Source organism: Miscanthus floridulus, chromosome 11 (genome assembly GCF_019320115.1).
Source record: "Miscanthus floridulus cultivar M001 chromosome 11, ASM1932011v1, whole genome shotgun sequence".
Taxonomy (NCBI): domain Eukaryota; kingdom Viridiplantae; phylum Streptophyta; class Magnoliopsida; order Poales; family Poaceae; genus Miscanthus; species Miscanthus floridulus.
Genome location: NC_089590.1, coordinates 57869712 through 57930891, shown reverse-complemented (window position 1 = coordinate 57930891; position 61180 = coordinate 57869712). Strand labels below are relative to the sequence as shown.

At 46.4% G+C, this 61180-nt stretch overlaps 3 protein-coding genes and 1 pseudogene across 9 annotated transcripts; 1 reads left to right on the top strand and 3 right to left on the bottom strand.

Moving 5' to 3' along the window:
* Positions 1-1953: 1953 nt before the first annotated feature.
* LOC136492012 (U-box domain-containing protein 16-like) lies at positions 1954-4981 on the bottom strand (annotated as a pseudogene).
* LOC136490851 (uncharacterized) lies at positions 4711-8603 on the top strand. Of its 7 annotated transcripts, XM_066487039.1 has the most exons (3): positions 4843-5107; positions 5865-6012; positions 7968-8603. In XM_066487039.1, the coding sequence occupies exon 3, from the start codon at positions 7981-7983 to the stop codon at positions 8446-8448; it is 468 nt and encodes a 155-aa protein (XP_066343136.1). In that variant the 5' UTR covers positions 4843-5107; positions 5865-6012; positions 7968-7980; the 3' UTR covers positions 8449-8603. The 7 variants fall into 7 exon arrangements, with proteins under 7 accessions (XP_066343135.1, XP_066343136.1, XP_066343134.1 ...); XM_066487038.1 differs by lacking the exons at positions 4843-5107; positions 5865-6012 and adding an exon at positions 4711-4829; XM_066487037.1 differs by lacking the exon at positions 5865-6012.
* A 22121-nt stretch (positions 8604-30724) lies between these two features.
* Positions 30725-33900, bottom strand: LOC136493171 (serine/threonine-protein kinase OXI1-like). Its single transcript, XM_066489221.1, has 2 exons — positions 33246-33900; positions 30725-33097 (listed from the first exon to the last, which is right to left on the bottom strand). The coding sequence occupies exons 1-2, from the start codon at positions 33659-33661 to the stop codon at positions 32110-32112; spliced, it is 1404 nt and encodes a 467-aa protein (XP_066345318.1). The 5' UTR covers positions 33662-33900; the 3' UTR covers positions 30725-32109.
* Positions 33901-43675: 9775 nt separating this feature from the next.
* LOC136490850 (uncharacterized) lies at positions 43676-55246 on the bottom strand. Its single transcript, XM_066487035.1, has 14 exons — positions 54606-55246; positions 53473-53611; positions 52861-53080; positions 52675-52775; positions 51879-52000; positions 51707-51798; positions 51281-51386; positions 50703-50857; positions 49093-49214; positions 48828-48958; positions 48011-48108; positions 47668-47882; positions 47107-47533; positions 43676-44606 (listed from the first exon to the last, which is right to left on the bottom strand). Exons 1-14 carry the CDS (start codon positions 55065-55067, stop codon positions 44519-44521), a joined length of 2478 nt encoding a protein of 825 aa, XP_066343132.1. The 5' UTR covers positions 55068-55246; the 3' UTR covers positions 43676-44518.
* Between the last annotated feature and the right edge of the window lie 5934 nt (positions 55247-61180).

Here is a 61180-nt window from a genome sequence, read left to right as displayed (position 1 = left end):
AAATCCCCTTCTCTTCCTCGACGGGGCTCCTGCCAGTGGTGAGGTCACCGGCGAGCCCCCGCGGCGGTGCTAGCGTCCGATTAGGGTAGGCAATAGCTTCCCCATGTCATGGCGACTGCGACGGTGGGGTCGGGGCGACGGCTAGGGCTTCCTAGGGCTCTGGCCATGGTGAACGGTGGCGTGGGTTCATCGGCGTGCATGGACAGGGCTGCAGTGGTAGCAAGAGCCCAGTTGGAGGAGCGTGTGAGCTCCACGGTGCTTCTACGGCCATGGTGGGCATGTTGAAGGAGTTCCTAGTGCTCCCAGTGGCTCCGGCCACGGTGGTGGGGCAAAGCAGAGGCGGTGGTGCTCCGACAAGGTGCGGTGCGGCAACGCAGGGCTCCTGTGGCTTCTTCCTCGGCTAAGATGAGCGTGGTGGGTCTCTCGTCATGGCGGAGCCAGTCGGGGTGTCAACATCGCCTTTACCGCAATGTAGAAGATGCGGTGGTCTCGCCATGGTTGTGCTCTCGGCCATGGCGTGCAGGGTGGTTGTGTCGATGTTCCTGAGCCGCTAGGGGTCGGTGAGGCCAGGCCTTGGGCTATGCGCGTGCAGTGCGTGTGCAGCGTGTCCAGGAGCGGGAATGCTCCGCCTCTGCGTCCCCTAGTTGCGGGAACACGGTGGCGTTCATGGTGAGTACGGCTAGCGCGGTGAGCGGCGAACGACGTGGCTCACCGTAGGGTTCATGGTAGTAGGATGGCGGTGCGGTGGTGAGGCGAGGCCGTGATGAGGTGATGCAGTGCCGTGCCGAGCAGCTACGTTGCTGTAGCTGATCGGGGCGACGCTCTTGGCTCCAGCGAGGTCCTCCCCACAACGGCTTCCTTCTCCTCCTTGCTTCTCCCTCCTCTCTCTCTCTCGTCTTGACGCTGTGTGGTGCTGTGCCACCAGCGGCGGCGGCGAACGGGCTGAGGGTTAGGGCTCACGAACGTTGGCTTTTATAGCCGAGTTCCAAGGGCTCCAATGGCGGATGGCGATCGGGCGGTGGTGATGCTTGCGGCGCATCCGATGGCCCACGTGCGGTAGCGTAAGCGTGGCGTAAGGGGGAACAGGGTCATGCGATGTGCGTGACCCTGGGCCCACGCCTGCTCCACGGTCGGGGCTCGGTCGGGAGGAGAGGCCGGCGTAGGGAGGAAGAAGACCCTGTTGCTGTGCGGCTGACAGAGGGGGCCCATTTGCCAGCTTGTCCTGATGCGGCGGCGTGCGGTGCGTGATGGCTGACGGGCGGGTCTGGGTCGTCAGCGGCTTGTGCGCGCGGGGGCGGCAGGGTGTTGCTAGGCTGGCTTCGTGGGCCGCGTGCACGAGTGGGAGGGCAGGCGGGCTCGGCCAGGCTGGCTCGCAAGGCTGAGCAGGCCTGGGTTGCTGCTCCCTCTTCTTTCCTTTCTCTTTTTCTTTGTTGCCAATTTGGTTAGGGTTTAAACTTAAGCTTCGAGTCATGTAGTGGGTCCCACAAGGTGTTTTAAACGGTGGTCAAAATACATCTCATATATTAGGGATTATTGGCTATTTTTGTTATACAAAAATAGTTGAAGTTTTTATATAGGGGTGTTTTATTCTTCCAACAAATAATTCATTATTTAGGGTTTATCATAAATATTAAGTAAGTTAGTTAAATATCACATAAGGCAAAAGAATCCAAATCACAAGTGGGTTTAAGGATGTATGCATGATTTATTTATTTAGGAATTTAATTACACATGTGGCATAAAACCAAACTATGCTTATGATTTTAACCTAGTTGGGTCACATTCAATCCAAAACTAGGGTTTGGCTTCTACATATGTCACTCAACATCACATAGGGCTTAAACAAAAATTTTGTAGTTGTGATTTTTGGTATGTGGATTTTTGGGTTGTTACAGCGGCGAGGCCGTGCTCGCCCGCAGCGGCTGTCCGGCGGTCGGGGCGGGCCTCCTTGCATCATCTCCACGCGCGCTGCGTCAGATCCACGATGAGGACCGGTTGCGGCAGCTTCACGCGCGCCGCCTCCTTGCTCTCACCGCCGCCGTTGGGGACGAGGCCGCCTCCCTGCACGCTGGGGCCCTCGACGTTGTTGTCGGGGCTCGTGCCGCTGCTGCAGCTCCTCGCCATCTCCTTCTTGGCCGTGGCAGCGCGGGAGGCACGCCTGCACCTCGCCCCGAGCGTGTGGCTGACAAACGGACTCTACCGTAGGGTAAAATGGTCATTTCACCTGCCTGTTTGACACCGTTAAGTAAAAAAGCGGACGAAATGGCTTGGAGAGCAAAGAAGTTCAGAACGGTGGTATATGTGTGCGGCTAACTTTTTTAATGGTCTATGTGTAATTTCAAATTTTTCAATGGCACATGTAAAAGCCTTATCCTCTTGCTCTGCTTCATACAGTCACGACAATATCACCTTTCTCTCTCCGTCTCGTCCCCACCCTACGTGGCCGTAGCCCGGAGAACGGCCGCACGAGCAGGGGGGACTCAGATTGGGTAACGTTCCTTCAGCAAGTCACGGCGTAACGTGTGGCCCTATATCCGACGTTGAAACACCATCCAACGGCTGCCAGCTTTCTCCCATAAGATACTTTAGTTTTCCTCCGTGAAAGCTAGGCGGGAGTGGCTGCTCGTTCGCGCGCTCGCTGGGCTGTTTTTCGGCGGGCTGCGCCGACCCATGCCCACTTCTCGTCGCGGCCGCCAGCGACGCGGCCTTGCGGCACGCGCGGTCCATGACGATGCCCAGCAGCTCCCAGATGGCCCAATCCACGCCCAGGACCGCCACCACCTGCGACGCCATGGTGGCGCCCGCGCGCCGGCATAGGAGCACCAGCGCGGCCGCCGCGCACTCCCGCGCCGACTCCGTGTCGCGCCACATCTCGGCCACCAGCCGCGCCACGGCGCCGTCCAGCGCGACGATCGCCTCCGCGCCACCGCGCTTCGCCAGCGACGCCAGCACCGTGGCCGCGGCCTCCGCCTCGCTGCCCATCGCGGACAGCGCCGCCTCCGCGGCGCCGGCCTCGATGATCCTCGAGACGTTCTCCCGCTCGGCGGACAGGCACAGGAGCGCCGCCAGCGCGTCCTTCTTGGTGCTGGAGGGCCCCATGCGCGCGAGCCGCACGACGCTGTCGACGATGCACGGGTTGCGGCCAAGCCGCCGGCGGTATGCGTGGACGGCCGCCAGGCTGAGCACGGTGGCCGCGGCGTTCTCCTTGGCGCGCCACGTGGCGCCCAAGCGCATCACGTGGCAGAGCGCGTCCACGGCGCCCTCCGCGTGCATGATGCACTTCTTGTTGGCCTCCAGGATGGAGAGGTTGAGCAGCGCCGTGATGGCGTTGAGCTGGAGAGCCGAGTCCTCGGACAGGAGCAATGGCACGAGGAGCCCCGCGGCGCCGGCCTCCCCGATGAGCGCGCGGTTGTCGGACCCGGACTTGGCTAGCTCCCAGATCTCTTGCACCACGCGCTTGGTCGCCTCGGGGGAGAACGAGGCTGACAGCTTCTTCTCGAGGAATGAGGCGGTCATGCGCGCCGCCTTCAGCGCGGCCTTGTTCGCGCCTACCACCACCGGCGCCGGCTCGGCTTTCCCAGACTCGCTGCTGCTCTCCATGGGGATGTCGTTCTCTCGGCACCACCGCGATATCAAGTTCTTGAGCGCCTTGTTGGGCACGAGCTCCAGATTCGGCAGCACCTGCCCGGTCTTGGGGCACGTGGATTTGTCGGCGCCGAACCACAGCGTGATGGAGTCGCGGTCGTACGTCTAACCCCTAGAAGCCACGACGGGGTCGCCCATCAGCTCGAGGGAGATGGGGCACCGGAAGTCCGGTGACGGCGACGGTGGCTCCGCGTCATCGTCGCCGTCGCCGTCGTCGAGATCCACCTTGGAGTCCACTGACCACGGCGTGGCGGCACTGAAGAGGACGCACTTGGCGTAGCGGAGGAGGCCGACGAGGGCGATCATCGACGACGTCCACTTCTCGGCGACGCGGTCGCCGATCTCCCGCTCCAGTGTCTCGATCTCGTCGCTGCAGCTGGCGGGGTCATTGATGCCCACGTCCTCCAGGACGCCCTCCAGCCTCTCCCGCTCGGGCACGATCTCCCGCTCCACCTCCTGGATGAGCGCGAGCACGCCGGCCTTGAGCTCCAGCTCCGGTGCCGCCACGCGGCGGCACTGCCGTGACGCGAGCGCCAGGTGGTCCGACACGTCGTCGGCGAGCCCGAGGTCCGCGACGGGGAGCAGGTCGAGGAGCGTGGCGAGGTCGTGCTGGAGCTCCCGCGCGCGCGCCGCCACCTCGTCCGACTGGAGCAGCAGGCGCGTGCGGCTGCGCGCGGCGCAGTCGGCCACAAGCGCCTTGAACCGCTGCAGCACGAGGAGGAGCTCCCTGAGGCACAGCGACCACGGGCGGTGGCGCAATACTGCTCGGGTAAGCGTAGGACTGCTTGGCCCAGGCCGGCGGCGACGCTGCTGAACAGCGCCCCGGCGTCGTTGTATGCAGCTCGACGGCTCGGCCCCTCCGGACGACGGGCGGCGGCGCAGGACTGCTCGGGTCGGCGGCGGCGAGCAGTGGGCACGGGTCGATGCAGCCCGCCGAAAACCAACGTAGCGTGCGCGAACGAGCAGTCACTTCCGTCTAGCTTTTACGGAGGAAAACTAAAGTATCTTGTGGAGCCATCGGATGGTGTTTCAACGTTGAATATAGGGCCGCACGTTACGCTGTAACTTGCTGAAGGAACGTTACCCAATCTGAGTCCGGGGGGTGGTGGTTCCTACTCCGTGCATTCCCCGTCGTGTGCGGCCGCTCCCCACGCCTCATCACACCGCCTCGCCGAGACCCGCAGGTACGCCTTCTCAGTTCCCATTGGGACTCCTCCGTCTCCCCAGGGTCACGGGTCCGCGCCGCCTCAGATCCGGGCACGGCTTCCCCGTTGCGCCACCGCCTTGGTGCGGCGGTGCGGCCAGTGGAGAAAGATTGAACTCTTGGTACTTCCATGGCAGCTGTATGCACGCACGCAAACGTTCATTTGGGTTGCCTCTGTAGTCCCGGGCCTTCCCCACTCCGGAGAAAGCATGGCTGCTCGGCCCTGTGATCCTGGATCCTCCTCTTTCGGGCATCCAGGTTCCATCTAATTCCGATTTGGTAGTTAACTTTTCCAGCTAATGGTTTTAGCTCTTCTTGCATTTGTGGTGTCCGAGATTGATAGGTGACCTCATGCCACTTGCGACCTTTTTTCCCACTGTTTTAATTTCTCCCTTTGCATGCGCCTGTGCCCACGGAGAGAGAACGGGAGAGAAAGGAGAAATTGCCGTGACCGTGAGAAGCAAAGCAAGAGGATAAGGTAGAAGGAGACACGGGTAAAACGGTCACGCCTGGTAAAAAAAAAGATGGGGTAAGAAATTTACAAAGTTGGAAAAAACACGAAATGTCAAAATAGCGTGAAACACACCTTTCATAAGACCATTCTGGTGAAGCCCACAAACTTAAGGACATTCTAGCGAAACCCACTCCCCGTAAGGGCAAAATTCCCATTTTCTCGAGCAGCAGAGGGCGTCTGGGTACTCCTCCCCTCTTCCTTTCCTTGATGTGCCTTTAAATTTGGCGATTAACTGATTAGGAATCTGAACGTTTTGAATTAGACTATTGGACTAGAGAAGCTGAATTATTTGTATGAAATATGTAGTTTTAAGCACTTCCAAAGTATGAGAAAATTTCATTTGTCTGGCGCTCTAAATTTTTTTAGGTACTATGTAATGTTTCAGTCATGTAAGAGTGTTTGATGGATTGACTTGAACGCTCTATTGCAATTGGCATAATTTCGAACTTATGAAATATTGAACTGTTACAGTTGGTACAGTGACTATGTTATTGGTAACAGGAAAACCTGTGTGCTTCCATCCATAGATTGTGCATAGCTGTGCATATTTTCTGGATGCTGCTCCCATGTCCCACTTGAATTCCACCTCTAGTTCTTCCTTTGTGGAATCATTTTGCTTATATGGATGAAACTATGAGGTTTCTCAAAGGTAACGTGCTTGCTCAAACTCTGAAGCACCTAATAATTTGAAGACAATAAGGGTATTTGGTGTGTGAATTTTGTCCAACTTTAACCCTTTAGCCCCAAAGTGATGGAAATGGTATTGTTCGAAATTAAATTGGAAAATGTTGTGGTATTTAGAGGAACTGAGGCAAAGTTTTGTCAACTCAATGACATTCTTCCTCTACATTTTTCTTTGATTATATTACTTAGTGGTATGGTCAGAAGCTGGAGATTTGGCCTTCAAGGTCACTTTTTGTAAATCCTTTAAGCTTGTTCTGTTTTCTACCTTAGATGGTGCATTCCTGTTATTGTCTTCCAGATCTTTGTGAATCATGATGGTGTGTAGTCAGAGTAAGCTTGTGTTGACTGACTAAAGTACTGCACTATAAGTGAAACTAAAGGATAAATAAGTACATTATGCGTATAATTGCATGATGTGAACCACTACATACTTCTGCTGACTAACAATATGTTGTTTTTAGTCTACCATATATATATACCCTTATTTCTGTATACCATTTCCTGCACTCCCCTGAGTCATGTCATCGGCCATTTGTTGCTGACAGATTGACAACCTACGGCCTGAATTCGCCTATAGTTGCCCGTTCGGTCCTTCCACTCTTCCAGCCTTCTTCCTGCGTACCCAGAGTGGGAGAGGCACAAATCTTCAGTCCGTCCTGCTTGACCATGCGCTACTGCTGTTCCTGTTCTGCTCCGCCTCCTCGCACGCCCCCAGCTATCCCTGGCGCCGCGCCTGTCGTCCGCGGCCACCTGTGTCTACGCTGCCGCCCTGTGTCGCTGCTGGTCTGTTGCCGGCATCGGCGTGGTGTATTCGCACCGCCCGTGTTCTGTGCGCTGGTTGCCTCCGCCGCCTCCGTGGCTGCCTGTTTTCGCTGTTGGTATTTCTCTTTGCCTCCGCCAACCCTGTGCCTGTGCCTTCCCCGCATTCTCATTCCTCTTTGAGCACGGTAAGGTCCCCAGCTGTTGTTTCTCTGCCCTTCCTGTTCTATGCCCTTCAAGTGCTTGATCAAATGTCCAAAACGAGTCTGCTTGGTAATTTTGCTTATGTTCGTTGTCTTGCAGTGTTTCTATACCAATACCATCCAGCGCACAGGGCTTCTATTCTTTGGGGGGGGGGGGGGGGGGGGGGGGGGGGGAGCCTCCAATCACTTTCGCCACCACCCTCCTCGCCAGCTTCCTGCCGCCAGTGCTGCCTGGACGCAGCGAGCGCCTGGTCCGTCCTAACCTCACTCGTGCGCCACCATTTGTCCAGCAGATCCCAAACCTCTCTGGCGCTTCTCTCTGTTCGATTTGCCACATCAGTCAGCTGCCTAGTTATTCTCGGTGTGCACTATAATTTAGGAACTTCCAGCTACCTAATGCATACACCCCTTCAGTGCAAGCATTTTCAACTATTAGAGATGTTGTAATAGAGTGATATCTGGTAGTACCATCAAGCACACTGCATATCTGAATCATTGGAGCAATAGACGACCTAAAATAGCATTGTACCATTATTCTCTATATATGCGTGAAAGGGCTTATAGCCTAGTGGTTATGAAGATTCAGTAGCACCTCCAGGTCCTGTGGTAGCGAATTTAGGCTGGTTAAAATAATCCCCTCATCGGAAAGCTGGGGTTCAGGGATTTTCTCGGCCAGCAAGGTGGTGTTCTTTTATCTTAAAAGCAATGCCCTAGGGAGGTCATGCCCCTGGCTGGTTGAGTTTTTTACTTTTTCCCTCTGAATATGCTGCTGGTAATATGGCCAGTCATTATAGTCCTTCTATTATTACTTGTGCGTACCATCTTTTTGTACTCTGCATAATTTATTTCCTTTTTGACTTGTATTCTGGATTTTTTTTTATTTTACTATATATGCACAATGACAATGTCATCTCTTATGGCTGCTTGTTTGATAGAGAAAATATTTCTGTCTATGCAGTGCAAATATCTCGATGTCAGGTGTTTCAAATTCTATCGCCGCTGGTCTTCCTAGCTATGGGCTATATGCAGAGACAAGGTTTCTCTCACAGAGCTATAGGAACTTCGCACGGAAATCCTCTTACAAGTATCTCAGAATCCGTGCAGTGCAGGGAAATGATGGGCGTCGAAGGCTGGTTGACATAATCCGAACCATTCCAGAACTCTCAAGGGACTATTTTAGAAGCCGGTCGAGGCGAGCTCTTTTTGGTGGCATCTCGCTGCTTGGCGGCTTTTACGTTGCACAGACAATCTCACTCTCTTTCGGTGCATTGGGTGTGAATGATGTTCTAGCGGCAGTTGTTTGTGTCCTGCTGACTGAGTATGTGACAAAGTTCTATTACAGCCGGCCTAAGGTTACCTTCCCCATTGCTCTCCTCAACAACTTCAAGATGGGTTTCACATATGGCCTGTTTATTGACGCCTTCAAGCTTGCTAGCTGAACTGCACTATGCCCTGCTTGGCTGTTTCTTTGTACGCTCTTGATCACCACAAACATGACTGTATACATACAGTCATTCTTGTATGTGAAGATTGAATCCAGTTGTTTTATAGTCTCGGGATAGCTGGATCAGAGGATACATAACCTTTTAGATTACATGGAATTCATCTCTGCTGTGCAAATTTGCAAACTTCAGGTTAATCCAAGCTAATTCTGAACTGAGCGGCAGTAAAGTTGCTATTGGGTTACCGGCTGCTGTTACTGTTGCCAAATTTATAAAGTCCTTCAGTAACATCACATCAGTGTGCCTTGATTGCTAGCAGTGATGTGACGAACATGAGAAATTCCAGTGATGCTGTATGAAGACGTGTTTGAATGTTTGGTCTGTGCACAGCTTTAGGTGGTTTCTTGGCACCATGCTGTTTTCTGATTGTTTTGGCTGTTTCTCTGAATCTCTAATGGCTGCCTGTGCACTGAGAAGAGTTGTGTTCCTAGTTGGTTATACAGACCAGCCTGGACTAAAATACTGGCATGGATAATCTAATTAGAAAGTCAATTCATGTATTCCCGGCATCTATTGTTCATTGGGTGCTACTGCTACACAATACTACTGTAGTATTATTACTGATATATACAGTACAAATAGAATGGAAGAACTACCAGGCCTACTGACTATATAATGATTATTGAACTGGCATTGGGAATGGATGCCATTTTATGTTTGAAAATTGCAGTCAGTGAGTTGTGATGATCTACTTTGGGACGCGATGTGAATAGTCATGGTCTTTACGTGCTGATTTTTCTTTTTCTTTTTTGTTGGGTTTCTCCTTGCACAAGGATTGTTTTAAGCTCAGAATTTGCATGCTAGGTACTATCCATTCATAGACTTATGTGATACTTTTTGTACAAAATTTTCATTCTAGCTACTATCCATACATAATTTTTTGTGATACTTTTTGTACACACGTTTAAAGGTGCAACCATGTGTTGGTGATTCAGTGACGCCATGTCGGGCGTCAGCTAGTCTCTTCTGTACATTGTGAACGGGTATGGCATTTTCTATTCTTGCGAAGCTCTTGTTACACATGTGACTATGTGAGCTCTTTCCTCCATCTATTTTTCTATATGAGAAAGTGCATATAATAAAGCACCCGTGAGTGTCAGCAAATGGTCATGCAGTTACATGCAAACAAAAAAAAGGTTCCACTAAAACGAGGAAGGCAAAAGACTCCGACAAATTAAAAATATGTTTCACAGCTGGGAGTTTGTGGTGTCAAACTTTCTCTCATTTTTATATTTTCTTCAGCCTTGCCTTTCATTCCTTTAATGAAGCCACCAATAATCCTTGCTGCAAGATTATGGACCATGGAGTTTCCTGTGAAGTCAAAATGTACATGAGCTTCCACTCAATTTACAGGAAGACATGAATGGATACTTGCTTTCTTCTCTGATTAGTACCAATATATTTAGTACGAGAAAGATTTCTTAATGTGGTAACACTACACAAAAAGGGGTGCTAACTCTGAAATAGTCATCTTGCTACTTGCAATATGTTGAACAGAAAGCATCAGTGTGTGTGTGTGTCTCTCTCTCTGAATCTTCAAGCGCACACTGTAAATGAACTTGGCAACTTGCAAATTGCAAAATTGCAATACCATTAGGCTATGTGGGTAGTATATCAAATGGGCTATCACAGTAGTTGAACAGGACTGTGTGCCTTAATGTGATATGCGGCTGGACATTTTGTCAAACATGTTGCAGGCAGTAGAGGCGGTATCGCTTAGTCGTGCTAGTTGCTCACTGCCATCGTACTCCTGTAGGCAACCAGCTAGGTGTGATGGTGGCTGGGTGCTTCCGGGTTAGCCGGTCAGGGGACGCCAGTGTAGGTGGCCGGAATGCCTTTACCGCTGTCCCCTTCCGGGCTCCCGGCGGTTGACCATGGCTAGCCTCCACGCCCTCTTCCGTGGTTTCGCCTAGACTGTTGCTGGCGGTAGCACGTGATGTGGTGGCGCGGCCAAGCCCTGGACTGCGCCGTCACCGCTCAAGAGCAGACACGACCGCGCCATTGGAGATTTGGAGGCGACATGCGTATCCGATGGGGAGAGCCGGGCGTGGCTCGCGGCCGAGGATGGGTTACAGCCTTATGGGCCACCACTGCGGCCGTCCTCCTTCCCTTTCATAATCGCGACATGTGCCGCCGTCACGAGCGGGAGGCGCGGTGGAGGAGGGCAGCCAGGCCGAGAGCGGGCAGATGAGGGGGGAGGGGGAGGGGCAGGCCCGGCGCGGCGGCCCGAGCCACCGTGGTGCGTGCGGGGGCCCCGGCCACCTCAGCTCGGGCTGGGGACCCCGGCGACTCCGGCGCAGAGGACGCGAGCAACCGGCGGAGTGGAGTATTCACGAAGCGCCAGGAGAGACGAGCGGGACGGATGGGATCAACGGCTAGATCAACACCGACGTGGGAATCGGACGGTTCATTAAAAACAAGCGACGTGGCCCAATGACGTGCTCGAGCTTGGCTGCAGTTTAGAAAGAAAGAGATGGAAAACATGTTCGCTAGACGCTAGCGTAGCCTCCACTGAACACACAGGTATGGCTGGATATCGAGCCAGCTCCCCTCGTTATGGCTCGGCTCGTTATGGCTTTTATACGAACGAGTCAGAAGTTTAGCTCGGCTCAGCTATTAGCGAGCTCGAGCTAGCTCGTTTGGCTCACGAGCCAAAGCACAAAAACATATTACATGGAGATTATAACCACAAGTCAGCAACAAACACATCACATGCATATTTTAAATGAAATAAAACAAAATACATGTGAATTCTACAACGAAAAATATAATTATGTTATCATCCATGTGTTAGGCGATAGGCAAAGTGATACATGGGCTGATTATGTTGAGAATCGGCCTATGTACGGATCTCTAGATCCGTTTTTCCCGTTTCTGATCCCAAGAAAGAGGCGTGTAGATCGAAGTCGCAGATAGATCCCGTCTCCCTTGTCCAATCCCAAGAATAAAACATAAGAACACACATGAGACACAAGTATATAAGGAGAGCCATCTCTTCATAGTCCTTTCACGTATACATCTAATCCCTTTATATATGTAGATGCCTTCAGGGCATATATGGTAGTTATGATGGCATATAGGTAGGAGCCCATCAGGGCATATATAGTATGAGCCTATCAATTTTCTAATTGAGAAATTCTTAACAAATTAAAGTTGTTGGCTTGTTACTTATCTTAGCTTGTCTCGTGAGCTTGCTCGAGCTGGCTCATTAACTAACCGAGCTAAACTGTTGGCTTAGTTTGTTATAAAAATTCAAACGAGTTGAGCCGAGTCAAGCCACTAACGAGCAAGTCGAGTAAGCTAGCGAGCTACTGGTTTTTCGTCTAGACCTCCGAATGGAATGCGATGCTGCAAGCATGATGTCTCGCGGTCGCGGGCGGTAAAGCACCGCATTTTCGCAGTGTCCCATCTGCGGATCTGCTGCCTCTGGTTATGCCGTGTCCATGAGACACCGCGTCAAACAAATCCAATATGGAGGCCGATGTGTCCATGGCCCGCTTTGGCATATGGGCCTTTTGCCCGTGTTTTCTCTTGAAACGGACTGGTCGTGCATGGGCCAGGTACACGAGGACGACAAGTAAGCAAGCCATGTTCACTGTGCGCTCCACCGAACTGTCGGGCAGGAGGGCGGTGACAAATGCAATGACATGAGCAGTCTGATCGCTCGATCGTGGATTATAAATTGAAATAGTATTTTTCTTTCACACTTAATAGACAGTAGTAAATAATTCACGATCATTTATGGTCTGCCGAACAGGTCCGTGCATCCATATCAAAGCCGCCACTGGCTTGGTCTTTTTTTCAAAGAAAAAAAAACAGCTAATGGGGCTTGGTCTTTTTTTCAAAGAAAAAAAAACAGCTAATGGCTTGACGTTGACCACTCGCTGACGCCTTGAGGCACAGATAGCGCTAGCGCTATCTAGTGCAATACCGACGAGCGATCCAGTGTTAAAGACATTTTATCAAGAAGACGCATGATCAGATGACATAAGCTAATAGCCGGCCTGATTAATTAAAAATAAAATCAGGTCAGCTGCAGTACGGCGTCGCCATCAAGCCGCGTAGAGTGTATATATACACACACGTGTACCGCGCGGACCTTTCTAGAAGTGGCTGTACTATTTCAATCGCCCCCGTAGTTTGACCTTCTAGTCATGTTCGCTTGCTCGTAAACGATCGTAAATTTCTAGCCAGGAACAGTGTTTTTCTCTCACGCCAAACCAGCCAACAGTAAATAATCCATGATACGATACGGCCTCCCGAACAGGCCGTAGATATGGCATCACTGCATGTCTGCATGCATTGCAGATTCGTAGGGTTTGACCTCCGTCGCATCTTGCATGGCCTTGGTCGCCAAGGAAACGCACGGCCACGGCAGGCAGCCGGCGACGTGCGTAGAGTACGTACGTACACCTTGCTTTACAAGCAAGAAAAGGAGGTTGAGAGGAAAGTCCAGGGATCGGATCGGAGTAACCATATGCCTTGCCGCCGCGTTGCTATGTTAGTTATATGCTCCTCTATTCGTTCCAAATTATAAATCGCTTATTTTGATACTCCCCCGTACTAAAAAAAATAAAGTCATTTTGGATAAGGCTTGGTTCAAACATTGAGAATATAAATCATGAATAATTTTTAAGTTGTTGAGCTTGGAAATGTGAAAGCCATATAAATAGATTTATCTTGAAAAATACTTTCATAAAATATATATATATATATATATATATATATATATATATATAACTTTTTGATAAATATTTTTTATAAAAATAAGGAGTCAAAGTAATACCTTGGAGATCGTGTCGCTGTCCAAAACGACTTTATTTTTTTAGTATTGAGGGAGTATGCATCTAAATAAAATAATATATCTTGATACATGACAAAATGGATTAAACAACAAAAGTCAAAGCGACGACCAATGCACTTGACTATTCTTTAACTGTCAGCTGTGACGTACGATTAATAACGGTTTAAGAAAGCGTGGAGAGAAAAATATTAGCACTAGTCCACACGGCAGAAAAAAAAAGGCCACATGATTCACATGGCAAGTGCACGGCAAGTAGCCTTTAAAGTACCAGGAAATCGTCGCGTTTCTTGTGCGCGTTTTCGTTCGGTTCGTGAGAACGAATACGGGGTTTTTGGCTTGTCAAAAGTTTAATTAAAGGGGTTGTTTTTGGAGGGTGTTTTTTTTAGAAGCAGCTGTTTTTTCGTAGTTCATTTTTGAAAGCTGGTTTGACTCTGCTTTTGGCTTTTGGCTTTACGCTTTTCGAAATTGGTGGAATAAAAAACTCTTCTATAGTTGTTTCAAGAGAGATAAAGATAAAAGGTATATTTTATACTTGTTTAACTAAACAGCTTTCAGCTTTTCTACAGCTCACAGCCCACAGCAGCTTTTCCATAGCTCACAGCTCACAGCCCACAGCAGTTTTTTCCCACAGTCACAGCTCAACCAAACATGGCCACAGTATCGGATCGGAACGTGGTCAGTCACCCACGAACAGCCGGCGTTGCCTTGTTGCCTTGTTGGGTAGGCAGCGGCATTGAGGAGAACTAGAGAAGGTGCGCCGTACTGCTACCATCCTTGACAAAAGAAAAAATAAAATAAAGTGTACTATTTTTCAACCTATAACCTATTCAATCTCAAATTACAAAAGCAGATAATAGACAGCCTCCAATTCTCAAAACGGAACAAATTTAGTTCTCTAGTTTTCTATTTTGCAAAATAAGGAAAATATGATTTACTATACTATTACAGATCATAAATAAATTATTTTAATCAGAAAAACACGAAGTTGGTACCTATTTTTTCTAGAAAAATATCACCTACCTGTTTAGGATCTACATATTATTTAAACTGACTTTCAGTTGCTATGGCTTTATTGCCGCTCGTAGTTGTGCTCATTTTCTAAAAAATAAATAAGATCCAAATGACTATAAACAAAGCACCAACATATATATAACATTTCAAACTAAACTATTATAGTTTTAATATTTTATGATTTTTAGTGATCGAACTAGATTTTTTATATTTATAGAAAATAGAAATCTACTTTAAAGCCAGTTAGAAGATCAAATTTATTCGGTTTTAACAATTGGAGAACGTTTTGTTACTCGGTTCCATACTTTGACGGTGAAAATCATGGTAACGTGTACTAAAAGGAAGCAATTCTTGTTTTTCAAAAAGTGGAACAATTTAAATTTTAACTAAAGTTTTATAAAAAGCACAAACATTCATGATACTAGATAAGTATTGACAGATTAATTATAATTAATTATTATAAAATACATTGTAGTAAATTTTATTGGAGATGTAAATGCTAAAATTATTCATTATAGATTTGGTCAACTTACATTAGTTTAACTGGAATATTTTTTATACTTATATTTTTATTAGGGGAGCGGGAGTAACTCAAAAGTATATTATTTATTTATATAAAAAATCCACATCTCACCACGGTACCACCGCGGCGCCGCAGCACGCAGCGCCGCTCTAGGCTCGCCCACGGTGTGAAATTTTTGTATTTTGGTCTCTTTTGAAAATAATTTTTCAAAAAATACCTACGCCAAAACATTTTCTGAAAATAGACCATTTTTAGGCGTCTTAGCACATGACGCCGAAATATGAGGCTCAGCGTCGTGTCACTCAACGCCGAGGTATTGTCACGTCACGGACGACCGGGGTCGTCGTCGACACGGTGACGCGTGGGTCCGAGATGTCGGCGTCGTGTCAGCCGACGCCAAGTGCCCAACCTCGACGCGGTTGGACTGCGCGCCGAGCTACTGGACCCACCCGGAGCGCGACCCAGGCGGCCCAACAAAGCACGGTGGCCCAGAAGCTCGGCGTTGGGTTACTTAACACCGAGCCTCCAGACCTCAGCGTGGCCCGACTCAACGCCGAGGTCTGGTCCCTTTAGGCCGCGCCGAGGCCCCTTCTTCTTCCTCCCTCCATTCTGAAACCGCCGGCCTCCCTCTCTTTCTCTTCTCCCCCGCGCCGCCACCAAACCCTAGGCTCCAAAATCGACCCCCGGTGCCACGATCTTGTCTCCCGAAGCTTCCTCGAGGTAATAGTCCCTCCCCTCCTTCATTCTATCCACGTAGATGTGCTTATATTGTCTCTAATCATGTGGAATCATGGTTGTATAGTGTTTTGGTATATTTGTGTTTACATTTGCAAAATGTATGGCTTAGGATGATTGAGTGCATTGTTGTTTAACTGTTTTATGTGATGAACATGTTAGGTTAGTTTGGTTTCTAGTTATTTTGGTCATTAGGTTGTTTATTGTAGGTGTCATTAGGGTTAGTTATTTGTTGGTCATTAGGGTTACTATGTATTTTATTTATTTGTTGGTCATTACATTTCAATTTGTTATGACTAGAAATGATTATGTTGTTGGGGTTGAAAAAGATGAAATGATATGTTTTAGTTTCTACTTATTGGATTGAAACTCGCATGATATATTGATATGTGACACTACTTGTTGTGTGATGACTGTAGATGGATAAATTAGTGAGGTTGCATCATGGAGGCCGTATTGTTAGGACAAGAGATGATAGTTTGGAATTTCTGGACATGTGTGAGGAGTTGTTGATTTTTTCTGAAACACCATCTTTGACCTAGTTAGTGGAGCGAGTCAAGGTTAAGTTAGGCTAGAATGAAGGAGACGTGCATGTTCAGTTTGAAGGTGTCATAGATGTTGGGTCATCGAAGGGTCCTCGGATCAAGCGGTTGCTCAAAATTACAAGCGAGACTGAATGGAATGATTACAAGGCAGTTGTATTGGCCTCAGAAGTGCGATCTTTGGATTTAGTAGTAAGTAAGGAGTCCGGCTTAGGAAATGATAACTTCGAAGCATGGCCATCTTCCCCCGCTCACATAGGTTATGGTCCTTTGCCTGAAGAAGAAATACTTGTCACAGAACTAGGCTACGGTGGAGATGAGGAAGAGAATCCGGTTGCCGATGGTGAGGGCAATCATGATAGTGATGAAGAGGATGATGATTATGTAATTGTTGATGCAGAAGAAGGTTTGGACGACGCTAGCGGAGACTTTTCTATTGAGGATGAGCTTAGCGACGAAGATGATCTTAGTGGTGAAGAAGACTTTGGTGATGCTAGGGCTATGAACCGTTTTGACATGGAGATAGCTGGAGATGATGAATCCTTCGTAGAGGAGATAGCCAAAGACTCTGATGACGATCGCCCTGTTGGTCGTCTAAATTTTAGGGAAATAGAGATATTGTCTAGGGTCTTGCCTTGGAGAGATCCACTAGTTGGTGATTTCGAGGACCTTAGCCATGGTCATAGGGCTGTAGCTGATGGTGGGCCAAGTGATACAACTGTGCCTGATGTTAGCGGTTGCCTCATCATACGGAAGGGCATATTGTTTAGTACCATGGATGAGTTGAAATCATGGTTGCAAGAGTACTCCATTGTACACAACCGACCTTTTAGGGTCATCAATTCATTCAAGGAGAAGAGGTATACTGTTGCTTGTGAAGAACAACAGTGTGGTTGGAGAGTATGTGCTAGGAAGACGAAGGCAGGCAAATGGAAGATTACCTCAGTGAAGCAACCACATGTTTGTGCCACTGCTGAGGCAAAAGAGAACCATCTGCAGCTCAATTCTAGGTTCATTGCAAGGCAGTTATGCCCCGTGGTGAAGCATATGCCAACCATTACGGTGTCTGCGTTGGTTGAGATCATCTTCCAACGGTACAATTACTATGTCAAGTATGGGAAAGCATGGAGGGCAAAGCAGCGTGCACTGGAATAATATTTGGAAATTGGGAAGAAGCTTATGAGCGCCTCCCTGTAATGTTGAACGCAATGAGGGTTGTAAATCCTGGGATGCACTTCGAGTATTTACCTAAGGAGGGTGAAACAAGGAATGGTAGCCAGGTCTTTGGAAGGGCGTTTTGGGCGTTCGGGCAGAGCATCGAAGCATTCAAGCATTGTAGGCCCATCGTCTCTTACAGGGAAATTTGAAGGCACAATGCTTATTTGTATTGGGACAGATGCAGAAGATCAGCTTGTGCCATTGGCCTTTGCGATTGTTCGGAAGGAGGACACGGATAGTTGGTGTTGGTTTTTCAGGCTAGTAAGACAAGTGGTAATTGGTCTGGGACGTGATGTTTGTGTGATATCCGATAGACATGCTGGCATTCTGAATGCCGTAGAACAAGAGATTCCTGGTTACGGCCAAATACATCACCGGTGGTGCACCAGACACCTTGCTCAGAATCTTATAAGGCGTGATCACATAAAGGACAACTTCAAATTATTTGAGGAGGTTTGCAGGTAGCAAGAGGTTTAATTATTCAAAGACAAGTTAGATGCCCTGAAGTTAGCCACAAATGTTGATGGCGGGCAATTCTTGAGCGAGTTGATGGCGTCGAAGGATAAGTGGTCACTTGCATATGACACGGGTGGTTGGAGATGGGGCTTCATGACTAGTAACATGGCAGAGATGTTCAACAGCCTTCTAAGAGGTTGTCGTGGTCTGCCTGTGACTGCTATTGCCTCATTCACCTTCTACAAGTTGAATTCTTGGTTTGTTTCAAGAAAAAAGCATGCGAGGTCTCTATGGACAGCAGGCAAAGCTTGGCCACTTTTAGCATCTCAGGAACTAGCTTTCTCAAAGAAAAAGTCTAAACGACAGAAGGGTTCATGTTTCGATCTGATCAACCATGGATATGAGATTCTAGAGGGTGGTGGAACTAACATTGGTGGTGAAGACCGGGGTGCTCGAAAACATAAAGTAGTGATCAATGAGAACAAGTGTACGTGTGGAAAACCGATCATATACCATAGGCCTTGCTCCCACATGATTACAGCATGTCGCCTTAGACGTGTTGACGCTGAGGTCCCTCCCCGTATGGTCACGGAGTTCTCTTTGAGGAACCTAATGAGCACCTAGAATCCTCAGTTCAAGCCATTTCTTGACGAGAGTCAATGGCCTACTTATGATGGCCCCAAGTATGTGGCTGATCTTGGTTTACTCTGGAAGAGTAGAGGACCTAGGCGGCGGAAGCGGTTCAGGATGGACATGGACTGAGCCACGAAAGGTAGATCAACCACAAGTAAGGTTGGGAGACATTTTATAGAGGACACCCAAAAGAGTCGTTGCTCTGGTTGCCATAAGCCAGGCCACAATAAGAGAAAATGTCCTGAACTACTTAGACAACAGGTATCCACCAAGCTAGCTACTAGAATTGCTTTGTGTAATAGTACATTGGTTTACTTTTGTTTTTTTTATTTTTATGTTACTTCGTACTATATACACATGCTTTAACTTATACTAATGCTTTCGCATTGCTTATGTTGCAGGATGGATCGGTTCCCCCTTCTTGATCCAAGGTTCGATGAGCACCACCGGGCTCAGAGGATCAAGAATGGAGAGGTATATTCAACAATTCGTATGAAACATTGCATTGTTCATGTTTTGCTCTATAGTCCATGCTCTTTATAAAGTGACATGAACTAATACTTTTTCATGCTTGTCTTTTTTTTGCAGGTTTTGAATGTGCTGAGGCCAATGACACATGAGGCCTCTACGACCATGGTCTACGACGAGAGGTACACGCCCCTCCTGAAGCTGGCGAACCTTGCTACCATTGCTCGTGTTTGTCGTCGAGGCACGCCACCTTTCAACCCAGCGACGCTGACGGCGTTGATAGATCGGTGGTGTTCGGAGACACACAGCTTTTACCTACCATGCGGGGAGATGACGGTCACTCTCGAGGACGTTGCCATGATCCTTGGAGTCAAAATCCGAGGATTCCCAGTGACAGGAGACACGGAGTCCGAAGGATGGCAGCAGCGGGTTGAGCACTTCTTGGGACGGCCCCTAGCGGCAGTTGAGGCTGGCAAGAAATGGCGCAGCAGTGGGGTGTCCATGTGACAGAACCGCCCAATTTATATAAGATCAAGTACGGTTGTCCCCGCTAACACGTTGACACACCCATACTTTCACTCATATAAACCCGGTAGTCCGCCGAGTGTCTCGAAAGACCTCGGTAAATCAACATCACAACTAAGATCGCGTGATTAAGCAAATACACATCACATACATCGGGTTGCAGCGGAAATAATATTACAAAGGGGTTAACAAATAATAGTACAAGTTTGGGTTTCAAAACTGATTAGTGGAAACAACATAGCTTTCAAATGATTACATTAATATAAGTTCCAAATATATGGCTAGCATAGTGACATCATCCGGCAAAAGCATATAGATAAAAAGTAAGTATAGAATCACCGAGCCCACCGGTGGTTAGCCACCATCATCAACAGGTCGAGAACATCACCTGAAACAAGGTGGGATAAACCCTAAGTACTCGAATGTACTCAGCCAGACTTACCTGTCTTAAACCAAAATAAAGCGACACCAAGGGTTATGCAAGGCTTTCTTTAGTGGGCTAGCTGACTTGTTTGCGAAAAGCATAAGCTATCATGGAGAAACCATTTTAAGTACTTTGCATCATCTTTATTATGGCCTATCCATCTAGGTAAGCCCTGTACTATAGCAATCACTTGATTAACCAATAACATCCAGTTACCAATTTAGATTTAGCATATCCCATATCATCCAGATAACCATCATTGTTCCATAATAATTACTACGATGAAGTAACTTGAGTCAAGTGCTCACTATCCAGGAGCGATGGCGATTCGAATCGATTCCTAACCAGCTGGTGATTTATTCCTTACACAAACCTCACTCACCCGCTAAAGTGAGATATTGATCACCGAGTTAACTTTCTAGGAATCTCGAGTTTGCCAGGAACCACATGTACACGGGGGCCGACCGACTGCACTTTGGTCTTATCATCTCGCCCCCGTGTCCTACCACACCTGCTCCGGCACAGTGCGCTGCGGGCAATCTACTCGGCCCGAAAAATCTCCCAGCTTCGCGGTCGGAAGGTACTTTATCCGGCCAGCTAAATGTAAGGCATGCGTTCAACATGACTCGAGGCCCAACAACGGTCGGTCCTTAATCGACACAGATGGAAACTAACAGCACCCCAGAACCCTGTCTGGTTGCCTCCAACTTTTCCGTCCGGTCTCCAATTATCCATCACACATGGTTAATTCCAGGATATCATTCTTTTCATGGCTAAATTCTTCCAGTAACCACCTATAAATGTAGATGACCGGATATCACCGATCGCTACCGGTCTAAGCAAGGCTAAGTAGTTATTCGATCCTGACCTAATCGGGTAAAAGGTAATAAGGTAGGCAAGGATAGTAATAAATGCATCAACGGTTTCAATCAACTCCTACAACTTAATGCAACAATATATAAACTCATATATATAGAAAGAATTGCTTTTATAAATTAGGAGACTTATAATGCTCCAGGGCTTGCCTGGGATCCGCCACAAGTTAGTTCAGTTAGCTTGCACCATCCTGGTAACATCTCCGGTTCTAGCATTCGCTTAGTCCTTCCATCTTCGGGACAGATCCATCAAACACCGTCTTTGGGTTTGGCTCCAACATCACGTCCTTCACGTGGTTCATCTAGCGTACCTAGATGAGATGCAATATGCAAGTGCATAATTATGAAGAATAGTACCATGAGACACATCACAAAATAGCAAGCAAGACAAGCATAGTTTACACTAACACACTTAAGTACTTTGCGATGCTTAACTTAAACATCACACAATCTATCATGCTAAGATGGCAAAGAAGACGACAACACCAATCATGACACAAGTTTCCCAAGATCTCAAGTGCTCTAACTCAGTCATCATTCAAGGCATACGTCACACTTAACAATATACAAGCAAGCACTATAATTGGAATCTGCCAATTTCTGGACATGCAAACAGCAGCTACAAGATTTAGCTATAACTAGAGTTACACAAATCCAAATGACTTGCAAGAAGACATTATGGAAAGCTTATGAAATTTTCTACAATTCATATTTAATCATCTTAGCATGATTCCAAAGTTAACAAGGTTAAACAGGCACATTTATCAAGGCTAGTCCAGAAATTCCAGAAAGCTACAATTTCTGAAGACCAACTTAGAACAGTCATAACTCACAAACTACTTGGACACATGCCATGAAAATTTAACACAAGCTAGTTAGGTGAGTTATCTACAACTTTCTTATTATCATCTTAAGATGATTCTACAGTTAGAAGGGTCAATTAATCGAATAATTGCATCGCTGTCCAAAACATAGACAGAAACTGACATGCCACTTTAAACAGCTATAAATGGAGTTATACATATCCAATAAATGTGGTTCTAGACTTTTTAGAAAGCTTATCAAATTCTAAACAACTTTGTTGTAAACACCTAAAGCAAATTCTACTATTAAGAAGGCCCCACAATACCAACAAGGTAACCCTGTCAGAGTTTGGGCAGAAACAACCACTGATATTTAAGCAAGTATAACTCAAGATCTACTTAACCAAAAATCATGATATTTAGCTTTTTGAAAAGCTTAATAAAAGTAATACAACTCATGTATTATCACAAAGTCATGATTCATAACCTAACTAGGCCAATTAATTAAATCTTGCAGGCCTATTCAGAATAGGGGTAAGGCAATATAGGCAATTTGTTATTTTTATAGATCTTAAACTATCAATCCTAAAATACTGAAATTTTTACCACACATCACTAATCACATCAGTAACACTCCATAAAAATTTCACATTTATTTGAGTAAAATAACTACAGTTATAAAAAGAACAAGACATGACTAGCATTAAGAACCTAACTGCCTAAATCTATTTTTACAGCTAAACCTTTAAACTAAAACATATAATATTATTGATCTAGTACATAGAGAATTTCACAAGGATTCCAAAAAGTCCTCATTTGTTATTTTAGGATTTTTCTACTAATTAATACGAATTTTCAAAGTTCATCATTCAAATCTATAAAAAAAATCAAAAGAAAAGGAATGTAAACTTGCATCGGGGACCCTGAAGTTTCCACAAATAAAACCTGAACGAACAGATCCTTAACGACACTATTCATATGAGTCACAACTTCATCACTTAACCCCCTGGAAGACACTCTATTCACGCGCGTGGTCCACCTTCTTCTTCCTCAGGACGGCAGCAGGGAGTGGTGGCCGGCTCGCGGCTCCGGCGGCCATGGTCGTCGCCGGCGGCGGTGAAGTGGCGGGGAGGGGCCCTGGGCCCGTGCGCACCCGCTGGTCTGTCTAGCCCAGCCTGAGGTGGCTTGTGGCGGCGCGGCTACTGCAGCAAGCGGCGGCGAGCTTAGCCAGCCGGCCATGGCAGACGCGACCGCGCGCGGTCGACAGTTGCAGCGGCGAGGCGACGCGGCAATGGCGGTGTACGGCAACGAATGCGTACCTAGGCATCGAGAGGCCAAGGGGCAGCAGCAGCGCTGGCAGCAGCGAGCTCGGCGGTGGCAGAGGAAATGCGCCAGGGAGGGCGAGAGCGAGGGAGGGAGGCATGGAGACACCCGGGTGCTCGGTTTGAAGCAGCAGGGCACGAGGCGGCGCGTGGCACGGAGGTCGGACGCGCGTCGGCCATGGTGGGGCGCGCTCTGGTGCATGGCCGCCACGAAGTCATTCTGACGAACACGCGACGGGCGACGGTGAAGGTGATGTGGGGAGCCGGTTTGGGCCACTTCCAGGCCGAATCAGACATTGAGCCAAAAATGAAGTTTGAAGCCCGTGAACTGCTCTTCATTTTTCATTTAGAGACCAAGGTCATTAGAGCTCTTCAACAGCGGGTAATTAAGCCACAAACTGCTAGTGTCAGCGTATTAACAGCGACAAGCAAACGTTCAAATTGACGGTGAAAACGAGGTCAAACTGGTGCCATCTTTTTACATGCCCTTCTTCATGAACTTAGCTCCAACTTCCATTTTGGGGTCAAGTCAAGTTACTTAACGAAATTTGGAGAACGCGAGACGTCAATGCCGATGTCGATGAATTTCAGACTTAGAATATTTCTAAGTGCTGAAATCAGCAGCAGGTTCCAACTTCGAGCCTCTGTTTGACTTATTTCCAAGTTGATCTAGCTCTTGGTCCAAAAACAAAGTTTGTTCTACATGATATGGACTACAACTTTCATTTAAGGTCCAACCTCAACACTGGTATAGAACCTGTTGTTCTACTTTGACCAAAGTAGGATCACGATGAAGCTTAAATTATCCTTTTTAATCCATTGGAGCATTTTCTTGGCATTTTCCCAACATGAACCTTTCATGACTTTTGTTGTAGAGTTCATCTAGAGTCATTTGGGCATGGTTGCAAGTTTTGGTTGACATCTCATGTTCTCATTCACTTAATAGCGCAATTCAAGCACTTAGTAAAATCATTCCAACAAGGATATAACTTATTATTTCATGTGACTTTTTGATTCCAAACTTCATGAAACTTTTCGAGTGTCCAATATAGATGGATATTGATGTGAGGCACATGAAGATATCCCAATCACACCACCTAAGCATATATCTTGAAAAGGGGTCTATCGGCGAGCAAAGGTGCAATATCCAAGTTTAGGTTGGGGCTCATTTCCATAGGTTTGACCTTGACATCTTCATCATTACTTAATATACCATGTTTTAGCTCAAACCCATTGCTTAACTGATGGCAAACACCTAGGGTGTTACAGTCCATGAGGTGGCTTCGTCAGCAGTTTCGGGAGTGCCCACCCAACGTAGATGCCAAGACCATGACATACTACTGTCGGGCCTACGTCCTCCACATGTTGGGTACGGTTCTCTTCCCTGACGGCACTGGAGACACGGCGTCCTGGATGTACATCCCGTGCCTTTTGAACTGGGAGGATGCCGGCAATAGGAGTTGGGGCTCGGCTATACTTGCCTTCCTGTACCGTCAGCTTTGCGAGGCTTGCCGCCGTCCTGGAGGCGCGCACGCTACAATGTCAGGGTGCATCACACTGTTGCAGGTAATAAAGCAAAGTTGTACAAGTTTCCACTACAATTCAATGTTTTTTCTTAACAAAAGTGATTAACATTCATGTTTTCACTCTTTTTTGCAGATTTGGATGTGGGAGAGGCTTCCAGTTGGGAGACCGCATCAGCTTGATCCCCCACAACCTTGGTTTCCTCAAGGAGACGCGGTTGTCGCCCCTACCGTGGCACACCTCTATGAGCGAGCCCACGGAACATACCACGTGTCACGCCACGCGTACATCAGCTTCACCAACGAGCTGGACACCCTTTTGCCACAGCATGTAAGTTTCCCACCCTTTTGGCCTAATCGAGGATATGTGCACAAATTGAGCGTCGACTAGTTGATGATGACATTGTGTACAGGTTCAATGGCGCCCATATCGGCGGAGGCAAGTCACGAAGCAATCAGCCCAACACGTAAACGTCGACCCAAACCCTTTGGTATATGTTGCAATCCTATTTGCATGATTCAAATGAAAAATCTTTCTCAACGATTCCTCTTCGACTAACACGAGTTATACTAATAAGAGTAGACATGCTATATTTATGTTTGTATGTTTGTTCCTGCAGGAAAAACTGAATGTTGGTTCGATTTCAATCCCCTATTTTTAGAGAGACTCAAATCTTTTTTTAGTTTGGGAATCAACCATAGTACATGAAACTTAGAGGTAGGTAAACTGCAATTTATGAAATAGCGAATGCACAACGATTACACTCACATCAAAACTAACAATGGCATGTCGCAAACTAAACCTAGCATGCCTTAGGGGATTGAAAGAAACAAGTGATATAGACATTGCAAAGGGTACACACTCACATGAAAACTAACAATGGCATGTTGCAAACTAAACCTAGCATGCCTTACGAGATTGAAAAGAACAACTCATACAAGCATTCTACATTTGGATTGACTAATAAAGGTTGGTCCTAATAATGCTCCCACATATTGAACTGAGTTGTGCATTCCCCATAGTATCCTCCAGTTGACGGAGGCGGTGGTGGTGGCGGTGGCGGTGGAGAAGGAGGCCCGTCCTTCTTATGGTATGGGCACTCGCAGTATGGATTATTGCATAGTGCCTCCTCTGCATCATTGCTGTTGTCGTCGTCTGACTTGTCCCTGTTACCACTTTCAGGGCCATACTCTAGGTCAAAGATGCGTCCCTGTAGATATGTGATGTACTGTTGATGGGGATATATAGGAGGAGGGTCGACCCATCTAGTGAAGCCACAGTTATCTGGATAGCTTGAATCCTGAAAACCCATCTACTAATAAGTACTACTAGAAACCAAATGCAAATCTAAAAAAGGAGAGAGTTCAAAGGCAATACAAATCCTTGCGGGCATATGAAGAAACGACGGCCTCCACCATCACAGTCGTTGTACATCTGCACAACACAATCCAAACCGTGGCGGCATTTTGGCCAATCTTCAATGCGCTTCTCGTATGATCTAAGAGGTCTCTCACGGGTGAAGTCACTCTTCCTCTCCAAAGGAAATTTCTCTATTGGTTCTTCAAAAGAATCAGGACCCAGAGAACCCTCCCACACAATCGGAGGTCCCTTCCTCACCCCCTTTCCTCTCCCTCCGCTGAAACCCTTTCCAGTTGAGGAACCTCCGCTCGACATTTGCTAAAACTAAACCAGAAAACAAGTTGTGTGGATGTGGAGCAAGACATGGAGCACTATATATAGAGATGAAGGCAGGTTCACCATGAATGCTACTTGACAAAAAACATGTGTGCATACTCATTTATTGAATCTACAAAGGCTAGATGCTTCATCTGAAAAGCCTACAACCATGACTGGTCATTTCATCTGAAAAGGCTACACTTATGTTTTGTCACTTCATCTAAATACAGTACATCACTCTGATATTAATTCATTACGTATACGGATATAACAGTAAACGAATCTAGGCTTTTCAGTGAGTTTTCAAATAAACTTGTAGCCCTTTCAGTGACTGCAACAGTACTTGTAGCCCTTTCAGTGACTGTAACAACACAAGTAGTCTTTTCAGTGATACAAACAATACCACTACAGTCTTAGGATAGTTAACGAAGTACAGGGCATAAGACCATCTGAAATAAAATCATAGTGCATTACAACATAATAAAAAAAGTCCAGGGAATAAGTTCATCTGAAATAAAAGCAGAGTGCATTACAACATAGTAAAAAAAGTCCAGGGCTACACGACATCGCTCGTGAATGAACCAAATACCTACCGAGTGCAATGAGGCCACTTTCCCTTCCTCTCGGCATCGGGATTCTCCTCCATCGCTGCCTTCGCTCGGCGCACACGCTCAAGCTTCTTCTCCCTCTCCGCCCTGTACGCAGCAACACGCCTCCTTTCCTCCTCCTCCTTATGCTCCTTTTCTATAGCCTCCAGTCTGCGTCTCTGCTCAAACCTCTCCTTAACCTCCGCATCCCACTCCTTCAGGCCTTCTAGACGCTGCTTGTCCGACTCCTTGATCTCAGTGTCAATCCACTGCTCAAAGTCACACAGTGGTGGAACGGTCTGCAAGAAAAACAAATTGTTACAAAACAAATAAATAAGCAATACTTAATATCACAAGAAAATTAATTAACACAATAAAAATTCCTCACAAACGATGCACGACGCTGTTGCTTTGTAGGTTCCCATGCATAATTGGGACACATCCAGTACATCTGTCTATATGTTTCCTCATCTTCAGAGATGTCTACCTTGCAAGGATCACCACAAAAGCACATTGGTCGAGGAACACCTTCAGGGAGAGGCTTTAGGTCGTAGGGATTTGCCCTCTGACGACCATAGCTATAATTGAAAGAATTTAGTCATATTAACGGAGAACCAAACCTAAACATAGGGTTTTCTATTTGTTGCACAGATAATGAATAAACATTGGGATTACCTTGGAATACAAGCTTTACCACGCCTTGGCATCCTAACATTACGCAGAAAAAAAATCAATCCAAATTACCTTGCAACGAATGTAAAGGTACTAACACTAAATCACCATACCTCCCAAATAAGCTTTTCATTACAAACCCTAAACAAATTTGAATCCCAACAAACACAAAATTTAACTCAATGATTATAAACCATAACAAATACAACAACAACAACAGCAACAACCATACATTTGGGTCATTCAATCATTTGAACCACCATACATTGCACGAATGACATGAACATGAACCAAACCTATAATGCCAAGTTCAAAAACAAACGAATCTAAATGGATGAATTGAAAGAGGGGAAAGATGAGTACCTTGGCAAAACGCCTTGGTCATAAAAAATTGAAATGTAATGACCAACAAATAAATAAAATACATAGTAACCCTAATGACCAACAAATAACTAACCCTAATGACACCTACAATAAACAAAGAACTCTAATGACCAAAATAACTAGAAACCAAACTAACCTAACATGTTCAGCACATAAAACAGTTAAACAACAATGCACTCAATCATCCTAAGCCATACATTTTACAAATGCAAACACAAATATATCAAAACACCATACAACCATGATTCCACATGATTAGGGACAATGTAAGCACATCTACGTGGATAGAATGGAGGAGGAGAGGGACCATTACCTCGAGGAAGCTTCGGGAGACAAGATCCGGGCACCTAGAGTCGCATTTGGGGGTTAGAGTTTCGTGGGGGCCGTGGGGGATTTGGGAGCCGACGGTCTTCAGAATTTGGGAGCCGTGGGGGAATGGAGGAGGGGAGGGAAGAAGAAGAAGGGGGTCTCGGCCTAAAGGGACTAGACCTCGGCGTTGAGTCGGGCCACGCCGAGGTCTGGAGGCTCGGCGTTAAGTGGCCCAACGCCGAGCTACTGGGCCACCGTGCTTTGTTGGGCCGCCTGGGCCGTGCTTCGGATGGGGCTAGTAGCTCGGCGCGCAGTCCAGCCGCATCGAGGTTGGGCACTTGGCGTCGGCTGACACGACGCTGACGTCTCGAACCCACGCGCCACCGTGTCGACGACGACTCCGGTCGTCCGTGACGTGGCAATACCTCGGCGTCGTGTGACACGACGCCGAGCCTCATATCTTGGTGTCATGTGCTAAAACGTTTAAAAATAATCTATTTTCAGAAAATGTTTTGACGTAGGTATTTTTCTAAAAAATATTTTCAAAAAAGACCAAAATACAAAAATTTCACCACACGTTCCACTCCGACGTTTGTCGGACGCGTACGTGCACGGGAGTGGCATCACCGTCGCCTTGGTGGACGGTAGCAGGGTGCGGTAGCAGCATCTAGGCGCGCGGAATCGGGGTCTTCGAGGTGATGTCAGGGCACTGGACGCAGCGGTAACCGACGAGCCCATCTGACGTCAGGGGACGGCGACGAGACCTGGAGAAGAGAATGATCCAGCCGAGATGCTCCGTTCCGATTTGGCTACTGCTGCTGCGTAACGTACGAGTATCGTACTACGTACGTATACGCATGTCGCAGTCAACCTACTAATAATGCTCTGTTGCTAACTTGCTGCGTATAATAGTCTGGTTCGGCTTACTCTATATTTGGTTTGTTCGGTTTTTTTTCAGTCGGAACAGTGTTTGTCTCTCACAACAATTTAGCCGGAACAGTGTTTTCCAGTCAAGTTTCAGACCAGCGAACGGAGTCTATAAAAGAGTAGGAGCTGAAAGTGGAGCAGTTAATAAGGAGTACTCCTCCTATGTTACATCAAATATATGCATACACATGCTCTTAAACCTGGCTTAATCCGCTTCTTTTTTTATCCGAAACAGTGTTTTTTCCCTTACAAATCCCTCCAACCTTCCTCTAAATCATCCAACTTCCTCCAGAATTCCTGCAAGTGAACAGGCTCATTCAGAAATAGAAACTTCACATCGCCAGATCTGAACGAAGAGTAGAAGCAAGAACCGGAAGTATACGTACTACTACGAAGAACCGTCAATCGAGCTATCATAGATTATTGCAGCAGGCTCATGAGAATGATGAGAGCAACATGTCCTGGCGTGCACGCACTCCTTGGCATGGCAGGCGGCGTCCGTGCGGAGGTTTGCCACCTCTCCAAATCCGTGGCAAGCAGGGAATCATCGCCGGCCGTGCGCGCAGGGACGCCGAATCGGACGGGGTGGAGTCACGGCACGGGACGCCGAATAGGATAACGCACGCACTCCATGACGATCGACGACACACGCGCAGGTCGTGGGACGATGGCCGGTGTCACAAGACCATCATCGCCACCACCCTGTGGGCTGTGGCCTGTGGGGAAGGAATAGTTGGTGACCTCGGGACGACGACATATTCGATTCGATTCGGAAGGGCATCACTCCATTGTCATGGCATGTACTACTACTAATGTGCTGCCGTGCTAATATTCCGGGCTAGGCTAGAGAGCAGGTGGCGTAGCGGTCTACAGCACCTCTGCGCGCAGCTGAAGGATCTACAATTCCGTCGTCTATTCTTGACACCGCCGCTGAAGGACGGCACCTGGGCTGGTTTACGGCTTTACGCGGTTTGGGCATCGACAACTCTGACGCCGAGGGCTTCAGGGAGTTGCGACTCCGGCCACCTTGGTCTTCTTGCGTTTTGCATTGTATTGGCGAGCCGTTGCGGTGCGCGCGCGGCAGGGGGCGCAGAGCAGCATGGTGGTGCCTGGCACTAACCAAACCGCGTGCCGATGAGCAGAGCCAGGCAGTCAGTTCAGTGCTTGCGGTAATTTCGAGTGCTCTTGAAATGTCAGTAGACTACCGAGCTGGTGCCTCGCCATTCCTGGCAACTTGGCAGGTTTTGGTCCGTACTCTACAGGTATTGAAGCCACTGACTGCCAATGCCCAATGGGCATTGCCTGGGTTTGGAATTCGATTGCGTAGATTTCTCAGCTGCCTAGTTTGACACTGTTTAGAATGCACAACTTCATACCACTAGGAATTACTTATGGAACTCTAGTAGAAATAGAAACGAGAAATTATTGTACCATACTTCCACAACAACAAGAATTACATTCGCTTCTGATCATTGTATGCTTTAGCATCAATCTTTAGAAATAATAAAATCAAATGCTTTTAGTACTACTAGTATAAAAATTCAACAGCTCGAATCCGGCTGCACGCTATAGAGAAAAGTATTTACAGCGCTATCATTATTCATTATGTACCAAGCAAAGTATGCAACAAAAGGAGAAAAATAAAAGAGTTAAATACACGATAGGTCCATTAACTTTTGGTCGTATGTCATTTAGGTCCATCAATTTTCAAACTGCATTTTTTGGTCCATTAACTATTGGTGGTGTGTCATCCAGGTCCATCAACTTTTAAATTGTATTTTTAGGTCCCAAAACTTTTTAACTGGTTCACCGTAGGTCCATACTCCTTTGTTTAGCGAATATATCTGACATGACGCGCCAAAAAAAGCAGCCACCGTGGAGTATAGGACGAGATCACCGTCCGGAGATAATCTTCAATACGAAAAACCTGATGGGATCACCATCTAGAGTTTCTCGAGCGACGGCTCGACGGGGAATAAACTCCACAATAAAATCCAGTCTAATCTACCCGGTACAAGGCAAAGGCCACAAGTATAGGCACGCAGGCCACCTGACCCAAACAAAACTCGAACTCCACCAGCCCAACTAGGACCAATTGACCTGAGTCCCTGATTTGGCTAACATACACGGCACGTCCAAACGCAGCCATCAATTTGACTCACGTAGTCACTAAAAACTAGATGCTAGATAAAAGATCGTGTGTTACAACTAGATAGGAAACTACTGCATGGAAATAATAAAATACTACGGTAAGGATGCAAATCATGTTGGAAAAATTTCATTGATGATCTCCACCTCTTTAGAATTAGTACTGTTGTATGTTGTTGGCTTCATTTTCTTCTCCTTTCCACGTAATAATAAGGCGCCTCTATAAAATATCTTTGATGACAGTCCAACGGTTGTAAATTTCTCCACATCCACAATATATTTATCCTTAAAATAATAGTCCTAAATTTAAGACCAGATGATATTAATAAATTACCAGCTGCTACATTTGAATTATTGCTAGACAAGTCTCCATAAACATCTTGAAGGAGCTATGTACTCATCACCTACTCCACGGTGGCTGCTTATTTTGCGTGCAATGTCCGATCTATTCGCTAAACAAAGAGGTATGGATCTACAGTGAACCAGTTAAAAAGTTTAGGGACCAAAAAATGCAATTTGAAAGTTGATGGGCATGTATGACACACCAGTAAAAGATAATAGACCCAAAAATGCAGTTTAAAAGTTGATGGATATGAATGACACACCACTAAAAGTTAATGAACCTAAAAAATATAGTTTAAAAGTTGATGGACCTAAATAACATATTACCAAAAGTTAATGGATCTGCGGTGCATTTTACTCAAAATAAAAACTATAGTGGCTATACCCCCATTGAACAGGAGCACCTCTTTATGGCTCGTTCGTTTGAACTTATCAGTCGACTTATCAGCTAGAATCAACAGTATTTTTCTCTCACAACAAATCAGCTTCAGCCGGTTTAGCAGCCGTTAATTTATTTATGTACTCCACCGGCCATTGCGCCGTACTCACTCCTAACCCAGCTGCTAAATCCCATCATGTTCATACTACAATACTACAATCCTACCCATAAACATAAACAACTACTAGCAGTAGCTATTTTTTAAAAGAAAAAAGAAAAAGAAAGAACAAAACAAAACAAAATAAATAGCTCAGAAAAACACGGAGAAATCACCATCTTTGGACTGATCTCTCCTGCCGTCGCCGCCGTCGCCGACACGGCCTCCGTCCGCCACAGGCGAAGCCTTCGCGCCCTCTCCCTCGTCCTCGCCCGCCTTCGCGGCCTCGGCGTCATTGGACGCGAACACCTCGCGGACGACCTTCTCGACGTCAAGCGCCTCGCCGCCGCCCTCGTCCTGCGGCGGCGGCGTCGGGATGAAGGGCGGGCGCGCCACCTGCAGGATGCGGTCCCAGTCGACGCCGCGGAAGAAGGGGTGGGCCTTGACGCCGCGCGCGCCGATGCGCTTCTCGGGGTCCTTCTCGAGGAGGAGGGCGATGAGGTCGCGCAGCGGCGTCTGCTCGCCGACGAGCTCCGGCTGTTTGGCGAGGACGCGGTAGAAGGTCTCCTTGCGGTTCTGCCCCCGGAACGGCGTGCGGCCGTAGAGCATCTCGTACAGCACCACGCCCAGGCCCCACCAGTCCACGGCGAAGTCGTGGCCGCGCCCGGCGATGATCTCGGGCGACACGTAGTCCTCCGTCCCCACGAACGAGTTGGACTTCGCGGGCGTCCGTGCGCCGGCCGAGGCCGCGGAGGAGGAGGCCGTGGTCGCCGTCGAGGACGACGACGAGGAGGAGGCCGTCCGCGAGGTGGACAGTGGCGACGGCGAGTCCGCGGCCGGCTTCGCGGCAGGCTTCGTGGCGCTGCCGGTGCGGAATGGGAAGCACAGGGCGGCGGCCGCCGGCTTCCTCGCTCTCCCGCGGCTCGGCGACGGGGTGGTGACCGGAGGCGATGGCTTGGGACTGGTCACCGGCGCGTCCGGCTCCTGTGGTGGCGCCGGGAGCCGCGTGGAGAGGTCGAAATCGACGAGCATGATGTGGCCGCTGTCCTGGATGAGGACGTTCTCCGGCTTGAGGTCCCGGTACACGATGCCGAGGCTGTGCAGGTACTCGAGCGCCAGCACCAGCTCTGCCGCGTAGAACCTGCGATTGAAAAAAAAAAAACCCCCGACCAGGGCAGAAATTAGTAGCGACCAAATTGTGAGGCAGCTCGTGGCTCCGTCGTCTCGTGCGGGTGCGCGCGAGACGCGTGGTTTCGTTAGGCCGTTGATGAACCGTTGGACGGACGTACCGTATGACGGAGTCGGAGAACATCTTCTCGCTCTGCCGCCGCCGGAGCGAGTTGAGGTCCCCGCCGCCGCAGCGGTCGATGGCGAAGCCGACGACGGCGTCGGTGGCGAGGATGCCGCGCAGGGAGGGGAGCAGCGGGTGGCGCAGCGCCAGGAGCACGTCCCGCTCGAACCAGATCCGGCGGTGGCCGTCGCCGTCGCCGCTGGCCGCCTTCTTGTGCCGCGCGGCCTCCCGCGAGACCGCCTTGAGCGCCATGGCCGCGGCCGCGTCGCCGCCCTCGCCGTCGCCGTCCGGTTCCCCGCCGGGGGCGTGCACGACGTGGAACACGACGCCCTTGGCGCCGCGCCCGAGCACGGACACCGCCTTGAGGTCCTCCAGGCTCAGCTGCCTCGGCGGCGGCGCCGCGACGGCCGTCATTGCGCCGAAGAGGCGGGGCGAGCGGGATCGGTTGGCCGGTGGATTGCAGTGAGGAACGGAGTGGGGTTTGGTGCGTGAGCGCAGGGGGGGTGGGGTGATGGCCTGATGGGGGCGGGGGGATTTGGTCGCGATTCGATTCGAGGATTCGGTGGAGGAAGCTCCGAGCGACGAGCGCGCACCTCGGACCGCTCCACCTCTGTGGTGGGGGTGGGGGAGTTTCGGGACGGTCTTGCCTTGCGCGAAGCCAGCCGTGGGAGTTTGACTTGTGAAACGTCCCCGGGCAAGTATTTTATCGGGGTATATATGGCGTATCGTGTCGTGTGCCGAGGTAGAAAAAGGGGCAGAAAATGAGGGCGAATTCGAGTGGATTTGGTCGGGTCTGCCTGCGAGTACGGCCCATAGTCCTCTGCTGCCTGCGCCGGTTTCCTTTTTCTTCGAGGGAGATTTGCTCTTCTAGAAGGTGGCACGAGCCTCTGCATAGGGGAAAAAAAATAAAGTTACAATTAAGGTAGTCGTGCGCTTTTACTGTAGGGTTGGCAACATGAACATACACCATCTGATCTCTGATGGGGGCCATCAGCGGCCATGGAATGTCTGCTAGTGGTTCGAGTAAAACAGCTCAGACTTCGATGGGGGGTACCAAGCCCGTAAATGTTGATGAGCATGTTGAATTGTTGATTGCTGCAGCCATTTGGGAGCATGTTGAGTTGTTGACGATTCAATAGCAGGGCTGACAAGAGAAACGACGAGATGAATGATGGCTGCTGTGGAAGTGGTAGCAAAAAAGTATGGCCGAGAGGCCACGCATTATCTATTTATCTGTGCGCTTGGCAACCCGGTAGTTGACAGTGCGAGTTGATAGAGGGAGTTTCGCCTATGAGTTTGATTTCAGCACCACTCTTCTGTTTTTGGTTATTGAGGAAATTTAGAGAGTGTGATGATGAAATTTCTATTCTTTATTTAGTGTGGGGGTTTGTGAGTGAAAACTGTATCATAAATCATTAATGAACATTGTAGATGCATCATCTTTTCACTAGAAAGCATAATTCTCACCTATTTCCCCCTAGTAAGTGATCGGTGGGGGGTTGATCCATAAACTTACATTTACCATGACTCACACACACGAGTCAACCAAACAGCTGATTTCTAAACTCCTACCTCTAAGCTCCTAGTAGTGTTGTACCCCATCCTTAGAGAAGTCGCCTTTTGCAGGCCTTCTCAGCTCCCTGATAGTTGTGGGCAATGTTTTATTGTCTATCGAGTGGTGATTGTTGGTTTCATGATCATAGTTACATTAACTAGCTCATGAAATATTTTTTTTCTTAATGGTTGGAATTCGCTTCAGCTTTGATTTTGCTCTTCTGCTCTTGCCATAATTGGTGTGAAGATGGATCAGAAGCAACCCATTTTACAGAACATGCCACGCATGATGACTAGCTAACAAACCCAAATAGGTATAGGAATTGGATTCTCTATCAATGCTAGAGCGAGTTCTAACTCGTATGAGCAGGGGTCATGAGCCTACATACGAGGTACAGAGGGTGTGATCCAATACACCTTAGAATCAGACTCGGTATAGATTGTTGTTAGACACGAGTTGTTTTAGCTTGTATATCACCATGGGTCATGAGTCCGGGCCGGTCACATACGAGACAAGGAATGCGGAGGTGTAGTTTCAGATGTAAAAAATGGGATAGAAGAAGCTTTGTTAAAGAAAGGTGGACGAAAAAAAATGATAAAATTGTCTCTTTAATAATATAGGTATATGTGTGTGTGTGTGTGTGTATATATATATATATATATATATATATATATACACACACACAAGAGCGATAAATTAAGCTCCCAGGAGACTATTGTCTACTGCGTCCTCGGAGGAGGGAATTTCATCTGTTACCTAGAAACAAACACATATATTATCAATTGACGGTCTGGCTAGCGTCCGGACGTCCGGACAGAAGCCCTGCTATGCCTACTTGCACCGCCTGCTCGTCTGCCCGCCTGTTGTGCCTGCTCACTCGCTTGTCTACCCACCTGATCACTCGTCCGCTTGGTGCGCCTGTTTGCTTGCCTGCCTGTCCGTCCACTGTTCCTGCTCGCTCGCTTGTGCCTGCTCGCTCGCCTACCTGTTGCGTCTGCTCACTCGCCTGCCTGCACTCTTGCTCGCTGGCCCGTGCCTACTACTGCATACCCGCACTGCTCCATGGGGACTGCCCGTGCCTGCCTCGCTTCCTGCGTGCACGTGGGGACCGCCTGCTCCCGTTTCCCGCGCTTACTCATGAAACACTTGCAACATGAAAGCACTTGCTGCAACATATGCAACATCCAGATAAAACACTTGCAACATACACCTGAAACAGCTGAAACATTCGAAACATACACTTGCAACATACGTGTATAGCCATTGTAACATATGCAGCACCAAATCTACTTTTGCGGCATTCAGATAAAACATTAGCAACATATCTTTGAAACATATGAAACATACATTTGAACGGAGCTCGACGTCGGCGCGGAGCTCAATGCCATGGAGTGGCGCGGAGGTCGCCGTTGTAGACCTCAGCACGGACCTCGGCAGTGGCCTTGAGAGGTGGATGGAGTGCGGCCGTGACGGGAGGCGCGAGTCCGGGTAGGAGACGCGGTGAATCCGCTCGGACGGGTGCGCGCGGCGCGGGCAGAGGCACGCCAAGCATTACCGATAAACTAAACTCTCACCCTCCCTCCACCAACTACATCTAACTGAACTCACTCACACAGATTATTGTAAAAAAGATGTTTGATTACATGAGAGGATGGTAGTTGAATTCTGATCCTTTGAATTTGGGGGCGGTGAGCTTCGCCCATGCTTTGAAAGCTGGCAAATGCTCCGTGTTCCGCTTGTCAAGCTGTCCTGGACCATGGTTAGGATGATCCCGCACAGGAACACAGTATTCGGATATGCCTGCAGAATAATAATAAAATCAGTTAGGATACGAGCACCCCTCTTGAATCTGAAGCGCCACAGCTCACATGTTGCACGAGCTCGAGTTTCTTCTCCGTTTTATTTCATTTTACTACAAAAGCACCCCCGTACAGGGCAAGTGCTTTGGATTTTCTGTCTCCATACCCTGATTGGAGTGGAGCAGTTGGGCCAATCAGGCTCACAAATGAGTCACAACCGATAGTCGCAGACTACCATAACTCTACGCAGGAGACCATTTTCAGACTTGAACTCAAGCAGATGTCAAAGTGGCGACGCTCATTGGCCCTGACGGGACAGCCAGCCCTCTAAATTTTACAGGTCGGCGTTGGGATCGTACGCAATAACGACCGATAAGTGGCGCCGGTGCGCACACGCCCGCCCTGCCTCTGATCACTGTCGAAACCTCACATCATCGTGAGCGTATCAGGACGTAACTACTGATAATCATCGTCGTCTGTCGCATTCGCTTTGGCGTTGGACGAGACGATCCAGTGTTACATTTCCAACCGTCGCGGGGTGAAGCTGAGGGATGAAGCTCATGGAGCTAGACATCGGTCATCGGGACCACCTGGAGGAAGCGACGACGGATTCCGTGACCATCATCTGGCCACGGCCACGGTGACCGCGACTCCGATCGGCAGGTAGGTACGCCGGGGAGGGAGGCCGGAGGCAGTTGGGACGCGGTCGCGGTCGCGGTCGCGGTCGGGGTTGTTGGCCGGTGAGGAGGACACGAGGGACGCGCGCGATCGGACGGGCGGATGCCCATGCGGCGGCAGGTGCGGGCGCTAGCTTTAGGTCGGCAACTCGCGGTTTCGACAACGCGAGACGGTAAGGGTTTCAGTTTCACCTTCACGCCAGGCCGGCACTGAAAAAGGTGGATTCCGAGATATGATGGTCCATGTTGAGTTTTTAACGCCAGAACAATCTCCCCCTGACTTGTCTCATGTACCAGAATTCCAGAGAATCATGGGAGAGTAGCTACGTCACGTGCAGCTTGTAGTTGTAGGGGGCGCATCTTGGAGCGCTTGCGTGAAAACCATCTTATACCTAGTTTAATGAACTTGCTTAGCCAGATTTGACAAACGACTCGTCTCGGTCCAACTGTTACCCGCAAGGGACCATCGAGGGCAAAGGCACACCTGTGTAGACGAGAGAAGAACAACACTTTCTTATGTCATGTAGTACACGAGAGAAGAACACCGTATGAGATTGAAAATTTGGGTTTTAAAGGATAAAAAGACAAAAAAAAAGATGAAAATAATGTTTCATGGAATCTACTGAATACCTTCGATCTACAGCGTTGTATCCCACATAAAAACGTGTGATAATTGTTCAGAACCAGGTTTAGCTGACAAAAGGGGATCATCAGTTTAACAGGTGTAGACTTCCCAGTTACCATAAGTCTCTTATCCGAAGTTTGAATTGAATGTTCCATATATGTATTTTGATCATCTCGATAAACACGCAATAGTGAGATTCATTCCATAATTGAAAACGCCAGCAAAAATGGATAAGCCGTTTGAGTAACTTGACTAAGCCGATTTTCCTAAATTAAATCGACAACTTCGGTTGTCAATACACGTTTATTTGTTATATATCAATATATTATCAATTAGCCCCTCTGATGAAATTGTAAATCGTTTTAGTTTTATTCTAAACCAAACTTGTCAAACTTTGACTGAGTTTATAGAAAAATATATTGACAACTACGGTTCTATATCAAATAAATGGATTGTCAAAACATATCATATTTCACGATGTATCTAATGAATTTGTTTGGTGTCGTAGATATTTATGTATCTTTCAATAAACTTGATCAAAACTAGAGAATTTTAATTTGGTAAAAACCTACAACAACTTTATACAGTAATTCGGAAAGGGCTAAGTATTAGACATGGACCCAAACTTCATCACGTTAACAATAGCAATAGCAACTATGGTTCTTAGAGCATCTCCAAGAGTACCCAAAAGAGTCTCCAAATCAAGGAATTTTGGGAAGATTGAAAAAAAACTCATCTCCAACAACTCTCAAACTGGTCTACCTCCCAATCTTTTGGCATTTGGAAAAAAAAAAACTACCCCCACGCGCGTAAAGTTACGTGCTCGCTCCAATCTAAGGTGGAAGGATGTGGGAAGAAAAAAAGGTAGGACATGTTCCTGATGTAAATGTACCAGAGAGAAATAAAGTATAAAAGTGGTTAGTGTGATTTTGAAATAGTTTAGGATTCTTGACGTAAAATTACCTTCTATTTTTAGGCGCAAGATTTTGAAAACCGTTGGAGTTGAAGTTTTTTTTTATGTCTCCTAATGTATTTTGTAAAGGTTGAAAAACCTGTTTTGGGAAGTACTGTTTGGGATGCTCTTACTCTTAGCACAGTGCTAGAATCAAGCATGTAAAATAGTAGGGCCTGTTTGGAACGCAGGAATTTTACAAAAATTTTATAGGAATCAATTTAATTTTATAGACGCAGGAATAGGGAAAAAATCCCGCGTTCCAAACAGGCTTAAACTCCTTGGAGGCACGCTCGTGGCTCTCCTGCGAGCCGTGCGCATCAGTTATCGGCTCCCCAGCTGAGACCGACCTGCGCTGTTCGCTGCCGGCGCTGCGCGTCAGAGATATGACCCACCACACAGGCAATGAGGCAAGCAAAAGCTGCGGCTACGGCCCCGTTTAGTTCGCTGGCAGATTTAGCGACGCCGGAATTTGTAATACTGTAGTGCAGCGTAGCGTTTCGTTTTTATTTGGTAATAATTATTCAATCGTTGACTAATTAGACTCAAAATGTTCGTCTCGTAAAGTACAATCAAACTGCGCAATTAGTTTTTGATTTCGTCAACATTTAGTACTTCATGCATGTACCGCAAGTTTGATGTGACGAAGAATCTTCTTTTTACATAGTGCCAAGTTTGATGTGACGAAGAATCTTCTTTTTACATAGTGCCAAAGTTGAGAATTTGGTGAAACTAAACCAGGGCAACGTGTGGGTTGGTGGTGGACGCTACTTGTCAATTCCAAAACTCTGACCCGCTACAGTACATGCGAGCGCTACCTCCGTTTTCATTTACTTGGCACCGAATTTTTACTGTAGCAATTTTGACTATACGTTTTTTTCTGCAAAAGATTTTTAGATACATCAAGTTTTTACATATATAATTCTTTATTGAACATACTTCATTAGTGTTATATACATTGAAGTATCTAAGATTTTTTTAGAAGAAAAAACATATGGTCAAATTTGCTACAGTAAAAAGTTGCTGACAAGTAAACACAAACGGAGGAAAGTAATAACTAATCTGCTACTGCTATAACCAAACGCTGATGCTTCAGCTAAAAGAAAACTAATTAATGTTCCCGCAACGATAGTCACGCGAAAATCAAATCACGATGTGCTGGCCTTACCTCGCGATCGAACTGTCTGTTCTGACTTCGTATGGTCACTGAACCTTTTTTTCTAACAAAAAAAAAAAAAAATCAGTCACAGAACTACTAATGCATGGCCCCACAAGAAACGAGCAAGAGAAATCGGAGTTGTTTAAGGCCCAACTCACCGATTGACTTCGAAACTAGTACATGATGATGGCTAAAAATCACCGAAGCATATTCTTTTCTCCATAATTAAGGTGATATAAGATCCAAATGCATGCCTTTTTTATTTGTTTATAATATCGGGGACCTTTTTTATCGGCTGGTCAAACTATTCCTTGGAGCACCAAAACCAACACATGCATATGTATCTGAAAACAAATCATATACTCCAACTATGCTCATAAGTGGAGAAGGGCCAGCCAACTTTAGCCACTAGCTAGCCGCATTAGCAAAACGTTGTGTAGCCACCTCCATTTACAATAATTTTATATACTAATTTACGATAATGTTAATACATATTTACGATAGTTAGGTTACTATAACACATGGAGATATTTACCATAACGTTATAGTAAATATATATATATAGTCACTTGAGTTACGATAATTACTATGTTAATTTACGAGATTATAGTAACTCTTTGCTAAGTGGTTTACTATATATATATATATATATATATATATATATATATATATATATATATATATATATATATATATATATATATATATATATATGTGTGTGTGTGTGTGTGTGTGTGTGTTTCCTCTGTTGGTAGTTGCGTCCTAAAAGCCTCGCTTGGCGCCATGTTTGTGCGCCCTTTCGCCCACGATTTCTGCGTTGCTTTCGCTACGCATCGCGCTCAGGAGAAAAACAGCCGTTCCGGTCGGCTTCCATGGCCTAATAGTCGAAGTCGAACCACTAATTGGATGCACTGACTGGAGTGATGTCCTGATGCACTACCGTAGTAGTAGACCGTAGTGGATGCGTTTGGAGATTCTTTCACAAAGCATGCAGGGAGAATCGTTGGAAAATTCTTCTCAACTCTTTTCGACGGTAATAATGCCTGCTACGCTATGAAGACAACCACTACAAGTTGTCATGCAGAATGTCGGGCAAGGGGCAATCCAAGTCGCAGTTGATCTTTGTTACTGGCTTATTTCATACTGCCCCTAGGTTTGGTCTGAGAAAGAGATGGCTCGTAGTAGATGTCTGACGCGAGAATCTATCTTACTTCGTCTCGATGCTTTTCCGTTCGAACACAACCTTTTTTCCCTGTGAAAATGATAACACAGGGACAACAAAAGCCCAAGGGAATTCAGCATGAGTAGTTTACAGAAGCGATCGGTGACATCGAGTAGTGCTAGGAGAAAGAAAGCAAAGCAAAGGCGGCCGGATTTTTTTTTCCGGAAGTCGCTGTTATACCTTTTGTGCCTCCCCCACGTCCCACGGCGTGGGGAACTCACTCGTGACAGCTGATAAAAACCGAACGTAATAAAGCGAAAAAAGAGGAGATGATCTTGCAAAATTCGCTGCAGCCCCGGTGGCCAGTGAGATGGGCGTCGCCCGTCGCATAGATCACAGACACAGTGGACGGGAAAGCGACCTTTGAGGCTCCAGTTGTTGGGTGCACCTAGCGCGGCCACCACCACCGACCCCTCCCATGCACGACAACTCGACAAGGACTGTTCACGCCCACAGGCAAGGAGGGCCATGCATCCTGGCCGGGGCCCTGCTAGCTTCTCCCGTGCTTGTGGGGCCGGACGCGCTTACCATGTACGAAGAATGGCATTCAGACTCTCTACACGGGACGACACGGAATGCATGCGGTCACGAGCTACGACGCCAACACCTTGTGAACTAAGTTTCGCCGGTAGAAGTCACTTTGGATGTTGGAACAGATGGTGCTTGTTTCCGACGGACGGACTTGCCTCCTGACAGACACGAGCGATCGTGCGTCGCCATATATAAAAAGGCAATGGGTAACAAGGACGGCCTCCTGGGAATGCAGGAAGAACGACCTCACGTGAAATGCTAGCTGGTCCGCCAGGCGCCCGCTGGGGCGGGGAATCGCGTTGGCGCGGCTGATTGGTGTGGCTCGAACCGGGGAATATCGTACGAGCTGGAGGAAATCAACCAAGCGATCATGGGGTACGTGCGCCGTCGATCGCGGGGTGGTTCTTGACCCTGTGACCCATGCATGCCCCGCGCGGCTCGGGCGCCCAACGGTGGCACCCGGCCGCACGGCAGCGCGCGCGCCGATGGTTGGCCTGGCCGGGCTCGCGTCACGCGCCGGGTTCCACCGCTCGTCGGCGGTCGGATCGGTCGTTGGCGAGCGGCGCGGACGCGGTCGTGTCATCAGCAGATCAAGGGCTCTCGAGTCCAGGCTACTGTACCATGATTAATTAGCCGTGGAATGCTGGAGATGATGGGGGTGGTGTGTGTGTGTGCCCTGTTCCATTCATTGCCCCGCTCTCCCCGCCTCCAACTTTGGAGGTGTTTAATTGGCGAGAGCAACAGCTCCCCGTCGGGCACAACACAATCACCTTTGCTGCTTTGCGATTAGCCGCGCTGTGGTCCTCGCGCATTCCGTGACTGACAGAGGACGGCTGCTGGTGCCTGGTGCCTGGTGCTGGAGGAGGATCGGGTTGGCTCACGGAAAGGTGGTGTACGTGCGTGCGCTCGCGACGCGCGTCCTGGGTGTGGTGGGGGTTTGGGCACGGCCTCCTCGCGCGCCCCTGACTGACCGTGCTGTACGCGTAGTAGGAACCGCACAAGTGGCAAAGGAGTTCGGTTCGGTTTGAATTGATCCTCTAGCATGCATGTGGCCCGGTACTGTGCGCGTAACCGAACGCACCAAGGACGTTTACCCACTCACTCTGGGCATAATTAACCGAAGACCGAAGACCGAACCGAAAAGACCGAGACCGAGACCGAAAAGACCGAGACCGAAAAGTTCGGTCATGAGTTCGGTCCTGGCTCCCAACTAACCGAAGTAACCGATAGAAGTTCGGTCATATGTGTCGGTTAACCGAAGTGACCGAACTGACCGAACTGACTGTAGTTCTGTAGACTTCGTTCGTAATGTGTGATTGTGATTTGTGAAAACTGAGAAAGTTGTGTGCTAGAACTTGTCATAATAATGTGTGGTTTGTTTTATATATTGTGTTGTTATTTTTTTGCCTTCAAATAGCAAGCATGCTGTTGAAAATTGCTATAGATTCTGCTATTTTTTTGTGGCTGCTACTCAGGTCCGGTTAGTTCGGTCGTGACCGAGACCGAACCGAACTAACCGAGACCGAACTTCCTCGGTCTTCGTTTTTTGCAAAGACCGATCGGTCCCAGGTTTCTGATGACCGAACTGACCGAATAACCGAGGAACCGAACCGATCGGTTCGGTCTGACCGAATGCCCAGGGTGATTACCCACTGGAAAGGGAAGCGTCCAGCTAGGGATCATCAATGCTCAAGTACCATTATTCCCGAGAAGAAAATGCTCAAGTGCCATTCTGTTGGTTTGCAGTCCCGGTGCGCTGTCATTGGCGCCACGCATTTACTTGGAGGCTCACCGCACGCTCCATGTTTTTCCAGGTAGGTTTGTCCCTTGAAGGAAGGGAGACTGGTCCAATTAGGTTGGTCGCTTGAAGCAAGGGAGACTGGTCCAATTGCACTCACAATTGCGGTTAGCACCAGAAGCTTTTTCATTACAAGCCTAGTAGCCTAAATACGCGGTCAAGTGAACGAAGGGAACAGTGTGTACAAGAGGCTATCGTATACATAAGGCTCTGTAACCTGTAGGTCAGAGTTTGGTGTTCAAAGTACTTACGAATGAAACAAAGACGATAATGACAAGCAATAAATACGCGGTAGCCTGGCGTTCATGAGCCTTGCCAGAACGTAAATATAGGAAATCAAATTGTTCCAGCATGTGTGAGTATTCAGTTATTTCGATTCGAGGTAATATGGTTCTGCTAAGGTACCGACTTAATTCACAACTTCCATCAGTATTCAGCTTTGGTGAACAATCACATCTTGACCATCACTTGTCAGCCAGTGAGTCTAGCTAATTCTGCTGTGTTGAATTATGTACACCATAACTAGCCATGAATAAAAATGGGTATGGACGAGCAGACGCAGCTGCAGAACAATGATTCAATCAATGAATTAGAGAATAAACGGGAGCTAACTGGGGTGTGTATTCTGGCTGGCGGCTGCGTCAGGAACCAATGTACACGCGCAGGTCGCCAGGGTGAGCAGACTGATTAGACATTGTTGTACAGTAACCAGATTTCTATTGTGCCAGTGATCAGATCTCAGTGGTCTGTGCCTGCCTCTAACTGTCAATAAGCTCATCACGATTTTGGGCCTATCACGGATATCTTCTGTATCCTGTATACAAGATATGGCTGCATGAAGGACTGAAATATGCCTCCAGGGTCCAGCCTGCAATAAACCATGCTGCTCAATGTGTTATTCATAATTTCTGTCTTAATGCCATTCTGTACATGGGTCAACAGTTTTGTCCTGATCAGACCAAATGTTGTATGGGTGAATCGGAATTTGCACGTCTCATAGGCGTTTGAGCTTCAAGAATTTTCTGCATAGCAAAGTGGCACCTGAAATCGCCAAGGTATAGGGTGTCAGGATAACTGCAGATGATGAAATCAGTTTGAAAAAATGCCTGGCAACTGAATTTGCTGCTTTACATTCAGCTAAGGGCATGTAATGTACAAGACTATAAGCAAATACTATATTAGAAACGAAAGTGCAATGGCTTGGCATGGCAAATGCTATAACCACAGCACTGGAAGAATTGATGTTATACTCGACATTAGACAAGACAAAACTGCAAAACAGCAAAATGTTGGATTTGTGACAGACTAATGGATTATAACAGCGATACAGTAGGAAAAATGCTGCACGTTTTCCCACTTTAGGACTTGTTTGGATGCACTCGTATTCACCTCAACCCACGTGTGTTGGGGGTGGGAATTAAACTTACACCATAATCCACCTCAACAAATGTGGATTGAGGCGGATACAAATGAATCCAAACAAGCCCTTAAAAAAGTTTGCACAATCATGCTGGTGCTTTTCAGTGGACGTGAATTTGACATGTTTTCTGTTTATAAAAGGATTGGACATGCATGCACTGAATAAAATGTGATAGCTGTTGGTTATATTTTCTTTTTGGGGGATAATGGCTTGTAAGAACCTCGGTTCAGGGACTTTATTAAATGCATTTCACCATGTGCACTAGCAGGATCGACCAAACACTTGGGCTTGGGCCACTAGGGTCACGGCTTTAGTCTTAGGCCCAAAAGGGATACTTCCCTTATATTTTAGCCTGTCCAAGCTAATGGTCCTCACTCCACCATAAAACCTACTCAATCCACTTGACCATCTGGACTGTTCCAGATCATTGCTCGCCCCCGCCCCCTCTTTCGTTCATTCGCATCAAGTAGAGGTGCTTCCACCGCCGCTGAGGATTCGAAATCCATACCCTAGATGGCAAAGGACCAATAGCAGAAGCAAATTGGCTGCCCCAACCAGCTGCCAGCATCCTTATGACCACACCTCGACAGGTTGCTCGTGTGGCTGCACACCAGCTTCCTAAACCATCCATAACCTGTCGCCTGGTGCTGCAGCTGTCACTCCCAGGCTCATTCCTCCCAGTTTGGCAGACAGGGACGGCAGCTCCAACTTCCTATCCTTGGTGGCTCAGCCCTTCATGCCTCTCTCCTACGCAGCTCCTCGTGCCATGACCTTCCCAAGGAGCAAGCAAGCGAACAGCGAGCATCTTGATCTTTTTAGGCAATTTTCACTCATATGGCTATTTTCCCATTCAAAAGTACCTTGCGCATTCATCCAGATTCTAGACATTTAGCATGTGTTTTGTTTGGGGGCGTCCAGTGGTGGGACAACCACCCTTGATGAGTTGATGTTGGTGGTGGAACGGTCCCATTACGTGTTTGGTTGAGAGGGATGGATGCATCCCTGTTTTCTATTTGGTTGGGGTGGTTGAGCAAAATGGCATGGATGGGGTTTGACACCGTCAGTCAATTTTATCTGCGGGGCACTCATCCTCACATCACCTCTCTTCCCCCTCTCATTTTTTTTTCTTCCATCTTTGTGCGCTCCTGCTCCCGAAGAGCTTGCCCCGCACATGCGCCGCAGGGGGTTCGGCCGGCGTGCCTCCCTGCACCTGCCACCCTGACCCGCGCCGCCCCAACCTGCTCCGTCCTGCCTTCCATCACCGCCGCCCCAATCCGTGCAGCCCTACCTGCCCATCACGGACGCGAACGGCGTGCGTGATGGGAACCGTAGGGGATGCCCCCATCCCTTCATTTCCTGGGGACGGAGTGAAACGGCATCTGAGCCGAATATTCTCCTCCAGGGACGGTTCCATCCCTTGGTCCCAGAACCAAACAGACTCCAATTTGGGATCACCCCATCCCATCCCCCACCGTCCCAACAACGAAACACATACTTAGTGAACTTTTTCCCCTTGAACAACGCAGGAGAACTGCGTGCCATTTCATTAAGAAGAAAAATAATACATAGGAGGGTCAAGAGTCCACTCCTAGTACAGGGGAGAGAGGCTCCCAGACATCACACCCACCCACAATACAAGAATTACCGTGAACAAGGACTACACAACCAGGGCCAAGGAAACGCACAGAGGCACAAGGCTATGTGATTAGCGACTGAAGGAGCAGCTCTTGAAGAGCATACTCAGTGAACTACTCCATAATCCAAAATATATTTTAATGCATCTTTAATAGGATTACAAAGTAGAATATTGGTTCTGCACAATTGAACAGACTTCAACTACTCCAGAACAAGAAACATTAGAAATCGGCTTGAATGCCCCAAGTTTTCACTAATTAGGTACTTGCTATTGTATGGACGATTTATCTTATTGTTGCATAGTTAAGCATGGTGCATGAAGTTCAATTATCATCTCAACTGAGACTTTGTCCTTTATTTTGCCATTTCAAAATGTGTGGCTGGTATAGGTAGTTTTACGACCTTAGTTTTTGCCCCTGATCTTGGTCAAATGCTGAGTTTGCCACCATACTAGTTTATTTAGGTAAACATAAAGTTAAATATTACCTCCATGGTAAGTGATCTGTAAACATGGAAGGAGTAACCACTATATCCCTGAAGTTCTCCCTTTTCGCTAAAACAGCTTTGTATGGTGGTTCAGTTTCCTGAATGCTCCAGCATTTCCAAAGAGGAAAGAGACTTCTTCTTTGCCGCACTATGTGGACAATTAAGCCTGCAAGAAACATCTCAGGAGGCTCCACTGGTATTTCTCTGTAAGATGTTGGGTGCTCTTCGAAACCAGAATCAGTCCCATCAAGTGGAATTATTTGCACATCATGGCCACTGTTTATGCCTTCACAGCTCAGATGCTCATCTATGGATGCATTGGATCCATTATACCCAACAAAGCCATTTTGCATATTTTGGAGGTCTGGCTCAGTATTGCATAATGGAACCTGATAAGAAATTTGTCTTTCATTCGGTATTGCCGTACCTGTAACAGGAGGAAAGGTAATACGTTAAATGATTACAGAAAAGATGGGTGAAATGCATGCAAAACCAGATTCCATACATATTTAAGATTGCACAAAGAGAAGGTAAACGAAACTTCCACAAATTTATGCCGACCTGATGTTCTTGTATGATCAGCATAGCCCTGGATTATGCCATCATCAGGACCATTATCATGATACCTGTTCACATGCAAAATTCTTCGAGCGAGCTTTTGTATCATTGCTGTATCAGCTGGAGAGTTATGTGAAAGAGCACTTATTGCAGCAGATCGTAGCCTAAGGATCGAATTGATTGAAAGGCGAGAGGAAAATTCATCATTGCAAACAATGCTGCAAGGAAACAGAGCAAAAGTAACCTCAGAAGTCAGAAGTTAATGAACCTTGATAAGAGAACAGCACACCAAAACTGAAGTTCCATTGAAAATAATAGCCACAGTAAGATCTCAGTTTATTCGTACGTTGTGACAAAATGCGAACATGCTTCCGCTATTACAAAGTCCACACAAGGAAGTGGTCCATATGCATATACATGCACGTCTGGGTATTTGCCAAAAAGCTGGTCAACAGCAAAGTTAAAAACCAATCAGCAATCATAAGGAAACAGAAAAGGTAAAGTACTAACGAGCAGAAAAGATAAAGTGCATTGACAGAAAACATAATATACCTCCTAGATTGGTATAGTTAGTTTGAAAACATGCAAATGACCATGTGAGCTGAAATGGTACCAATTTGCATTTCAAGCTCATAGGATATATAGTAGTTATGTGCTACAAAATTGTGTCTACTCATACGAGAGAAGTAACAAAAAAGATGTTTCACCTAAAAAGACATAAATATATTAGACACATTGGTCCATCTCACAGTTTTGTTGCTTTGGAATCTGTGCGATTAAAGGGTGACAGGGTGTACCCAGTGTAGAGAGCTCCCGCTCTGTGCGGGGTCTGGGGAAGGGTGTTAGTGGCAAGCCTTACCCTCGCCTGTGCAATGCGAGGAGACCGCGACTCGAACCCGGGACCTTCCGGTCACAGGCGGTAAGACTCTACCGCTTGCACCAGGCCCGCCCTTCGGAATCTGTGCGATTACAGATCCAAAAGTATTCCCGATACATACATACACATGCACGTACTTCATACCTAGCTAATTAGGCCAAATGTTACAACAATACACCAAATTTAGGTGAAAAGACATTAGAAACTAAGGTTAATAGAGGTTGCATAAGTATGACAATTAACAAAGAGCATTCTTGAAATAAAACTGAAGGTTCTACATCTTTACCATCATTCCTAGGACTGTAGCAACAGCGCCTCCTAAAGAATGCCCAACAAGACGAACTTTATATCCATGACACTCACTGCCCTCCCCCAGCAGTGTAGAAAGGAATCCAAGTCTTCCAGACGATGTGTTTTCTGGGTTGCCATTTCGGAAAGAGAGACCAAATTAGTCATTTTACGTATATATCATCAATCAGTGTAATTCATGTGTAGCACCTAATCTTCTAATCAGTGCAATAGTGGTTGGTATGAAAAGAAAAAAATCAAACCTCCTGTGCATTCATTTAGTTGCATAAAAAGCTCCCTCGCAGACTCTACAATTCCACCATGCCCATAATGTGGAAATGTTGAAATAACTCTCTCTCTTGTAGTTGCAGGTAATTGTTCACTACTGAATAAACAGAACATAGTATCAAAAACAAGGGTTGTGGATAACACATAGCACAATAACATTTAATAAGAAAAGACCAGCAAAAATAGAGGATTATTCTGCGAATTGGTCTCTATCCTCTAAAATTTGTTGATTTGATCCCCTCAGATCATTGACTTGGTTAATCATCATTTTTTTATCAGTTCATCAATTAAAACACACTGTAGTGTGATGGCTGAACTAAGGATCTCCGGAGTCTACCACCTCGGTAACCTAGGGAGCCCTTCCTAATTCCTATTTAGGCCATTTTTCTTTTTCTCTCTGTTTGCAGCATGTTTGTTTTATAATGTGGTGAGTGGGACAGTGTTGTCTGTGGTTACTTGTTAAGATTTAATGATGAAATGGCATGCAGGTATTGCTTGTTTGAGTTGAAAAACACACTGTATGACAAAAGATCTGATATCATGAGTACAATAAGAATTTTGTTGCCACACAGTTAGTTGTACAACAATAGTTCAGATGAACTTTCATGTGAACCTTTCAACAATATTCTCACTGCTGTAGTACTCATTCACAATAAATGGCTTCAACTCTTTGGTTGTTTTGGTAGCATGGTGGATTTGGAAATGGAAACATAGAAATAGGAATGGCTCTATTTTCGAGGGGTTTTCTCCTAATCTTGCTGCCATCTTGCGGGATATAAGAGATGAGGCAACGTTATGGTCTATGGCGGGAGCCAAAGGGCTCCGAAGCATATGGCCATAATTGTTTCACGGTCGTTGGTCGCCGTTAAGGTTTGTTGGTGAATCCTTTTTGTAACTTCTTTGCCCCTACAGGGGTTATATGAGTCATCTAGATTCCTTTCTTCTTCTTAATATAATGATATGCAGTTCTTCTGCGTGTTCGATAAAAAAATATTCACAATAAACTCTGATTGATAGAAAGCCATATTACATTGAAATATCCAAGTCCTTCAGTGTGCAAAACACCTTGCCATGAACAAGGTTCTATTGAGGAAGCTGGTAATGATTATAAAAATAAGCAAATCCAATAAGTAAGAATGTTTTTTTAAAAAATGTTCAAAAGAACAGAACTTTGAGGGTCATAACAAAAAAGATATTCAGATCCTATTGTTGAACTATCATTTTCTGAAAGTTCATATATTAATGCTGTGGAAGGGCAGGCCTGGTGCAAGCGGTAGAGTCTTACCGCCTGTGACTGGAAGGTCCCGGGTTCGAGTCGCGGTCTCCTCGCATTGCACAGGCGAGGGTAAGGCTTGCTACTAACACCCTTCCCCAGACCCCGTACAGAGCGGGAGCTCTCTGCACTGGGTACGCCCTCATATATTAATGCTGTCCTAAAGGAATCTAGTAAAGGTAAAACTGAGCTCAGGTAGTCCTAGTGTAAACAATTAATTTCTTCTTTTTTAAATGAGAAAACAATTAATTTCAACCACACAAAGAGGGAGGATACATAAGAACAGAAGAGGCAGAAATAAGAGGGAGTTACTTTATTAATCCATCCAAATCTTCCATAGTAAAAGCACATTCTCTGCATAATCCGTCAGTTATGAGATCCTCTGGTGTCTCTGTTCCACGAACCCCAATAACAACAGTTCTTTTGTCATGGAGAACCACAACAAAATAAGCAGCTTCACGCTTGCTCTGCATTGATGAGTAAAACAGATCATCCTAAGTTCAATGTTTACAAAGAAACATCAACAGGTATATGCTCGCTACCAACTTTGGCTTGTTCAATTGTGCAATAATGCCTTCAATGAACAGAATGCAAGCAAAGTGTGCACAAAAAATAGGGTTCAGCTTAACGGATCACCATGCCAAAGTCAGGTTCAAAGCTACTTTAGATTGATCAGTTATATCCATGGACTCTCAAAAGCATGATGTTCTTTAACCAACTCAAAATAATTTATAGAAAAGGCCGTCATTAGGTTATAAGCAGAATCCAGAACCAGAAGTTACTAAGGATCAACTAAATGAAGGGAAAAAAAGGACAAAGTTGAAATAATTGCATCATCTCACTTAAGTCGGTATTCATAAACCCTGATGGCACTAAACACATGATATTACCTGGCAAACACGCCCCCTCAGAAGTGCTTTAGGTGGTATATTAACAAATCCAAGGAAGGCTGCCGCATGGCCTCGCCACCAATTATCACCATCAAGTTCAGGGCGTCTGCACAAAAATTAATATGTAACACATTAATAAGGTATTCTACCTTTTCTCAGTGCAATGATTTTACTCTGGTCATTAACAGGAGAAACAATGCAGGTTAACATGTCACGAGGACGGAATGGTTTTAGATTGAAAATATAACAAGATTCGACTTCACTACAGGGAAGATTAAGCAGAATAATACTGAGGTTAGCTTAATTCATTTAGCTAGTTTAAAGACAGATGCCAAGCTGAACTGGGCTGAAGGTCTGAACCATAAACATAAACATAAAACTTTCAAAAATTAGCATGCAATAGAAGCATCAAAGCTTATGAGATACCTTCTGCGTGCCCATGGAGTTAACACACCTTGTCTATAAACCCATGCACAGGGAAACAGAATAGGATTTCGTCCAACATCAAGAAGTGGTCCCTGCATTACAACCATGTCAGGTGCGATCACAATAGGTTAGCAAGAGCAGAAATGATGTCCCAACCAACAGGTATCAGTACCGTGTAACATGCTTCCGCAAATGGATGGAGGAAAGCAGCTTCTTGCATAAGCTCATGGGATGCCTCCATAAGGTCAGTCTGCGATTCAGGTAAATTCCCATGCTTCTGCAATAGAGCAAGCCCTATGCCATGTACAATAAAGGAGATATTCAGTATCCTCTAGATACACCAGTGATAACAAAAAAACAATTCAATTGAAACATAATACATAGATTTGTCGAAATCATATGTTTTTGATACATTCACAAAAAAATGTAACTATTATCTAGGTATGGTACCACTACCAACTACCAATGCTCCCTTCTTTTATCAATATTCATACACACGATTTTCTAAAACTAAAACAACCTGTCTATGCGAAAAGGAAGTAAGGAACACAACATAATTCCAGTCTCATTGGAGTTAATCATCCATGGATAAAATAAAAGGATCTTGCCAATAGCAGGGAAAAATATATTGGCAAATTACAAGGCACAAAAGGAGGGTGGGCACATCGATCCAATCAGAGTAGCATTTTCATCATTGTATTCTTTTTTGGGGTAGCGATAAACATATCACACACACTGGTGAATCCATTATGTGTTTTATATGTCGAACACTCGAACTTTAAACCTAATAGAAATTACTTGTTGATATCTGTGAGCATGAAGTCCTGACATAGCTATATACATGCTTTGACAGTTATACAGCAAACTGCAGAATGTTTGTTGACTAATTGCTAGTCAAATGAATTAAAAGAAAAATCCGGCATAGCCCTGAGATTTGTTATATGAAAGCACAGTGTCAAAGAGCCAACCTGCTAAGAGCTCCAAATGTCCTGTCCCAGAAGCACGATATGCAACCAAATCACCAAGGAGTCTTGCAACAGAATAAACCTCATCTTCTTCCAATACGGTTCTAAATTAGTAAATAAAACAATCAGCTTAACTAACTATACTAAAATTTGAGTTCCAAAGTGTAAAATCTCTGGACTGCCACCTACAGATATTTTGCACGTCCTAGGCAGCACAAAGCTTCTCGAATTCCGTGGTCGAACACTTCCCTGTAATGAGCTTTCCATGCCATATCATGTGTTGCATAAAATGATCGCCACCTCAATATGTCAGAACCCGTGAAGCATTGAACAATGACCACAACCCAGGAAAGGATAAGAAATAAAGCAATAAGTGCTCGTCCTGAGACCTGATCAGCTTCATCCTGTCCTAGATTATAAACCATGCAAACCAATTATTCAAGCCCAAGTAGAAGAGTGGATTAGTACAGCAGAAAATAAAACCTTAGGATAGTATAATGAAATCCGCATACTCTTAAGAGTTGCTCCTAGATTCTATTGATTAACTATTTTTCAGTACATTTATTGGAGGCAAAAGCTGCTCAAAGCAAGAGTAGTTATCATGTTTGTGGTACCATTCACTCAAAAAAATCCATATGGAAACCTCAAGAAAAATGTGCTCACAAGTTATTCCCCCTTTATTTGTGTAGTTGTGTATGTATGAAGCTCATGTGACTGTAAACTACCAGCAAACAAAAACTTCTTGTAAAAGATTATGTCCAAAGTTAAGAAATAAATGGCTCATAATGGCAACCAACATACCAAAGAAGCAGGAAGTGGATCTTCTTTCTTTCGAGAGATCTCTTACAATGACAAACATGAGATAAGTTGCTGCAACCAACTGCAATGCACCAACTGCCATACCAAATCTGGTCCACCACAACCAGCGTTTGTACCTCACCTGTTCAGCAAGATGAACGAAGCAATGTGATAAGTTAGCAGGAATTCCTAAGAAAAATGAAAGTAGAAATGCAATAACTGCATTTAAAAATGTTTCCATTATTATCCCCTTACTTTATTGTTCAATTCCTATTTTATCATCTTTTCTGTTTTCTCTCTTCCCATATGCCTTACTACCTTCGCAAAATGCAACCATGAATGTTTACTTCTTCAAGGATTCCTTGACATGTCTGAACTCTAAACAGAGTGCTGCTATGTTAGCATTGGTTTTGAATATTTGGGCAGGCATATACATGGTTAAAAATGCAAACACGAATGACGCTCAAATAGATGGAAAGATAAGGTCAATTCAGTAAAGCAAGAAGGGGTTATCCACAGACTTTGGTAATTGAGGTGTCTCATAGCTCAGGGATGGAATTGGACCACATGAACAGGCAAACAGTAAAATGGAGTGATTCCAAATTAGATAGACAACTACCTCCTAGACTATACCAACAAAACCAAATCGATGCAAATGGTAGCCATAGACCTATATATAAATATGAAATCAGGTTTCCAGTCATAGCTCGTATACCACACCAAACAAAAGATTCTTTGATCAGAAGAAGCGTCCTGCCTTGAGCTCACAGTAAAACCAACCTATGCCATCTCAATAGGCTCATTGTGCTTAACCACATAAGTTCCGCTGTCTGCTCATGTGGATCATATAAGCTCCCAGCTCAACTTTTTTTATACACAAACTCATTTTCAATGCTAGGGAAATTTGTTGTAGTCACAACTTACGCCATAGGCACATCAATTACACCGTGTTTTCATCAAATTCACCTGAAAACTAAGTTAAAACGCATCAACGAGAAAACTTAGACAGCAGAAGCTCGAGCTATTGGGACACGAGCTTGTATAAAACCAGCACAATCTAAGCTAAATCGCGTTGACCAAACCCAGCTTGCGCCGACCAAATCCAATCTAACCGAGGCAGAAAGTAGAGCTCTCACCCTAATCTCGTGGCGAGCTACGGCATCAGCTGCGACAGAGGCGTCCCCCTCGTGGAGGTGGCGCTTAGCTATGGCGTCCGCCGTGGCGTGCTGCGCGCGCGCCGCGCCGATCATGGCGAGCACGCGGACCCCGGCCATAGCGGGCGCGGCGGCGAAAGCGAGCGCCCCGCCGCACCCCGACGGGAGCACGGCGTCGATGAGGTAGAGCCCGAGCAGCAGCACCGCGAGGTTGAGCCCGCCTACAAGGAAGGAGACCACCCGCACCATCCCGACACGGAAGGAGGCCGCCGCCGCCGCGGCGGCGGAGTCGCCGGCGCCGGGGGCCATGGCGGCGGTCCTCCGCCGGGCGGGCGGCGGCGGGGGAGAGGAGGTCGCGCGGCGGCGGGGGAGGAGGCGGCGGAGGAGGAGGAGCGGGGGAGGGGTGGTGGACCCGCGGGTGGGGAGGAGGGGCTTTCTAGGCATCCGGCCGCGGCGGTGGTGGTTGCGCCCGCGCGGCGGCCATGCCCACGGAAAGCGGGGGAGCGGGTGGTTGGGGACGGGGACGGAAATAGAAACGGGTCCGTCGATGCGGTCGGACGTCGGAGGACGAGCTGCCGCCTGGACTGAGGACGTTTCCGAGGTTGAGCTGTTTTGCTGATTGCCAATGGCAGGATCTGCTGGTTTAAATTTCCTTTTCCACTTTAATCAATCTTCTCTCTTCTGGAATTCGTTCTGGTTCTGGTAGATCTGAGACTATTGTTGTTGGGGTGAGATGAGAGCCACCTGGCCTTCGTTCAAAGCAAAGAGGCACACGAATATGCATAAAATTTTTATATTTATTAATCTAGAAAAATTAAAACATCTACTAATTTGAAATAGAGGGAGTACAAAATAGTAGTAGAAACTTGGATTAACTACAAGACATGTAAGGGTTGCACAATTATTTGTGAATTTATGTGGTCAAATATTTTTTTGGATGAAGTGTCGCCCCAATGAAGTGTCGCACTCTATCTATTCCAAATTATAAGACGTTTTAACTTTCTAGATATATTATTTTTGTTATGCACTTAGATATACAATATGTCTAAATAAATAGTAAAAACAATATATCTAGAAAAGTCAAAGCATCTTATAGTTTAGAATAAAGAGAGTATGTACTAGTGGTTACTACTTGTCGTAATAGTGATGCACATGTCATGTAGATTTGTGAGCTTTAAAATATGTTGTCTATATATGTACCGTGGAGATTTTTTTCTGGTACGGGTTAATCATGACTTGTATAGTATAGTTTTTAAGAGATTATGACAATGAAAATATATAAGTGCTTAGGCCCCATTCGTTTCGCTGAAAAATAAGCCAAAATATTATTCCGGCTGATTTGTTGTGAGAGAAAAACACTGTTTCAGCTAAAAAAACAAGCTAAAAAGTACGAATTATAAGACAAGCGAATAAGACCTTAGGGTTAGAACATCTGATATAATACGTACGCTTGTGTTACCGGTTCAAACATAGCCGCAACTGTTGCCAAAAAAGAAAACATAGCCAGTTGGCCATAACTACCCCAGAAACAACTTTGATGTATTTTTTTTTGAAGGAGAGGAGGAGCTTTCCTAAATCCTACCATGCTCTAGCCTCTATGTCACTCAAATCCAATAAAGGTCCTTTTTGTTATTATGCCAGTTTTAATGAAGTTTCATGTTGAGTTTTATGGACATTAAGTAAACTAACATGACATAGTTTAAACGAAGAAAGAGGTCATAAAAGTTTCATGGGATAAAATGAGCTTTGTGAGGATGAAACTTATTTACATTGTTTCTAACACCTGTCAATCCTAAAAACAAGGACATGAAACCCCAACTAATTAAGATTAGCCTTAAGTAGAACTTGAAGTAGCTCCAACACTATTGACGATAGAAGATCTCTCTCCTGCACGACGAACTGGGAAGTGATGAAACCAATCTTTTTTTTTCATCAATGGCTACAGCTCCTCGCACTCGCAGCAAAGCTGGAGCTACTTGAAACCTTGTCAAATTAAAGAGGGTCGGAGCAACTACCGATCCCTCACAATCTCAAACTTATGTGATGCACCTTGCCACCTTTTGTAGACATCAACTCACTACCACATAAAAGCTCCTTTTTAAGATGGCTAAAATTGATTTAGGGCTGATTTTCAAACCGTTATGGCATCGACTTTGAAAATTAGACATTTTTAAGGGTGGTTTTGTTAAATCAACCCCACTCAAAATTTAATTTTCAGAATTGGTTTTATTAAGCTAACCGTCAACTAAAAATGGTTTTTAATAGCAGTTGGCTTAGTCATCTGCCTCGAAAAATATTTTTTTAGGATTTTTAAATTTATTTTTTTAAATAAAAAGTATTTTATAGTTTCCAGTTGCTGCCGCAACTAGTATAGCTAGCGTAGGCCTATTTTGGTCATAGGCAGAGTGTGGTGGGGCGGTAGGAGAGGATGTGCAACAAGATTATGATGCTATCTTTTTTATTAACATGTACGGGTCTTATATTAAATATTTTGGCTTCTAAACGATCTTAAATGAAAAACATTTCAACTACAAAGGTTCAAAACTTGTCGATCACTACAACCTTTATAAAGGGTGTGTCTCTGTCCAAGGTCATTTAAAAAAAATAAAAAATTTGAATTTCAAAATTTAATAACTCAGTATATATATGTGATCTTAAATGATCTCAAATAAAAAAAGTCTTTAACTACAAAATTTTAGACCGTGGAGCTTGCCAACTTATGTGGTAGGCCCGGGAGATTTACAACCACCTCTTGTAGCTAGTAAACTCACCCCTTATCTTAAGAGTTAAGTCTCTTGACTTCAGAACGAGAAAGGGTTGGAAAGCCCTAAGCCTTACTGGCTAACCTCAACAACGTGGACTTAGGCAAACCTTAGTGGCGAGCTGAACCACGGGATAAATCATTGTGTCACCTTATGCTTGCTTTACATTCTTGTGATTCATATTGTTGTTGAGGTGATTTCTAGGGTTTATGGCCGATCTACTTGTGTGTGGTGTTTCTATCACTTCTAGCTGTTGATCTGTGTTACATATACCTGCAAGAAGCTTAGTAATTTATCTGATTCAAGTTTCCATTCATAATTTTTGAATTGTGCCACGAAATTGTCTGCAGGTGCGGTAGTGCCGTTGTTCTGGCTCGGCAGTGCCGCAGGTTGAATTTGACGAAACTTTGAGTGTTTGTTTTAACAGGCCTACCAGGGCACCCATCATGGGGACATTACCATTCTCCATCCTCTACGATTTACCATAGCAGTAGCCAGTAGGGCTCCTAGACCTTCTCTTCGGGCTGCCCCTCGTCTAGCATATGTTCTACTACCTCTTTCGTCATTCTTGCACCCTCCATTATAAGAACTTCAGAGCATTCAAGTGAGGAACACGCACTCAATCATCTCTGAGACTGGACGTAGGGCTCCGACCTGAACCAGTATAAATCATCGTGTTTATTGGATGCTACCATCGTTTTCCTAGAGTAGCGTGACAATCGTATAAATTCACTAGTCCGGTTTACGAAACACCGACACAGCTCATTAGTGGATACTTAGAAATCTTTGTGGGTGGAGGGATTATGTGGTTTGGATTTGAAATTACTAATTGAGAATGATTATTTAGGTGAATTTGTTAGGTGATCATTGTTCACGTAAAGGAGAAATACCCGATTCCCCTCCCATCTAAAAAATGAGTACTACATTAAGTAGGGTTAAGGACAGTTGCGGACCCAGAGGTTGAATGGAGCCTGGACGTACCTTAAAGAGGGTAAGATTTCGGACGGGGTTGCAAACCTACGTGGAAGCTAATTTGCACGAGTGAATAGTTCCGTCATCCATCGAGGGTATAAAAAGTCTCGCTCCGTGAATATAAGGCATGCACATATTTCAAAATTCAAACTTAAAGAGGATGAGATAATTAAGAAAATGTTGCACTGTTGAAGTAATCATTGATTTTACATTTTGTGTATTTTCGGGGGAAAATGCTTGATGACTTTGTGTTTGGGATTGGAGGGGGAACTGTGGCCGAATTATATATGCGACGTACGCATGCACGATGGTGACCTATATTATCGATCGTATCCAATCCAGGCTAGTCACACGAGTCTAGCTTCACTCCCAAAACTAGGAAACTCGAGAAGCTAGATAGCTAGAGAGAAGCAGTCACAACCCACCCTGGTCTCCCGCTTGGCGAAGTCGTGCGACGGCCCGTCGGCGCTGCCACCACCACCGCGTTCGGCGTCGGAGGCAACGGAGAGAGCTGTCACCTCCTGCGCGCGCGCCATCCCGACCATGGCCACGATCCTCGCCACGGGCAGCGCGGCCACCGCCCCAGCCGCGCACCTCTCCCTTATCCCGCAGCGCATCCACACGCCCGCCACCTCAGCCGCGACCCCGACGGCCGCGGTCGCCAGGTTCGCGGCGGCGAGGGCCACGGACCGGCGCCGCAGGGCGCGGAGCCCGACCAGCCGCTCCGGCTCCGTCGTCGGCCGCATGGCATGCGTACGCCGACGCCGACCGCGCGTGAGGATGCGGGGGGGCTGGATGGCGCGCGAGGGGATCGATTGCTCGGAGCAGGGAGAGGCGTTCTGCGCGCGCGCGCGTCTGCGACGGTGTCGGCACCGGTGTTCCTGTTGCCGTCTCGTGCCCGCTCCAACGCCGCGGCCGGGCTTTGAAACGGCAGTCTCCGGCGCGTGGGCGCATGCATGGCGTGCCAGTAGGATGCTTCTTTGCGTGGCGCGCAGCCTAGGCAGAATAGAATCACGTGTTCCCTTGCCCGTAGGATGCTGTGCTGAGCTCTCTGCATCGGTTTGCTTGAGGTGCATGCAATGCAATGGGCAAGTTGAAAAAGCGAGCAGAGTGCACGCTTTCCGCGGCAGAACACAATGCGTGTAACGTAACGCGAGGGTGCTGCTTTGCCTGTAGTAGTGTGCACGGTGTCTGTCTAGCTGACAAGTGGGGAACGCGCAGGAGGACCAATGTCAGTCTCTAGATTTTGTTTAATTTGTCAAATCTTATCTTGGTCTTACTTCTTTTTTTTTTTGAGGGGACGGTCTTACTTATCCATAGGCAACTGGGATGATCAGGTGGGCCGACTGGTAGTAACCCAGTTCCTACACGAGAGTCAAGCCCAGTAAACCTGGGCCCATGGCACACCAGAATGGGCTAAGTGACCGACACTGGCGCGCATTGTTTTCTCGGATTATTCTGCAAAAGGTCATTTGTAAACATCCCTGTGTTCTCTCCAACGAATATCATTTAAGTTTTATCAAAATTCAAAATATCCTGTATTTAATTTCAGAAAAATGCTATCTTATATTTAACTAAGTTATCAACACTTGCGTCATATAGATATATTGTAAGATAAATCTAATTATGCTTTATTAGGTATCATGCATAAATGTTAGCCCCTTTCAATATAAATTTTGGTCAAATTTGTGACAATAGAATGAAGATCATCTTTTTGGAACAAATCTCTCAGATATTATATAGTGTTCGTTTGATCAATTAAGACAAATTATTAGCCTAGCTGAAATTTAGCTCTTTTTTTTTGCGGAAAAGCTCCCTAACTATTAACCGTGCATGTTTAGATCCCAACTAATATGTGTATACACCTTTGGCAATGGAATTATCTTATTAGTTCGTTATGATAAGCTAATGAGCAAACAACGAACCATGAGCTTGACCAGCTTTAATTTTAGCTCCGCATGATCCTCATGTTTGGATAATCTATAATTGATTTTTAGCAACGATCTCAAGCGCCCTCACATATAGATAAGTTTATAGCATGTTTGCATTGGTTTGCCAGATTGATTGGTCCGAAATCATTTGAACCTAAGACCGAGCCTGAGAACGGCGTTTGGTTTGCATCATAAAGCCTGTGCCATCCGCGTGATCAGTTGACTCGTTTGTTAACTCTCTCAGACCGATCTGCAGGAGCGACCTGATCCCTCGGAAAAGTGACGGATGACCTACACGGCTGGCAACGGGATTTTTACCGAGTGCAAACTGCTTTATCGAGTGTTAAAAATCGGGCAGTCAGCAAAGACCTTTTTTACCGAGTGCCGCACTTGGCAAAAAAAGGCTCACGTCAAAGGACTTCTTTATCGAGTGTCAGGTTCTTGGCAAAAGCGCGGCACTCGGCATAGGCTGCCCCGCGTAACGGTGTTCGGCCACGTCCTTCTTTGCCGAGTGCCTGCTGTTAGGCACTCGGCAAAGAAGTTTTTTTTTAAAAAATTTTTTTGCCGAGTATCCCAGATCTGGCACTCGGCAAATATTTTTTTTTTGAAAAATACTTTGCCAAGTGCCCCTGACACGGCGCTCGACAAAGATTTTTTTTTTCAAAATATCTTTGCCGAGTGCCATGTGAAGACAATCGGCAAAGAGAAATTTTTCTAAAAAAATTCAAAACCCTCTTTGCCGAGTGCCTTATTCTCGGCACTCGGCAAAGACCCCCTTCGGCAAAGTTTTTTTTGTTTTTGGCCTTCAAATTTTTTGTGCAGCCCTTTTAAAGTACCAGAAACTTCTAGTTAAAATTTGGGGCTTTTCTGTGGCTTTTTGATATATTTAGTT

What these genes read in the sequence shown, in the direction of transcription:
- LOC136493171 (XM_066489221.1), bottom strand. Translation starts at nt 33,661, where the DNA reads ATGACGGCCGTCGCGGCGCCGCCGCCGAGGCAGCTGAGCCTGGAGGAC. An exon ending in TTCTCCGACTCCGTCATACG is followed by an intron (nt 33,098 to 33,245) that starts GTACGTCCGTCC and finishes TTTCAATCGCAG; the next exon opens with GTTCTACGCGGCAGAGCTGG.
- LOC136490850 (XM_066487035.1), bottom strand. Translation starts at nt 55,067, where the DNA reads ATGCCTAGAAAGCCCCTCCTCCCCACCCGCGGGTCCACCACCCCTCCC. An exon ending in TGAGGGGGCGTGTTTGCCAG is followed by an intron (nt 50,858 to 51,280) that starts GTAATATCATGT and finishes TCATCAATGCAG; the next exon opens with AGCAAGCGTGAAGCTGCTTA. An exon ending in GATTTGGATGGATTAATAAA is followed by an intron (nt 49,215 to 50,702) that starts GTAACTCCCTCT and finishes CTGTTTATTCAG; the next exon opens with TAGTGAACAATTACCTGCAA.